The sequence below is a fragment of the Diadema antillarum genome, unplaced genomic scaffold (genome assembly GCF_040938485.1).
Source record: "Diadema antillarum isolate AM-2024a unplaced genomic scaffold, OU_Dant_1.0 seq00001259_RagTag, whole genome shotgun sequence".
Lineage (NCBI taxonomy): Eukaryota > Metazoa > Echinodermata > Echinoidea > Diadematoida > Diadematidae > Diadema > Diadema antillarum.
In genome coordinates, this window is record NW_027272042.1 from 417,877 (window position 1) to 489,965 (window position 72,089).

The following is a 72,089-nucleotide window of genomic DNA, read 5'->3' on the forward strand; positions in this document are numbered from 1 at the left end:
TAACAAAACCAAAAACCAAATGAACAAACAAACAAAAGCAAACCTAGTAACTGATGAAAAATCTCCTGGATGTTATTACCTTGATATAGTATCCCACATGTTGAATCCATCCAGCTTTGTGCCATTCAGGCTGTGCCCTGCCAGTCCTTGGACTAGGGTTGGGAACCAGTCACTCACATGGATCAACTCCCTGCTGGCAGTACCTCTCACGTTGTCTGGCAGTAAGGGACTGGACACAAAGCCTACACCATGCATTCCTCCATCCCAGAGCGAACCCTTCCAACCTCGTAGGGGCCAGTTGCTCCCGCCCTCAAAGACCTGGCCTCCATTGTCTGTCGAAATGACAAGAATTACGTCACTTATCCCCAGAACCACAAGTTTTTGTGTTGCCCTGCCAAGTCCGAGATAACTGTGGATTGGTGATATACATCTTTCTAACATAAATTTCAAAATTTGATGCTAGTTTTTGATGAGGCAGAGTTTACATAATGAAAATTGAAGTATGAAATGAAAATGTCAAACTGGCCCTACTTTGGTTGCCATCTCTCGCATAAGACTGTTGAAAGAAAGCATATTAACATAAGAATCATACATGATATGCCGAGTCGAGTTACATTTGCATGCCTAGGTCAAAGTTAGATATATGATGAAAATGTAAAAGAGTTTTTAATGTATGTTGATTACACTTTGCAGGTGAAATATTGTCTCAATCATGACTTATTCTTTCAAAATAAATAACTTTTTAATGAAGAGTGAATGAATAAATGAGATCTGATGCAAGAATACTTACATTTCCCCCCTCATTTCAGATACCCAAATGTATACATTCAGTGCTTACTCAGTTTTGTTTTCTAATTCCAGACACATGACAATCCATACATAGAAGCCATTAAAAATATCTTGACTAGCTAATAATGTGAGAGAGTGTGTACATTACCTGTTGAGAAAACAAGAACTGTATTGTTCCAGAGGCCTTGCTCTTTCAGAGTGTTGGTAATGTTACCGACAGCCTCATCCATACAAGTTGTCATTCCAGCATAAACACGTCGATTTCTGTCCGTGATGTTTGCATACTGTTGCTCATATTGTTTTGGCACCTCGAGAGGAGAATGGACTGCTTGGAATGGTACGTACAGGAACAGTGGCTGGGAGATTGAACAAAAGGAGTAGTCGCATCATCACAGAAACGCAAGATAATGTGATTTAGCTTTAATAAGAACACAAAAAAAAAACAGTTTTTCCTCTTATTGTTCAATGCTCTAAAATAAGTTACCCCTTCCCGTCCAGATGCTGAATTCATTGCCCCTTTTCAAGAAATGCTGCCCACCATTACTATGGTCTTCATTTGCCAAACACTATAGAAAAAAAAGTTTTTGTTTATCTGACTTTGTACTGAGTTCATTTGTGTACTCATACACAAGTACCCACTCTAGTACCCTGTGTGAATGTAGTTGTAAAGAATGATTTTTAATACTGTATATATTTTGTTTTTTATTTGTTTGTTTCAAATTGTTTGTTTTCAAACTGAAAGTTTATGTATACAGTATACAGGCCTTCCTTGAAAAGCAGGACTGCTGGATGTTCCTGTTCAAAGATGATGTGAATGAATGAATGAATGAATGAATGAATGAATGAATGAATGAATGAATGAATGAATGAATGAATGAATGAATGAATCAATCAATCAATTAAAGAACTATGAAACAAATTCTATACATAATATGTGACCCTGCACCTCAAAACAAACAAAAAGTCGCCAGACATGAATTTTTAGTTAAGACCATATTCTGAAAGAGCAGACTTTAAGCTTTAAAATGATGTATAACTCAAATCAAATGGACCTATCTAAATATTGGAAAGAAAGTACAAACTCAGAAAAAGTGTGAACTGAGAAAAGAGGCTCTGAATTAAAGTGTCCATTCAAGCGCTTAATCTTTACCAAACCGTGCTGGCTGTGCGATGAATGGGACACAAAACAGGAAGTAAACCACCAGAGTAACAACAATGAAGGGATTATCAGATTAAACTGAAATTAAGCATGCCTCATAAACACATTCTGTCCATAATCAATGCCATCTTTGAAAGCAGTAGCACTATCCTTTCAAAAGTTATTCGAGTTGATAGTGAAGAGTGTGGACAAGGTTTGTCGGGACATTAAAAAGGGATTCTAAAGACACACCTAATCACACTATTCTACCAAAAATGTTCGAGATAAACTGAGCAAAAAAACACACTTTCCTGCCCGTTTTATGATATTTTAGCATAATGTAAAAGAAGACCCGCTCTTTCAGAAAATATGAAAAAGTCAAGTTCGGCTAGGTTGACCCATTTCACTTATTTTCAGTCCTCACGCAAAATCAGTGTGTGCGACTTCATGTTCGTTTTGAGGTGCACGGTCACATATACTAGTATCTTTGACTTCCTGTGTTTAACTAGCATTCTAAAGAAAGTGCCCATTCATACACATGTAACCTGTCTGACAAAGAGTTGTAGTTGCATCAGGCAAGACAAGTCAGGGGGTATGCAGCATGCTGATAATGTAATGATCTAATTTATCACAGCATACTACACTAATCTTTAAATGTGGAAGAGGAGGGCGTTCAGTGGCAGGCACTCACCATACTTTTATCATGCTGCTTGATAATATCTTGGGCTCGCATGGCAAAGAGATGTGTTGAGTATATCCCTGAATAATTCTTGGTTGGCTGGAGGTTATCCCTGAGATCTAGGCCTTCCCAGCCCTTTGTGAAATTAAATGGGCCTCCACCATGGCGCATGTGGGTGTTGTAGTCTTCACTTCCTGTCAGATATCCTGGATTAAAGTTGGAAATTAAAACAACATCACAAGCTGACTTCCAAACTTACAGAAGATGTGCTAGATGAAAGAATGTTATGACAGCTTTCTGACAAAAACTCTCTGGTACAATATGAGTGAAGGGTTCAATAACATGAGACATGATATCATCAACATAACTGTCATTAATCACTCCTGGCTGTATGTAGAATATTGAACCCTTTCACCATTCTACCTTCTGCAGACACGACACAGGTACTTGCTCTTATTCGATCCTTTTTCAAAGATCACCAGTGTGTATAAAGTACAAAGTAGGGTATCAGAAGGACAGAAAGATGAAATGTGACCTCCCACCTCATGACCCACAATAAATCACAGATAAGGATTGTCACAGACTAAAATATGTCATCTGGGATAAGGAAATTAATTTTTTTTTTGATTTGTTTTACCTGGGGGGCATTTCATGAAGATTTTGTCCGACAAAGTTGTCAGACAAATTTGCTCTCAGCCAATAAGATGCAAGGATTTCAGTAGCTTGTAACAGTTTGCCAGAAAAATATCCAACCAAAATGCTTCATGAAATGCCCCCCTGGAAGGGTTATATCTTTTCTCTCCCTACTGTCAAAATTTGGCAGCTTAATACAAAACTGAAATTGAGATGTTAGCAGTTTTCCTGGGCCATACATTTTTTTTTCCAGACAGTTGCTCCTTTCACAGGGAAATAGAACATGTTTTCATTGATACTTTTGCACAGCATGCCTGAGTGACCCTAATCTTGAAAAATCCTCTTTTCTCCCTTGTCTATCAAACTCACTCTCTCACTCTCTCTCTCTCTCCCTCTCTCTCTCTCATTTCAGTCACTTTTTGAATGAGTTAGGATGGTAGAATTTTAACAAGTTATCTTTTTAAAGCTCAGATGTTACTCTTGTATACTACATGTATGTAGAAAAGCAGAAGTTCATTTTGGCCTACAATTTATAAGTGGGTTTTGAGCTGGGCAGTCATAAATATACAAATGATCAAATCTGAACAAGAACATAGCACTATGTTTACAACTATTTGGGGCTCATTTGTGCAAAGACAAAAAAAAAAGACAAAAAAAAAGCAAGTATGGCCTCAAGTGATATGAGAAAAGGTACAATATCAGGCTAGCATCTTGTAAAATCACTTGCCAAGGAACTGTGCCTGGATTTGCATGTGACCTTTAAAACAACTACAATGCCCATATTTTCCAATCATGGTATGTACTGTACAAGGTATTCAATTTTGCCTAATCATGACGAATACTGCCTCCCTGAGACACATGTCCCATCTTACATAGAGGTCTATTTTTCTAGAAATAATCTCATGACAACGCTCATCATGACATTACTCAATAGCTCTATTACCAAATGCCGTATGGAAGCCTCGATTGGTAGGCCAGCACGCCCGCTTGTAAAACCCCAGGTGCCATTTTCCGACCACGTGAGTGGCGTAGCCCGCTTCCTGCAGCTTGTTGGCGAGGGTGGGGTCTTCTACCGGAAGGCAGTTTGGTTGAGCCGGCCATATGATCTCGTGCTGTAGACCAGTGTGAATCTGGTGGAAGAATCAATGCCATAAGTTCCTACAGGCCAAACTGAAAACAGAATATTTCAAATGACAAAAAACAACAACAACACACACATAATAAAATACAAGCTTATCACTGATCAAAAGCGACAATCAGTTAATGAATTACAAATAAGTTTAATTTCAAGGTAACTTACACAGCCCTGTCACTGTACACGCTTGCACACAGGGACGCCGTGCGTTGTCTAGTCGGGCTAACACTCCGTAACAGTGGTTAGTTTGAAGGATACAAATTGTAGGCCCTATTCTGATGTGGGATTGAAGAAGGAAAACTTGATAGCTGCTATTCTCATAAGGTTAGCTTTATTTTTTTTTAACCTCCCAATTATGATATGAATGCATTTTACCTTTTTAGTATCATAGATGTACTTTTTTTTTTGCTTGTTTGTTTGTTTGTTGTTGTTGTTGTTTTTTTTTTTTAGAATTGAGTAACTCTACCACATTACCAGTAACAAGTTAAGCAGTTTACCTGATATCGTCCACTCATGAGCTGGCTTCTGGTTGGTGTGCATATCGGCTGGACGTAGTAATTCTCGAGCTTCACGCCTGCACCAGCCAGTGCATCCAAATTCGGTGTTTTGATGACCTTATTATCATGATAACCGATATCATGGAAGCCATAGTCGTCTGCTAGAATGAACAAGATGTTTGGGGGTGATTTACAATGCACACACGCTAGGGAAGACAGCACGAATAGAGCAAGAACACACTTTGTGGTTTCCATTGTGAACAACTCACACAGCGCGTCAGCGGTTTAGAATTTAACGAGGTCAGGTGTGCGGAGTTTCGGTAGTTCAAGTGAACGTTCGTACAGCATTCAACATGTCATGCCAACTTGCTACACTCATTGGCACTGCACTGAATGAACTGTGCTGCAGCTGAACACGAACTGAAGGCCAAGGTGGCCTCGGTCTAAAGACACTCGCCGAGCGAGTTTGTATAAACTCGGTATTTTACCAGAAGAAAATTGATACGAGTGATGTTTCACACAGCAGGACCACTAAACATTAGTTCAATGATTTCAGGCCAGCCGTGGATGTCGTGACAGAATGATGTACTTCTTCAACTTGCCAGTAACGAGCTAGAGGACTGGTGGACAGACTGAGTACTTAACGTCAACAGCTAGATCTAGAGAACCGGTCAGGTGATGTGACCTTATCATGTGACTCAGCTGAAAGGGATAGTACAGTATTGGCGGAGATGAGAGTTGGGCTTTTAACTTGCGAGATACCAAGAAAACACTTATGATATAATACAGAGCATACCATTTTAAGAGGAATTCAAAGTTTATTTGATGAAATTCGGGTTTGGTATGACCAAGGAGGTACTAGCCTAGTACCTCCTTGGTATGACTGAAACATCCAAAAACAAAGTAAAACAAAGCAATCGTAATAAAGTGTGGGTCCCACACAAAGAGAAATCTCTTAAATGGTCCCACACTTTATTAGAATCGCTCTTTTTTGGATATCTCAGCCATTTCAAAACCAATTTTCGTCAAACAAACCTTGAATTCATCATAGAATTACATGCCCTTTCATATTTCATAAGATGTTTCTCATTATCTCACCAAAAATGTTAGAAACCTGAAATTAAGTCTCAACCAAAACTGTACACGTCATGTCAAGGAGGTACGTACCTCCCTGGTCATGCCTATCACAGCTGCGGACAACAAAACTTTGTGGGGATCCATTGTAATACCATCCAACATAGACTATAATTATGAAACATAATAAGCAAGAAATTGAGGAAATTATGAAAGTTGAGAAGTTGCACTGTTATCTTTCACGGAAAGCTACGACCTTACAGTACGGGTACGTGGTGGATTCAGAGGGGGGTGCACCGGGGCGCGCCCCTTTTTTAAAACAAAAGAAATAAAAAGAAAAAAATGGGGGGGCACTTCTGTGGGGCGGTGTCGTATAAATACGGCACTGCTGTGGGGGTGGGGGGCGCCCCCTATTCAATTTTGTGAGAGGGCGCCCCCCCCCCCCCTCCTTTACGGAATGGATCCGCCTCTGCTATTGTGATGTGCAAATGAGATCCTCCCTCACAACTTTTTACTTGCCATATACCCGCGAACTAGGCTACGTTTGTTTGTAACTTGTTTTTAAGCGATAGTGCTACAGCCACGATCAAGTCTTGATATATCTGACAGATCATTGTCTTATATAGTTATTCAAACAGTAAAAAGATATATTTCACACTTTATGATAGAAAAATTGAATTCTCGATCACTATGGAAAGGAGGGGATGACACCATCTGCTCATCGATCAGGCTACCTTTTCATATCTCTCAAGAACATGATGTGAAGAAATAGAGTTTCAGTGAATCATTACATTTTCATAAATTCTTTATTTTCCATCCTAACTCGACCCAATTTTCAGCGTGTGCTTGCTATATTTTACTTTTTCTTTCCCGACTTACTTGGAATTACCCATCACGGCAAAGTGAGACCGACTCATGGCTGTATTCAATGTAAGCCTACTGTAATTTCTATCGAAGCATCATCACTAATCTAATCTAACTTGCACAAAGTCCAGTATAATGAAAAAAAGTGATTTAGGCCAAATTTTGATGTGAAGCTAAAATAGTTAAGATGAAGCTTTCATGTGCGCTTTTGATGGACAGGCTTTTACTGCATCAGGATTTGGTGGGCTGGGGGTGGACTTTAGCCAACACGCATTGAGGAGAGGGAGGGGTATACATGATTATTATTAACAACTCTGTTCTTTTTTTTTTCACCTATATATACCAGAAACGCAACTCTAATAAGTCCTCTTGGTAAATAATTATAGGGCCTAATTATGATTTAAATGCACCGCGGTATGCATGCTCCATTTAAATATTTTGTTTGTTTTTCAAGTATAAGAGTAACAAGATAATTATTGTCTATTAAATGCTTGTAGTTTAAGTAAAATGTAGTTTGCCTCGTGTTTTTCAAACATGAGAAGTTCATTAAGATAGTCTACAGAACGATTTACATTTTTCTTTATTTTTCCGTTCATCGAAAATACCTGCTAAAAGAAAGTCCACGACTTAATGGGTATTCATCCACCCCCTCCCCCTTACTTCACAATTTGAGTGTCAGTCAAGAAGAGAACAAACTGGGAGAAGTAAAGAGAGTGAGAGGGGAAAAAATAGTTACAAACACAACTTGACTTGTTTTGTTGCTACTTACCCACAATAATCCATTAACCGTTTGTGTGACTGCTTTGTCCATTGTTGACAGCTGGTGTATTATAAAGGTAAACAATCCTTAAAGGTCGGGCAACCTGCAAAATGCCGACATCCAATTGCTAAAAATGCTGAATTGAAACCATATGATTGAACCCACTGCCATGCACATCGATAACAATACAATTATTGCTCGTGGCTAAGTCATCATTTAATCATGCATGCGGTCAGAGCAGATTATTGCCACTGACTAAAAAGTACAGCACCACTATTGATTTGCCACTTCCCCCGCGAGGTGCTTTTTGAAAGTGGATGTTTCATCTCTCCATCCGTGTGGATCTATTTGGGGGTTTCGATCAAAATGCAATATTTTCGACGAGCTGGTCACGCTGGAAGTGCGTCAATCGCTCTGGCACTCCGCAGACATTTGACTCCCGTAAATGCAGCTCATCATTCCACGAGGATACTGACGAGACTCTGCGCTGTTCTCTTTCCCACTACTCGATCAATTTCCTTGAAGGCACGTTGGTTTATATAGAACGCTAAGATCTGAAATAATTGTGAAATCGAGTTCGATTTAATCAATATAGATTGATTCTGAGTATATTCTATGAGGTATATATTTCGTTAGATTTATAAAGAACGCTAAGATCTAAGAAGTGAAATTTAATTATTTCTAATTAATCAATAAAGATTGAGACTGAGTATAGGCCCCCTATTGCTATAAGGTATATTTCGTTAGATCTGTTTCGGACATATACTGTTCATTATACTAAATGCGAACGTAACCTGTCGATGACTTCATTGGTCTTCATAATTGACTGTCTGGTTAAATCCTGCTCTGGTGTAATACTAAATATTTTTGAACTACGATCCTAGTAAAGTTGATTTTTTTTTTCTAGTGAATTAGTGGTTCTGTGACGATAATTATCTTCGATGCTGCTGATAAAATAAGCCGTAGTTGATAACTAAAATATTAAAGTTATAACCTGCTAACTTTGCACTGTCTGACATTATTTTCTCTATTATCTTATAAGTTAATCACTTTGTTCCTGTTTGAATCTTTAAAGCCTCACTGCACTTCAAGTAAATTAATTTCCAAGGAAACTGTTCTGAGTTTACCTAAACCAGGGACTACAGAAAAATGAAAAATGGTATAAAGAAAAGGAAGCGTTTCATTTAAATGAGACAAATAGGTAAGTACATTGAATTTTGAAAATTAACGTATAAACTTCGCTAAAATGGCGATAAAGTTTAAAATCACACATGCAAATTGGAGGAAACGGAGATGCCACATGTCTCATTGTTGTTTTGTTGGTTTAATTTCCTTAGAAATATAAGAGAACGGTTGTTGGGTTTTTTTTTTCGTTATGATTGCTTAATAAAATTTATTTGAACGCGAGGGTGTATAAATTACGAAACTTTATATGTGACCCTGCATCACAAAACAAACAGAAAGTCGCAAGACATGAAATTTTAGTTAAGGGCAGATTCTGAAAGGGAAGACTTTAAGCTTTAAAATGATGTATAACTCAAATCAAATCGACTCTCCTAACCTATCTTAATAGTGGAAAGAATGCACACACTCAGGAAAGGTGTGAACTGATAAAAGAGGCTCTGAAGTACAATGTCTATTCAGGCGCTTAATCTTTACCAAACTGTGCTGGCTGTGCGATGAATGGGACAAAAAACAGGTTGTAAACCACAAGGAGTAACAACAATGAAGGAATTATCTGATTAAACTGAAATTGAGCGTGCCTTATCAACATATTTTGTCCATAATTCATGTCAACATTCAAAGCAGTAGCGTCATCCTTTCAAAAGTTATTAGAGTTGAAAGTGAAGAGTGTGTACGAGGTTTTTAAGAAATGAAAAGGGGACTCTAAAGACACACCTAATCACACTATTCTACCCAAAAATATTAGAGATAAACTGCTAAAAAACACATTCCTACCCGTTTTATGATCCCAAATTGTAGCTTAATGTAGAAGAAGACTTGCTCTTTCAGAAAATATGAACAAGTCAAGATCGGCCAGGTTTACCCATTTCACCTATTTTCAGTCCTCACTCAAAATCAGAGTGTGCGACTTTTTGTTCGTTTTGTGATGCACGGTCACATATAAGGGCTTTTTACACTTGTAAAATTTTGCTTAGCCCCGGACCAACGGTGGGGCTAATGGGGGGGGGGGGGGGGGGGCCTTAGCCCCACCGTTGGTACGGGACTATCCTTAGCCCACTTTCTGTTTACACTCGTTTTTGCCAAAGTGGGCTAGCCCCACCGATAGTACGGTACTATCTGGCCCTGCAAAATAGCAGGGGTTAGCACCGCAATTGCGGTGCCAAGCAAGTGAGTGTAAACAGAACGAAAAAATAATCCTGGGCTAAGCGACGGAGACGAAGTCCGACCCTCACTGACCAATCAGAAACGAGGTAATCAAGTGCTGCCGGTGCGTGCGTGTACGTGTACAGTACACAGCGTACTTATGAATATTCATGTGGTTTGGAAAGTCCGGGGCTAAGAAATACGAGTGTAAAAAGGTCAGTTTTCTCCTTAGCCCCGGACAAGAGATAGTACGGGACTAATTGGCGAGTGTAAAAAGCTCAAAAAATTGGTACGGGACTAACGATAGTCCTGGGTCAGAGAAAGTCCGGGGTTAAGAAACACAAGTGTAAAAAGCCCTATAGAATACCATACCAGTGCTCATAAAAGTGTCAATAACTTTCTCAATTCCACTACAATTTTAACAAAACTTTTATCGTTATGATGGTATCATCCTAAAGTTTCAAGTCGAATATAGGAGTGGATCTTGAATTTAACCGTGCTTAAATTCCTTCTTCAATCTTACTATTGGTCATACATGCGGTTTCACGTTTTTGCATTATGCACGGGTCCTACGATCGCAGAATACATTCCCGTTACCAAAAATATTTTGCTCTTTTTTCCAGGGCGTTTGTCGTCCTATTTTCTATCTTCCCGAAAACCTTTACCACCTTCGCTTGTACATCGTTTGTACATCTTGCTTGTTTTCCTTATAATCATTGCCATTCTTTGGATTTTGAAAATTGCGGTGCGTTTCCTGGAGCTGCCTAATTCTGTTCTGGTCATGTTGGTGCTTTTGTCTTATTGTATTTCTTGTCAGGTTCTTTTTCCAGTACTCTCTCACATAATAATATTATGTCTTATTATTATCCATTTTATTGTACAATATGTAACTATAATAGATGGGTAATTTTTGTGTTGTTTTAGGTAAGATTTACTCGGCTTTTGACCTAGAAATTGTAAATCAACTTTGATTTGTGAAATGCACCCGACCTGTGTTTCCATGTTTAACACTGAACTGTGCAACAACGTGCAGTGTGAAAATAGCCATACTTATCAAGTTCAGGTTCAATGGATCTATTGATTAGACCATACTGTGTTGGGCACTCAGCCATGCTCCACTTTGATATCACGTTCAGATCTACTGGATCTGAATAGACCAGATTGCACTGAAGAGACTCAAGTATTAGCACTCTGTACATCAGGAATTCGGATAATGGCGTTTATATTTACTTAACTTTGTCTACTCTCATTTTGTGTTTGTTCGAGGACACGACGCGTGTTGGTGCAGGAGGGTTAACTAGGGGGTGATGTTCGTCATTTCGAAAGTCGTTATAATTATTTTGAATGTTTGTTTATTCTGAAACTCACTAATTCCCACTACCTATGTTCGTTAGTCCGAAAATTAAGTAAGTTTTGTTATTTTGACCATTTAAAAAAGTGCATGCGTACTAAAACGACTACACTGTACCTTCGGAATGATATATGAGCCTTTGTTCGTTTTTGGTCACTCAAACCCTCGAAATAACGAACTTTATTTCAATATTTTAAGACTAACGAACCTTCAAAATAACGAACCTTTGGAATGACAAACTTTCGGAATAACGAACTGTAACCGTTTCTCAGTATGTGGAAAGTGATGTCGGCCATTAAGTCAACAATGGGGACTGGATGCGCTGTAGCAATCTAGCCGAATAATTTGCAATGCATATGATATTATGCACAAATTTGCGAATTGAGAAGTGTGTATGAAATAATTGTAAATTATTTGTGAATACATTATGCAACAATGATTGAGGATTGTTTGTAAGCCTTAATAAAATGTGCGAGAAAAGTGTTTTCGTGATGTCCCATCAGGGTTTCCACCAAAGATAGTAGAGATAAGTTAAGCGTCTTTGGTTTCCACATAGACGGCATTACAACGTAACGAGGTGCCTGAATTGACACAGCCTTCCGACAGTACTGTCAGGACAGATGCAAAATTGGAGGTTGTTATTAATGTCATTTATTTACTCGGCATTTGATAGACAATACAAGTGATACAGATAAACAAACAAAACAAGTAGAATACAAGGATACAAGATGTCAGGCTTTCCCTGGTGCGTTTCCCTATAAGTTGCCGGGGATATCAAATCCGACACCATCAGCCTCAGTCATTGTGGAGGTGAGAATGGTCCCTGATTGTGGCGAAGTTCAGCGGGAGGGCTAGGCAGGATGGAGTAAGAAGAAGCGCCAGAGGGCTGGTGGTACCAATCGCACCGTCGGAGGGGGGGGGGGGGGGGGGGGGGGGGGGCTCTTGAGAGCCGAAGATGATTCCAAACGTGGAGAAAACTTTCCTTGCCCATTTCTCTATAAAATTAATGGTAATGGCGTTTCCTGAGGCCTATTGGCAGTGAGAGGAAGGTGGTCTTGGGAAAATGACCTGTTCAAACTTTCTTGGTCTGAAGAGGAGCTCCGAGACACACATCACTTCTTGGATATACCGTTTGTGTATTTTAGGCCGTCTGGTATTTGGTGTGTGTGTGTGGGTTTTTTTTTTTGTGTGTGTTTGTTTGTTTGTTTGTTTGTTTGTTTGTTTTTTTTTACTTGTCCATCATTCAACTCTGATCTTTTTCGTCCCTTCTTCCTTTCCTGTAGAATTCCCCGCCCCAAGGAGAAGTCAAAGTTCGTGGTTTCACCGAAAAGGACCTGCCGGGCTGGACAAAGGCTTCTAGAGACTTGTATGGACAGTACACTGTGGAACTAGTGGGACAGAAAGGATGGACGGAGATTAGGAGCACTGTGGGAGTGACGCGGGGCGGGGCTCCGTTCATTTTCAACAACCCGGAAGTCGGTGCAGTCCTGGAATATGTCGTTTTCTTTAGCGGAGAGGAACAGAAATCTATAACTATCATGCAGTTTGGACCAAGAACGGAAGGACCGCCGGGGTGAGTATACGGTGATCCTGTCAACGCAACGTAGCCTCGGTAGTGTCGACAAAGCTTTATCTTCACGACTCTGCCACTTCATGATATTGTGGGCCTGCATCAGGTTCTGGATATCAGATGGTCGTCAAGAGTGAAACATATGGAGAAAAAACAAGCAAAATATAATGACAATCTATTAACATGTCATGATGAAAATACAGGATGTATGCCGATGTGTATTCAGTCGAGGAGCTTTGGAGCTACATTGTATTTTGATTCAACTCAAATCCAGAGCACTCTTCGCTATGCCGCAGTGCTCCATTACGGTTGATTGAACAGATTTGAAGTGTCAGTGTCACTCATGTAGGCCTTACTTGTCGTTGGGAACCGACTGACCGAAAATGAAAAAAAAAAATATACAAAACGAAGTCTTCTCATGGGCAATATGACCTGCCTGAAATCAAGAGTCCATATGGAACAATATTTATTGCATTTCAACTTCTCAATCGTGATACTGTCAAATTTGTGATAACTCTCTTTTCGTGCTATGAATCATTTCAACATCTTTGTGTAATTCCTGATCGCAGCGTATTTGTTTAATGAAATGAGACAGTGTACTCTTCTTCAATTATTTTGTTGATTCCTTTTTATTTCGTTTTCTATTTCATGCAGATTTGTCCACGGAGGAGCAATAGGAACAGCAGGGGAGATTTGTGTGGCGTGTCTGCTCCAGAAGGGCCTAAATATCCCCTGTCTGGCAGCCAATATTAACATCAATTACAGGCGGTAAGCCTTATAATACTTATTTTCATATCTTTTAAGTCTAATGTCTATCACTGAAATTACTTAAACTCCCATACTTACAATCATATCATAATATATAGGCCTACATTAGCAAGGTTGGAGAATACTCTTTTCTTATTACAATCAAAAGAACAAGAACAATATTGTCCATGAAAAGATCCTTGTACGTGAATGTACCTAAAAAAAGTAAGTAGCCCCTCCTTTTTACATGGAGAATATATATATATATATATACATATATATATATATTTATACTCTCTAAAAAAATCGAGTGAAAATTTTCACTCTAAAAAGAGTGAATACAAAAAAAAGAGTGAATTTCGAGTGAAATTGGAGTGGATTTTGAGTGAAAATGCTCATTTTCACTCATTTTGGAGTGACGTCAGGGATCACTCGAAGATTTTGGAGTGATCCCTGACGTCACTCCAAAATGAGTGAAAATGAGCATTTTCACTCAAAATTCACTCCAATTTCACTCGAAATTCACTCTTTTTTGCATTCACTCTTTTTAGAGTGAAAATTTTCACTCGATTTTTTTTAGAGAGTATATATATATAATCATATATATCACACATTAATTTCAATTTCCCACTTCTTTCGATGGACAGAGTTTGCCAGTAACAGACGTATCCCATGAACACACCAGTTTATGAAACACAGTCGATGCAAATTTTGGAGTAATTTGAAGGTCTCCATTTGTTTTGAAAAAAAAAACAACAACAACCGGTTGTTAACACAGACATTAATGGATGTGGATAATTTGACTTAGTAGAGCAGTTAAGCCCTCAAAATCATGACAATTGTGCAAAATTTGACTAAAGCATGAAACTTTCTCCAGTGTTAGCACATACCATAAGATTCATGTTAAGATCGGGAGGTAAGTCTGATTTGACCTCTGATGACCTCCAGAGGTCAATGAACTTTAAATATCAGAATATTGATGTTTGGAGGCATTTGTGAATGATAAGCCTAGATCTTGGTTACGCTGTACTAAATAATGCATTTGTACTACAAATCTTCCGTTTCCACAGGGCATTGACAGGTTTCTACCTTTGACCTCTGATGACCTTTAGAGGTCAATGACCTCAAAATACCATAATATTGATCTGTTATGTTATTAGTTAATGATACACATGGTTAAGATGTGCAAAACATGCATATCTGTTTTACAATGAAATTGTCTTCATATTCCAAAGAGCACAGACAGGGCTCTACCTTTGACCTCTGGTGATCTTTAGAGGATGTACAACACAAACATCTGTTTTACAACGTAACCCAGATGGCTACTAGCACATAAAATAAAGAATAGAATAGAACAGAATAGAATAGAATATAATAGGATAGAGAGTAAAAGAAAACAGAACACCGCATTCGTTTCCTAGTCACCCTGTGACGTCAATATGCTCAGTATTTCCCCCTTCTTGGAGTTTATGAAACCGTTTATCTTCATTCCAGCTATTTTTTGTCGAAACCCCCTCTCCCAAGAAAAGTTTATGGTCATAGGAATTTATAAGTTAAACATTGGCTACTTTCCCCGCTAGTGGTCAGTTCCAATGGCTCTTCTTCCCCAAAGTCCCACACCAAATTACGGGGAATGACATGATGGCGTGTTCTTACCCTCTGATCCCCAAACATAAATGATCTTCTGAGCTGGAAGGTCGCCCTCCTGCCAGAAATTATCCCTCTAAAGGGCTTTTTACACTTGCAAATTTTTGCTTGGTCCCGTACCGACGGTGGGGCTAAGGGGAGGTGCGGGGGGGGGGGGGGGGGGTCTTAGCCCCACCAATAAAGAATTCATTTCTAGTGAACACCACACCCCAATATAAGATTGAGCCAATGAAATGCTTTAGGGAAAGGAAGTTTGTTAGCAAATTACTTATAAAAAAAGAAAACATGTTTGAGCCGAGAAATCAGTTAGAGTGGTTAGCTGTAAATGTGATGACAAATCCAGTATCTATGTACCTGTACAATAATATGGTCGCCGGCTCAGAGAAAGTCGTAAGGAGCTTTTGGGAACTTACATAATAATGACGTTGTCTTCATATATATATATATATATATATATATATATATATATGAAGAGTGTGTTCGCAAAAACCGATAAGTCCATGTTTGAAGATTTTGAAGGACGGTCTCTGTCATAAAATACAAAATAATAGCTTTTAAATGATATATTGGTCACTACATATGAAGGTACATTTTTGAAGTTATGGTCAAAAGAAGCAAAAATTTTCTTATTGTTCTCTTTATTTTTCTTGACCTTTAATCGCAAATATCTCCACTTGGCAAATATGGACTTATCGTTTTTTGCGAACAAACTCTTCAATATGTGTGTATATATAAGAGAGAAATCGTTCAAGAGGAATGACTTTAATTTACGTTTGAAGACATTTCAAGAGATGTAGTCTTTATTTGTTAAGGGGCAAATCATTCTACTGTTTGCAGTCTTGTACACTGTTAAAAATGCGACATGCGACATGTTTATGAACTAAACACAGTGTTAAAAATCTAAACACTTTGTTTAACATTTAAACACCCGGTGTGTATAGCATGTGTAAAGTATTGAGAGTTAAAGTGTTTAGCTTGGAGTGTTTAGTTGGAGTGTTTATTCTGGTCACGCTATGTTAATCTCAATATGTCCATGTATGTATATGGAGAAGTGTTGGAAATGGTGTGTAAATTGCAATTTCTAGTTTCCTTTTATCACGAGAAAGTGGAAACTGTTACGACATCAAGATGCACTATGAAATAATTCATGTTTTAGGTCTTTCATTGAAATGCCTAACCAATAAGGAAAAAGGATAACCTAAAAATATGTAATACAACTGTAATAAATCTATATTTTGGTTTCGCATGTACAGTCCTATATTTTAACTGCTAGAAAAAAATGGGAGTTGCCTTTGTTAATGATTTCGTTCATGGTTTAGGGCATTACCCAAATGTTTGTTGGTTAGGCCTAAACACTTCTACTGTCAGGGTAAACAGACGCGTTTACATTTAGAACGCCTCGTAAACACGTTCTAAACACCGCACATGTTTAACATAAACACTGTGATACGAGTACTCTACCAGTCAGCAGCGCATGTGACATGACGGCCGCGGCCACAACGCACGCAGTGGTGCCCTGTGCGTGCGCTTCTAGCGCACACTCGTGCTATGCATATTATGACCATAATCAATGCACAATTGGCGGGAAAGGAGATGTGCGCGAAGGTACCTGTACGGTTGGATCTGTCTGATTGGCTGGCTGAGTGCTGCCCTAGCAGCGTGATGTGCGTAGGCCTACAGTACGTGCGCATTCGTTCTAGGCTTGGTATCGTCCACCACTGTACTTACGACTCGATCGACTGCATGCACTGACTAAACGAACGGATCTAGCTAAGATGGCGTCGAAGCGATAAAGAAGTTCTAGCCTGGCCGGCCTGCATGAAACTTTGAAAGCGGTAAGTCTGCTAAGTCGGTGAATAACAAGATTTATTGCAAAATTGCCCTCGTTTAATGTAAAACTGTAGTAGGCGTAGAAATAGGCTACGCCCTGAAGATTTTGCTCGTTTGTTTTAGTTTTCTATTTCCAACGGGGAACGCTGTAACTGTAACGTGTTAGTGTTGTTAACGTTAATACATTAGGCCTACACTCTACAGATTACCGGTACCGTAGTTATGGGTAAACTCGGCCTAGCGGGTAAACTCACTGTATTTACGAGGTTATGAAGTATCTTTCATGTGAATGACGATGGGTCAGTGACTAGATCTATATTTTGAGTGAAATTCAGTTTTATTCCCTGTAAATTCTTCATAACTCAACAGGTGGTGAAAATTGAATGTAAAGCCCATTAGGATGTCTTGGAAAGGGATGCCGATGGCACCAAAGTGGGTGACGTGATGTCCTGACGACTGTATAAATTCTGCAAGACATCATTACCTCTGCTGGCAGAGAACGAGGCATGGTGCAGTCAGCGGAGTATTACATCAACTGGGGATAGTACATCACTGTATACTACCCATGTGGAAAGTGGAAATCAAGTAAGTACTCAAAATTGCAGAGCCAAATCAATGACAGGGCATGTAGATGAGTTTCTATAAAATGCAGATTTTCGATGCTTTAAGTTCTTCTGTTTGTTTGCTTGTTTGTTTGTTTGTTTGTTTTTTTTTGGGGGGGGGGGGGATTACCTACTCCCGACTCCCGAATCTAATCCATTAGGTAAAATGAATATGGAAAATTGATTTATTGCAAATATTGTTGAAAGTGTAAATTGCAGATGTGAAAATCTTCACCCAAGAGACAAAGGATACAGTAATGGTCGTAACTCTGCTTGATAATGATGATGAATAAGAAAGAAGCAACAACAACAACAAAAAAGACTTGAATTATTTCCAGAAAATTCAGCAAAGTAAGTAAAAACTGACGCAAGACACCAAGGGCTAATGTGATGAAGGGACTCTGACATTCCTTTTAATTTAAACTTGCTTACGGATTCAGTCAACTTCTTTGCTATCCATTCATTGTCAGAATCTATGGGAGCAGTTAAGTCCATTGTATTGCAAAGCCAACTGATTTGTTTTCCTTGTGTAATCATTTCTTTTTACTAGCACCAGTACATCATGGAAGAATTGATCAGGGATCACGCCAAACCTGTCTGGATTAGAATGAAAGATGCATGCACTTACTTCTATACAACCCGTCTATAAGTGCAAACATCTGAGGATTACAAGGACATCGCAAGATATACTGATATACAGTATATCTATAGGCCTACATGCCATATGAAGGAAATGAACCATGGATAATAATTTTGAATGTTAATAATCTTTTTCCCGCTAGCCATGTGATGTCTCACATCGTCATGATGCACTATAAATTAGGAGGCATCCTACCTGTTAGAGCAACCTTTCTATTTTTTTTTCTTCACTGACAGTGTGCATCTAAACCTGTATACACTAGAATAAAGTAAATCATATGGGGATGATAGGGTTCTGTATGCGATGGGGCTTCAGTTCTCCGTGTGTGTGTATGCATGTGTGTATTACATAATGACGAACCTCTAAAGAAAATGAAGGTAGGGGGCCTATATTATTCGAAGAGGAATTCAATGCTTATTTGATGAAAATTGGTTTTGAAATGGCAGAGATATCCAAAACAAAGCGATTCTCTTGTCCTCTGTGCTTACGATAATGGTCACCTGCATTCTTATTGTTCATAGATATGTGTAATTGTCTTTTTTTTTAACAGCTGGTACGTAAAATTGTAGTTTTATCTAATACTAGTATGTAAAGACACTTGCTCGAAATCGTTTCGCACTCTTAAGAAGAACAGTTTTATTCACTTCATTTTATTCATCAACCAATGTACTAATTGTAATTCCCTGTTAAGATATTTCTCAAGAACTTTGTTCGAGTGACTTTCTGTTATATTCTTGTGCAAAAAGGAATATAGAAATCAAAACAAATCAAATCAAAATATCAGCCATATTATTTTTTTCCCCTCAGGTGCTTCCAATACAATCAGCAGATATTAGACGCAAATAAGAGGCCAGTAGTTGCATTTGTTTGGAATTCTTTGCAATCTTCTTGTAGACCTGATAGGAAATGCAGTATTCGGTAGTTAGTATTTTCTTTCTGGGATATTCTTGAAATCGGTCACATGGAGAGAGGTATTAGAAATGTAGTACAACATGTGTGGAGAACAGGGAGGGGTCTTGCAACTGACTGAAAAATTGACAAGGGAGGAGTCTTGCTGATCACATCGCGTGTTCATGACAGCCTTGCATACCCTCCCGCCTCCAGTTGCAATGCATTATTTTTTTTTTCATATCCTCTTGTCTTTACCAAAAATTCTGCTGTGTCGAGATTGAAAGTAGCCCTCCATACCATGATTATGTGGAGTATGATGACACTGATTAGACTCTAATAGACTATGCATGTATACCCATTGAGTTTGACTTCTTTCTTCAAGGTTCTAGCAAGGTAGAAGTTTTTTCTCACTCACCCCTTGAAATCCACTAACATTCTAATATTTCTCTCAAAATAGCAAAAGTGAAAAATCCATACAGTACTGTTAGCCTACATGTACTTTCAGTGATCGTCACAGTGAAAAGAACAATATCAATTATGTATTTAAGTTCCATTATTGGTACTGATCAGAGAGTGCAGATGTTCACCACAGGCTAAATACAGAGAAAACATTTTTTTTTTCCTTTGGTCTCTTTATGATGGAGTGCATCATCTACACTCCCTGACCAGTACCAATGCGACCATAGTGTTGTGCATGGTATAACTTGCCGTGAGCCTAATCTGGTTCGGGTACACCCCAAAGTACTTTGCCAATAATTGATGCAACCTTCAAGGTCGGCATGGATTTTTTCACAGACTGTAGTTATGTTCCTGGAGGTGTTACATACATGTCAAGCTTCCGAAGCGTTGAGTTGCAAGTCACAATCAACAAGTTTATTAGTTTGTTTTACAATACTAAGAATTAGTTCTGAATACAGTAGAAAGACGGTAATTCTTGAAAGTAGGCCAAGAATTACATGTGGCTGAAAAATTGTTTAATGCAATATTTTTTTTTCTCCAAAATGAGTTGTGTGCCATTTCCTGCATATACAGACTTTACTGTGTGTATAGGAAAGAATTTCATTTACGTCTTCGTGTACATGCCAGTGACTCCCAGGTATCTTGCATTTAACTCAGTATTGTGTCGTATAGCAAAATATGGCAATATTTAAAGGGGAAATGCAGTCCAAATATAATTTAGTCTGATAAGAAAGAGTGAAATATTAAGAGTTCATTGGTAAAATTTTGATCGAAATCGGATGTAAAATAAGGAAGTTATGACATTTTGAAGTTTCGCTAATTTTTGAGGAAACAGTTCTTGAATGGTTGATATGAATATGCAAATGGCAACGTGGGCATGTCATTCCCTCACAACTTACTTAATGTCAAGTTTTTCATTCAAACGCAACTATTCCCGAGGCTCAAGTCCTAATATATCTAACTGATCACTTTTCTGAAGGTATTCAACCAGCAATACCATAATGTTTCACATTTCATTAACATAAACATTGAATTTCATCTTTTTTTCTTTTTTTTTTACACGATCAATGGAAAATTGTGAGGTTATGGCATGGTCAACTCACTCATTTGCATATTCCACTTTTAACTGCTTTGCAGAAATTAGCAAAACTTCAAAATTTTATAACTTCCTTATTTTTCATCCGATTTCATTCAAATTTTTACTATTTAACTTGTAAAATTTTACTCTTTTTTATCAGACTATCTTTTTTAGTGGACTCGATTTCCCCTTTAAAGGATTTTAACTTATTATTCATCAGATATTGCCCAAGCTTTGATTGATGTTTTGATAACTTGCATTCAGAGAATTGCCTTTGACTCTTGTAGCCAAAATGTTTGTGAAAGCTAACCCAGGTCTTCCCTGGTATTTTGCGATGTAAGTGTGCTGATGATTTGGTACATACTGGGTAAATTCTATATAATGTTATGCGTTTATCTCATTCCATGCAAAAAAAAAAGAGGTGGAAACAATCCACTTTACATTAATAAATACATGGGAATTAACATGCATAATCATTTAAACACGTAGAAATTAGCATGTATGAATGTATGTGTTAACATGTCTCATATAAACACTCAGCATGTATAAGGTGTAAACATGTATCATATAAACACTGAGAAATTGCGATGTTTAATATGTAAACATGTCACATGTTTAGTGTATGCAATTTTGTGATCGATCTAAAAATCAGACATGTGTTCTGAGAATAAACACTTCAATGGCAAATAAACATGTCGCAGTGTTTTTAATCTGTCACAGCGAATAAACATGTCGCAGTGTTTACATCGTAAACAGTGCGTCATGTTTATTTTTGGGTTCAGTGTTTAGATCTTAAACACTGTGGGTGATTATGTGACTGTGTGGTGTTTAGTATTTAAACACTGTGAGTGATTATGGTGTAAACGTTTGGTGTTTAGGCTGTAAACAGAGCAGGTGTTTAGTTTTTAAACATCACAAGCGTTTAAAACATAAACATGTGTGTGTGATAAACACCTAGGGTGTGCTGAAAATAAACACAGCATGTGTTTAGTTCCTAAACATGTTTAATATATAAACGCGTCGCAGTGTTTTTAAACTGTCACAGAAAAGTGTTTAGTTAGGTGTTTAGAAACTAAACAAATTTTTTACAGTGTAAACATACTTGTATCTTTAATAGCGAAAACTGTTCGAGTACGTGGACGGTGATAAGTAAGCCCCTTTAATCAAATTATGTATGAACCAAATGGTTTCTTTTGAACATGTATTGTGTTGAAAAGTTCTTGGCAAAATTCCAGGGAATATGTGTACGTCAAAATTCCGATGTTCAAAGCATGCGATGGGAAATGTAAACAGTACGTGCGAATGCTTCTATGCTTCCTGCTAAACTAAGTTGTTATTGGGGAAAAGAAAAGAAAAGTCTCGCTCTACCATGTCTACACCACAATGCCTACAGATATCTAAGCTGGAGGTGGGTTGGAATGTCTGGTTTAGAGCATCAACCTAAGTACAGATTAATTAATCTTTTGAAGAGAAACAATACTTTGTTTCACATTGTTAGTGGCGAAAAGAAAAGAAAAGAAAAGAGAAGTCTCGTTTCACGAGAGATGTTCAGATCCCGCTCTACACCACAACGCCTACGGATGTATAGGCTGGAGGTGGGTTGGAATATAAAGCACCAACAGTAATTGCAGATTAATTTTGAAGAGGAACAATATTTTGTTTCACACACGATGACAGCAGAAAGACAACTGATAATCATCCGCTCGTGTGAAATCAAGCAGAAGTTTTTCAAAACATTTCAAGAGGCATCTTGGTGAGTTACAGTCTGTTAAACATGTCAATATAATGTGAAAAACAAATTGAAAGCCACCTGCAATAGGCCACCTGCAATACAGCCTCGCATTTTCCGACATCACAACTTCACGTGAAATAATTAACACGTTCCATATTATACTTGTGATGGAGAGGGAAAATAATAATCAACAACACTGCAAGATTGATGAAGACAGCAGACGGGAACTGATTCCACGTAAAATACATAAACATGTACATATGTATTTTGATTTCTCCATGCATTTTCCCATATCATTACACACAATCATTCCACACGTATACTTGATATGGTGTTCAGCTCACTGTGTGCAGACTGAGCACGACCCGATAATTCAGAACCTCTGCCAGAGAAAGGATTGTAGCCTATCCCGCGAGTCAAAAAGAAGCTTTCTAAAGGCCGTGTCACACCAGCCTTGCGTGCGACTTGCAAAGAACAATTTTGACTACCCGGAGGTCCCCGTAGATATCCGCACATGACAGTACCTAGCATGTATCTCAGAAGTAGTCGCCCGGAGGTGCGCACGCATATTTTTTTTTTTTACCGTGTTTAGGCCCTGTCACACCTTTCCGGGCAAGCTACTCGGGCTTGTTACGTGTAGGGATTTTCTAGCATACCGGACATTCCTGAGGGCGGAAAAGGATTTGTGCGAGTCAGCGCATGTGTCTTACTTGCTGGACGCGTTATACTTGCGAGTATACTGTGTGACCTTTGTACCAGTCGCGTGGGGGCTGACAACTTAGAGAAGGAATTCCTCTAATGGAATGGCTGAAATCTCAGAATTTCATTATCTTGGCTGCATACGGGACTGCAAAGTACCTGCATGGGAATTGCCTTGGAAGTACTGCCGCTAAGGGTCTCCTACTGGCGTTCTGCGTGGACCTCTACGGGCATTCCCGCGACTCACCCGGAAAAAGTTTTGGTCATGCTCAAAACTTGGCTGCGGTTAAATCGGACTTGCGTGAGCACCTCCGGGCAACTACGCGCTAGATACTGTCAGGTGCGGACCAACTGCGGAGAGCTCCTTGGAGTAAATTTGTTTCCCCGCAAGTCAAGCCGCAGAAGTTCCCCCGTACGGTATGACAAGGCATGAATGAAAATTGCAAACATTCTTGTTCGCCCGCTGAAAATCTGTTGATAAACGCAGTCTCCAGGCTGCGTTTATTAACTTTCCCCTGTTTAAACGGCTTTCGAGAGCCCTTTCCAAAGCCCTTTAGAAGGCTGCGTTTATTACTTTCCCCTGTTTAAACGGCTTTCGATAGCCCTTTCCAAAGCCCTTTAGAAACAGCTTTCAAAATAGTTGCGTTTATCAACTCTCTTCGCGAACACGATTTTTTAACTGGCCTGTCACTGCACTAGCTGCATTGCGCTATTCGACCCGAGGAGAAGTACAAGTACTGAAGTACAAGACTACAAAGCCGTTTCAAAACAGCTTTGCGTTTATCAACTTCCAAAAGGCTTTTACAAACAGGTTAGAAAACCTGTTTTTAGGAAACCTGTTTGGATAGCCACAAATTTGGGGCTTTCGAAAAGGCTTTCCTAAAGGGCTTTCAAAACAGCTTTGCGTTTATCAACTCGTAAAAATTCCTTGAAAGCTGTTTGGATAACCTGTTTCTGCCGAGAAAGGAGAGTTAATTGATAAACGCACCCTTTCGTAAAGGCTTTCCCAAAGGGCTTTCAAAACAGCTTTGCGTTTATCAACTCGTAAAAATTCCTTGAGAGCTGTTTGGATAACCTGTGTCTGTCGAGAAACGGAGTTGATAAATGCACCCATAGAGACAAGCTTGCCTTCACCTAAATTGTTTAGATATTGCCAATGGAAGACTCTGATGATCACATACACTGGCTGTGCACCTGGAAGAACACTGGTCTGACCTCAAGATGTCCATTTTAGTCGTGGTGGAGATCAGTTGCGTGCTTCTCTGAAGACGCACATGCTGCCCTGTCTTGAAAGAGATCGAGGGTATACATCTATTTCAGCAGGAGGTTACACGGAATCATCACTTGCTGGTAGAGAGTTTTAACCGGATGATATTACCCGCTGCCTTACTACCGTGATTCACACATTGGATGCAAACTGGATGGCAGCCATATTGGAAACAAGCAATATTTGGGCATATGGGGGCACAACTCTTGGCCAGGCCCAATTGTTAAGGAGTATCGAGTATAAAGAAGACAATAAGAGCAAATAGTAGTTCCACTCCTATTTGGAAGTGAGGTACCTAAAGATGTCATTAAAAAAAATGCCCCAAGTTGCCTGACTTAATGACCTAAACTTAAGTGGATGACAATAGCAAGACACAGGATTACTTCATGTGGAGTGCATGTTAGGCCTCACAGTATGTCGTTTTCAAGATGGTCCATGACGTCACTGTATGCTTCAGGACCATGAGTCATTCATCGGAACCATGCCCCGAGCTCAAAACTAGGTAGCATTGCCCATGAGCTTGACACTATAAGTTTAGGCAAATCAGGCCCATAAGAATCCGACACATGGGGGGGGGGGGGGGGGGGAGGTCCACAAGACCTATACACTGAATAGATTACAGTGTGCCAAGTTTTCCTCGAGTGTCGAGCTCGCGGACCGCACAGCTTGTGGGCCTATCATATTTGATGTCGAGCTCATGGACCTTGTTCATCTAGTGTTTACGTCACAGGATGTATGACTCGTGAGCTGCGTAACTCATGGGCTGTACGACTCTTGAGTTGTTTGACTTGTGACGTACACCTGATGAACACTGTAATGGGCCTGTTGTTTTCTGGTTAGTATCTTTCACCCTTTCATCCAGTTCGAGGGACTTTGCCATGCCTGTTCACATACTATTAAGCATCAACCCAAAATATGGTACTCCTCTCCCCACTTTCCATGTTTAAGCGTACAAATTTTGTCCAGTGCAAATTTGATAATGTTGCACATAATTTCATGCAAGCTAGGCTGCATAACGAACCCAAACATAAATATTATACAGTATGTCCCCCCCCCCCCCCGAAAAAAGAAAAGAAATACAATTAGATTTTCGCATTGATAACACACAATATGATTAAATTGTCTAAATGCTACTCCAGGGTCTTAAAATATAAAATTTTAGCTCTATTTTGCAGTAAACCCCATTCGATTTGGTTAAGCGGTCACAGAGAAATGTGGATTGTTTTAAAGCATGTCATGAGTTTGATTCTTCCAAGTTTAGTACTTCGATGATCCTGTGTGTGAATACAATAGACAGAAATTGGAGGGAAGAAATTCCTGACATCTTCTATAAAATTCCTCGTTTCTCTTTGACCACTGAAGCAAATCAAATGGGGTTTCCTGTAAGATGTGGGCAATGAGGTACAGTTCATACCCTGAATTTGTATTGAGATTGATTCGATATTTTTAAAGATATCATTGCGGAGGGTCCCGTTGTAATTGGTTTTTTTTTTGGGGGGGGAGCATACGGTATTTGAGGTCACTTCCATCACTGAAGACACGTAAGCTTCATTTCTGAAGTAATTGACCGCTCACATTCCTGAAACCTTTTACTATGAACCAGTACTCTGTGGAATGTGCATACATGCTTTGATTATAACGTCAAGGTGTGATTTGTAGATGATTATACTTTTAGAATTAAACCAAAGAAGCCAAACACAAATACTTGTAATCCTACACAAATTTTTATATTCTAAAAGTCTGACCTCACATTGTCCTTAGATGTCAAAGTTGGATATACACAGGGTAATGGCCAATGTTCTGTGGAATGAGGAGGCACTTCTATTGTAGCATAAATGCTAATACTAGTAGCATAATGCGTGATTGCACACCAGGTATACAGTGAACCATTGAATATATGTCAAATATCAATATTCTGATATTTTGAGGTCATTGACCTGTCACAGTCCTCGGAGGTCAAAGGCAGAGACATGTAAATAATTTCCATTGAACTGAGGAATAGGAAAGCGATTCAGTTGTAACACGAACATTTTAAGACATCGTTATCATGTTTATCATCAACCAATTGCACCAAATATCAAAATTCTGATGATTTGAGGTCATTGACCTCTGGAGGTCATCAGAGGTAAAAGGTAGAAACCTGTCAAGGATCGGTGGAACATTGAGGCAATTCCACTGTAAAAAACAAACAAACAAACAAACAAACAAACAAACATGGTTTTAGTACATCATTGCCGTGTTTATCATTAATCAATGACAGAATATCAATATTCTGATATTTTGAGGTCATTGATCTCTGGAGGTCATCAGAGGACAAAGGTAGAAACCTGTCAGGGTTCTATGAAACATGAAGACAATTTCACTGTAACAAAAAATTATTTTTTTACTTCATCATTAGGACCTACCATTTTAACATTCATCAATGACGCAAAATATCTATTTTTACCAAATTGTGAGGTCATTGACCTTTGGAGGTCATCAGAGGTCAATTCAGACTTACCTCCCAATCTTAAAATGAATCTTATAACATGTACTAACACTGGTGAAAGTTTCATGCTTTAGTCAAATTTTGCACAATTTTTCGGCTTATCTGCTCTACTAACTGAACGTCGCAGTTCACGAAGTTCACCGTTACATCAACAGTGAAATTAAAAAAAAAAACCCTCTAGCAATTATTGCGATAATTTCTTTTTAACATGGTGACAACTTCTGGTGCCATTTATTGTCTCCCTGTTATAAGAATCGGTATTGTTCTGAACAGATTAACTCTTTAAAATAAGATCAATTTGTTAACAAACTTGTCATCCAGGAAATTGTTCATTTTGAAAGTGTTTCTCTTTTCTCCTTTCTACTGCAATGCAGATCTATTCCTCTGAGCTCCACAGTCATCGTTGAAATCAAGCTAGAAAGGGTTGAAAGGCGGAAGTACTTTACCGTTGGAACTTTCAAGAGCCCCGATGACATCTTGTTGTATAGTGATATTTCGGCACTTTTTATAGCCTCATCTATACATTGAGCATGATGAATGTACCTTGAATGTAGGAAAATGTTGCTATGATATTTGCTATACATGGTTAAAATTTCGTTTGTTGCGAAATTTCATTTTCATTATTTTGGTATTACGATGACATGATTACACTAAGATGACTCACTGTCAAACTCATTGACTCTTAAAGATACTGTTTACCATTTGGAGCAGTGATTTAAGAATGTTTGAGTTATCACATTTCATGCATATGTGTAGGTCAGTTGTATCACAAAACATTCTACCATATAAAAATTTCGCAATAAAGCCTAAGTGTAAGAAGATATCACTATTTTCTCAATAAACCGTATGTGTAGATGGTATATATATTCTAAAAAGAATTTCATTATGTAATATTTGTTTACATTTTGTATATCAAACAACATTTAACATTGATTATTAACATTTTTACATCGGTTCTTTCTATCCCTAACATTTTATAACTTTTTTGAAGCACTATAAAGTGGGGTTTTTATTTCATCAAGAATGGTAGATAATACATTTGAGCTCTTCTCTTATTCATATTCTTAAAACACTATATGCATGCTTACCGTATATCATGTCGAAAGTTGCGATTAAGTTATTCTTAATGTTATTAATCTATTGAACGTACACCTTGTAGTAACATCGATACTTATTCTGCTGGAATCTGAATTAAAATGAATCATCCATCAGTCAATCAGTCAATTCGATAAAATATGATATGACATAAAAATTTTGATTAGATTTTAGAATGATTCTGGATAGCATTATTGGATTTACAGTGGTAAAAAGAAATCATTTGATTTTTACTGATTTTTTATATAGATCTTGTATCAGATTACTAGTATGGTGTTATAAATTATGCAATAAACCTCACAGCAAAAGAAGCCAAAAGTCTGAAACACCCTAAAGCATTGCGTTGGAATTCATACTAACTTACAAACAAACAAACGTTGTTTTGTTTTCGACATGATTACAGTCCAAGATTATTATTTTTTATCATCTGTCGTAAATGTTTGTTAAATAATACAGTATAGGCATGTTAATGTACAAATGTTCATCTAACGAGCGTTCTATGTTTTCCACAAATGTGCCAGACTCCGTCCATAACTAATCAAACCAAAAAAAGGTGACGCTCATCATCTCCTACACCACTCGAAAGAGTCATAAAACACCTTTAGTGTATATATAGGGACGAAATACTAGAACGATGTCTTAGAAAATAATGTTTATTAATATCATCTTTTACAAAACTGATTAAGACAGCATTATATAGTTGTACTTGCACCGCGCAAGTTAACTAGCATTCTCCTTTGCTGGACATATACCATGGGTCTTGTGCAGCTGCACTGCTCGATTGTTGCCAGCGAACAAACCTGAGCCTACAATCTAGTTGTTTGCCTATACAGTACCAATGTTTACCTCCTTTCTCGCAATATAACCGTCGTGTGGCAGCAGCTGGCAGTGTTTTGTTCACGTAAGTGCATCTGGCTAGTAGACCATTCTCGATTATTATTGTTCCTGCTTGTTGGTGCATGATTCTATTTTTCAAATACTTCCTCTATATATCTTAAGGATCCCATAATGAATATTTCATAAATGTTTTATAAAACTTTTCCCTATTTTCAATATTGTTATCATTTTATTTGATTATGCATAACAGTGCACCTATAATTTGTCAGCAACATGAGGGTTGTTTTTTTAAATTGGATGTTGAGGTATTTGTCATTCTTTAGTTTGGTTCAAAGTTGTATCCGTGCTCCGCATCTTTTTCTTCATACTCAATCTCTTCTGTAACTTACGCTTAGCAAGCATTCCTTTAAGTAGAGCCCATCATTTTTTTTCCTGGTATTTTCACATAGATTTAAGTTGTGATAATTGGCCATCACAATCTGCAATTTTATTTCAATGCACAACCAAGCTTTATTTTATTCTTATATTCTATTTGTTTTCATCGAGAATTATTAAAACGAATTGAATTAACATTTCGTAAAGAAAAAAAAATGATCAAAGTGGAAAAAACACCTTTTCTGTGTAGCATGTTATCGTTGATTTCAATAAGTTGCCAACTAGTATAGCAGATTCAGATTACCACCCTTTAACAAGTAGTCATCCATGCATGTATATAACGAGGTGAGATATCATCCCATCATGGCAGAACACTATAGCTCCGAAAACAGGTGATGGAGTAGGCCTTTAGAATGTTAGGTGGATGTTGGGGTCAAGTGGCAACTTTCGTATGACAAACATCATATTGTAATATGTTTTGAAAGTAGAAATTGCAACTCCACAATTAAGTTGAAATTACCAAAAAATTCCTGTTCTGGAATATACTCGAATGGCGCCATGAACATCCATAGTTGCCTCAATTACAATACGCAGTGAATGAGACGTGTACAAAGTTTGACTCTCCAAGCAATATGCCAAGTAGGAATGGACATTTGCGCCAAACAGATAGAGTTTCGTATGTTACAGATGGCAGAAGTGATCAGCCAGGGATCTACAGCCTCGTTCATATTATGACTTCGTTTAAAATGGGGGTAATGATGGTGAGCAAGACTATTGCACACTGTAGATAAAGAACGTAACCATAAGAACCAATAGTGTTTCCATCTATTAATTATCAATTAATTATTCTTTTGAAATTGACCATAACTATGATACAAGGTTTAAAAATAATATGAATTATAAATCAATAGGAATCAGATCTGAAACAGGTAAACACGCCTTGTCATATGCAGGCAGTATAATTTGGAGAGGATTTCCTCATTATGTCAAAAAGATAAACACCCGTAATGTTTTTCGGATATCATTGCGAAAGAATCCGTTATCAATATAATAATGATCCCCTATGAAAACATGTAAATAATTATGTACATATAACAATTCTTCTGTGAATATTGTAAACACGTTATATCATAATCTATATCATTGAAAGGACTGGCCTCGACTAGCCTGCACGCTATTGCCAGTTCTTTTTTGCCAAACTATATCTTAACTATTAATTGTTGTGACTTTGTTGACGCTGTTTGTTTGTTTGGTAAATAAATCTCATTTCATTTAATTTCATTTCATTTCATTCATTTCATTTCATTTCATTTCAATTATGACTTTACAAAAACTTACCCATGCAAATATTCTTTATCTGCAATTTTCTATGCTGTAGGGAGATGCACTGAATTTGGAATGTATTAGCGTTGACATGGGCCTCGACTGTTTTGGCATCCAACCAAAAAGAAAAAAAAAAGAAAAAAAGTATTCACAGATTAAATGAGAACTGAAAGTAATTATGTGAAAGGGGCTGTCAAAGAACTCATGATGAGTGGCAAAATAATGTGAGGAAGCAGAAGAGCGGGAATAACTACGTCACTCCAGCATCATGCTATGATTTTTTTAATGCCTTTTTTTAATGCCTGACCTTTTCAACTCTGTCTCATTCTTCACAATTTAAAAGAGATATATGTCTTCAACAATATAAAATACGATATTTTTTTTCTATACTTTTCCTGCAATGAATTTCTGAAATAGACATTCCACACCAAATAGACATTCAAAACCACAGTTCAATGATCAGAAGCCATTCTGGAATCATAAATCAGACAATCACTTAATATGAAAATATCTCTTATCCAAAATAATCATTGTAGCGTTACAAGCAATGGAGTCGTACAAATAATACTGATCGTTTTCTGAGGCCTTCACCTCATTTCATGCATATCAAATCCTGGGACTTCTTCATAGACGTCTCTTTTAACTTAGCTATATTGCGCGGTAAGTTTTTCTTAAGTTTTCTGATTTGCAATTAACTACTCACTTGTATATATCTTTTCCAATTTCATCCAACAGAAAAAAAAAAAAAACAAAAACCCCTCATAACTGCAATTCAGTATAGGCAGGTGAGTAAGTTTGAGAGACAGTGGAAAGATATGTGTATAGAGAACACTCTTATACAATGTAGTTAGCTATCCAGAGTATAGAAATTGATTATGTTTTATGTTGAATAATAGGATGTAGAGGAGGAGGAGAAGTATGTTTCTTATTCGGAGATGTAGATATCAGCTGAAATACAGAGAACATCAACTACTTTGATTGTCCCAAGTAGTGCACTTTTTCCTTAATATGACTTGTATTTGTATGTGTCTGTTTGTTAGTTTTTTAATAATTTATGTGGAAAATAAAAGACTGAATTTAAGATTTTAAAAAGTTTTTTTCTGAAATACATTCAGCCACTGACTTCCCATATAAAACACACACACACACGCACTCACACACACACGCACACACATGCGCGCGTAAGTGGCTGGTATTTAACACTGCAACAAACGACCGAATTGTGCGATTATGTGGGACTCATTCTGAACTTTCCAACTTTATTTCTTTGCATTTAAACAACGAAACATAAATCGTACAAAAATAGGATGAGGACAGAAAACAAATGTAAAAACATGCAATACATAAAATAAATATTACGGTACTTATAAATGAAACACCAAATCTATAAAAAAAAAAGACAGGATGTCTTGTCAGGGTAGATCCAACAAAAGGGAAATAAAACGATACTGTCCAATAGTAACAAGACTCTCCCACTCGTTAACTTTGCATCTCTCATTCTAAATCTGTTTTTTTTTCTCTCTCTCTCTCTCTCTTTTATTTAAACAGATGCGAGTTTGCGAGAATAATTTTCGTATGGTTTCTCCGTAAATATATATATATATTTTTTAATCTCAGGTTTGGGGTGTGTGAGAGAGTGTGTGTGTGTATGTGTTTTCTTTTGCTCTCCTATCTCTGTCAATATTTTATTAGCTCTTGAAGATATTTATCTTGTATAGTATCAGTCTCCCTCTTCTCATTATGAGCAAGAGGTCCTCGGAGGACCTCATGTTTCACCTAAAACCTAATAGTTTTAGGTGAAACATCAGTCTAGAAACAACAGGGACCTGTTGCATAACACTTTTTGCCTAAAAAAAAAGAAAAGAAAAACTTGGGTAAGCACTAAAACCTCAGGTTCCTATGAAAGCTAATTCATGCAGACAATATCGGAAAGTGTGTAAGTGCAAATGCATATTATGTTTGTGTGGTTGTGTATAGAGTGGTTGTATCGGAAAATGCGCAAGTGCAAATGCATGTCTGTGTGGTTATGTCAGAGTGTAAGTGTAAGACTTAGTGTATACATTGTACATGTGTAAACTTGAATAATAGTTCAATATGCATGCCTGTTTTACAAATGTAATTTTTACGCGCTAAAAGGCGAGACTTGAGGCGAATTTTTATCATTAGCAGCTACCGAAGCCTTTGCATGAAATTTACATTTCTCTACGGGAAATTATAGACCCTTTTAACTCTTTATTTTTCATGCGAAGTAACATTTTTATGTATATATGATTTAGGTAGATACTCTGATTGTCAATGCATCAGCTGTGTCGAGTTTTGACGTTTTACTGTTCCACTATGTACAATTTTGAGATAAGATAAATGTTTAATTTAGAAGAGCAGGACGCATCATCTCATATAGCAGTCATATAAGTGGGGTTTTTTTGGGTTGGTTTTTTTCTTTTGCACAATGTTGACAAATTATCTCAACATCGACTGGTGATAACATTACGCAAGAGAGAATTCGGATATTCCTGATTTCAGTCACCTCTCTGATCTTCAAGTCTCTGAAATTCTGAGACGACTTATTGAAGTTTCAGAAACTTCAGGAAAGTATACAACATATTTTCGCAAATGAACTCCCTCTCTCCCTTGTTTTCTGGTGTGCATCACAGAAGTGTTTGAAAGATAATGCATGACTGATTGACTGTCAAGCAAGGATCAACAATATCGACAAAAGTTCTTATTTACACGGCTCTAATGATTCCCCACACATGCATACAAATTGGCTGATTTGATTCACAGAAAGACACCTAGTGCCCAACAATTCAGTTTTCTTTGAGAACGCATTTCTGACGTAAATGCAAAAATGAATCGTGATAAACATCATTAAAAAAGGTACTGTTTGGAGTACTGTTAGAATATATTGTTCTTACTTTGATTTTGGTTCTTTTTTCATTTTCATACATATATAGATATGACACAAAGTCAGTTGAACGAAGTTATCCAGCAAAATGTGAATCTAACTGGTAATTCTTGGAAACAGGTAATTGATTTACATACATATAAAGTATTGGTTCATGATAACACAAAATGAAGACGATCAAGCAGGTGTCAAGATTTCATGTACCTGCCAATTCTACATCTATACATTTGATAGATACAAGTGAGATCAAAGTCAAAGAATGTGCACATGTATTTAGTAGATATCAGGTTGCATGTCAATTAATAAAGTATCAATTCGTGCCAATATATAGATTAAATCAGAAGTGGCCCGTTAGGTTTAATGAAAAAAACAACTAATCATGTCAGCCTCGGTGGAGACCTATTAATAGAATATGACAGGGCGTGTGACATCTCTCCCTCAATGGCATATCAGCCTCACGTGATGTCTTCTGTACTAAATGATACCTCTACTTTAATGGACCTGTCTACCTCAATGATTAAAGAGAGGTCACTCCCAGCTGTCCCAAACGTTATCATGCAGGGCGGGGTTGGCGTCCGGGTCGCCATCTGGAAATCGCACCGGGACGGCGGTCTCCTGGTAATGCTGCAGTCGCCCTAGAAGAAAGTCGACAACCTCTACCTGCTCGCTGGAGCGGTCAAGGCGTTCGTAGGGGTCACCTGTAATGTTGAAGAGCCAGACACATTTTCCCTTTGGAGTGTCCGGGATAATGGGTGCCAAGCCCGACTCTGCTGGGGGTATCCATCTCGAGCTTCCTGCAGCAGATTGGGGTGAAAAAAAAAAAATCGCTTACACTCCATCTCGCCTCTCCTTTCCTACCTCTCCCTCTTCACTTACTTTAATATCTCCTCTTCCAATAGTCCTTTGCAGGACTTACCACAGGATGAACCGTAACCCAATCTTTGTTAACGACACCACCATGTAAATCTTCACCTTCACGAAGTAATTCTAAAGCTCTTTCATTACACTGTCGGTTAGACGTATTTGCCTTCCATGCCCAGAAATTCTTTCTTAAAACGCTCGCGCATCTATCACAATGCAATGCATAGAAAGAGAAAGGATGATAATGTGCTGGACTATTTTAGTTACCTGACACATCTGCCAAACTTTACATAACTATGTCCAAGTGTCGTCAAATATACTCCAATGTTTTCTGATATCTTTTTTAAAATTGAGCTCTCCATCTTTCAGTGGGAATGAGGTGGTTGTTTTACAATCAACTGGAAATCAATATATCATGTTACACTTTTTCGATGACCAAGTAAAGACTTGTGAAATAACCTGTAGCAGATAAATGAATAGGAACATGTAAATTGTTCAGAAGTGTGCAGTAGCTCCTGTTTTCTCCACGAATTGGGGCAACTACTTTGTGCACAAATGCTCAACCAGATTGTTAATTTGCCGTCTCAGTAATGTAGGCCTACTCCAATTCCATGTATGTTTGGTTCATCAAGGTTGTTGTATAATCAACTAGAAAATAATGTTGTTATACCTTTTTCGTTCACAAAATTAAGAATTAAATGCAAACAAAGGGAAATTGACCAGAAATATATATGATTTATAAGTAAAACAAAACGAGCAAAGAACATTTTCTTTGCTCAATGCACTTATTTTTCACTTATAGAATGATGGAATGTGAAATAACATGAGGTAAATAGATAAATAAATATGTGTACGGAACACCACAAAGCGACCACAAAGCTTGTCCGAGGCTCTAACATTTCTTTCTATAGCAACAACTAGTGAAGTCCTGCCTAACTAGGTCAAAGGGAGAAACCAGGCCAAAATGAAATGCTACCTTCACTAGCCTGTAGGATAATAAACATCGATGAATTGTAATATTCTATACAAAGACAGTCTATATTCACTGCATGAAGGCACATTTCAGAACACGAAATACATCAGGGCGATATCCTCATTTTAACGAAATACAGGATAAATGCCTTTAGTGACTTGACCAATCAGAATCCGCGATCACTAATACACGAATAACCATATCCTTATGTACCTGGAAATCCAGTAATTAGTTTCCAGTCTTTGTATCGGATAGCTGCTCTGATGTACGTGCTGAACTTTGACCTTGTGTCGTTGCACACCTCCGGCCGGTGCCCCATGGGGTCGATGTTATATACCAGTTCTTCCCTAGGTGAAGGGAGTCTGCTACTGTTGATTCAACACAGAATTGATTCAAATATAGATAATAAGTGAAACAATGACACAATGATCATGATGAATGTGCAAATTGGCATGAATAAATCTTATAACACATATCGAGTTCCAAGAAGAGTGTTCATTGTATAGGTGCATAGTGAAAAGTTTTTCATACACCGTCATTAAGATTATGTTTATCATGTTGTAGCGTAGGGCCCTGAATATAATTATCTCCAGTATGATGATAAACATATCCTATCATGGTGGGATTATGTTTTGGCAACAAATTTGCAAAATGAATGTTCTAAACGTTGGGGACATGCAAAACAATAATGACTGACTTGAATTCATATTGATATGATCTGAAATACATGTACCTTAATTTCCATGGATTGTTGCTTTCCAAACCCTTTGTGGATCTCAAAAGCACTTTACAACACAATATCACTCAGGACTGCATCTGGAGTTGGAGCTGTATCCTCTCTAAATATGATTACGCAAAATATGAAACCTCAGTGGTAAAACATCCTCACCCTAGATGTTATGCATTTTCACCCTAAATGTAATCACCATGCCAACCCTATCTTAATCCTGAATGTTAAAACAGGAGACAACTCAGAATAATGCAATTCAACCCCGGATATACACATCCACCGTAAACGTCATACATTTCTCCCCACTAACATCTAGATAACTCACTTAAAACAAAAGGTGCCATCATAGTGTATTATTATTATATCTTTAATCAGTACTCTGAAGACAAGGTGGCCCCGTCAGTGGTTTATATCCACTTATTTAAGGGGGCCCTGCAACATATTAACAAGGCAACAAGTATTAATATGAAACACACAAAGTAACAAATCAAGGATATCTAGTTGTACATAGCAATAAACAGACCATGCCGATTTTGTGTATATATTGCCCCCCCCCAAAAAAAAAGAAGTATATATATATATATATATATATATATACAACAGTACATTATAATAGCAGGCTTTTTCCATGTGTGATTAGAGGTCACATTCTAATTTGTATTTTTAATGAACAAGAATGCATCAAACATAACAAACTAAAATAATAAATGATATACAGCTTGAATGTACAAAAAGATAAAACTTACACAGAGCATGGCGGTCAAATATGAATCTTTAATCTTGTATCTTGGTTCGAACAAGCTAAGTGGGAAGCAATAAGGTAGCTGGTTGACGTTTATTTATGAACGTGATGAATATCGCAGTTTGCCATGTAGGCAACTTACGTATAGGACATATGCTATGTGAACACTTTAGACAGTCTTTAGATAATGCGAGTATAATTCGGTGCGTAGTAAAGGTGACACTGAACTAATACACTTTCCTGTCATAGTAAAAATGGAACTTTGATTTGAACAACGCATTTAATTTTCTCTACAATAAGGCCTACTTCGATCATGGCTGTTAGTGAAGTCAAGTCGAGTTGAAAGCGATCGCCTATCCCTGTTGGAAGGAACACAATGTCTCACAATGTGAAAAACAATGTAAAACACAATGTGAAACACATTTTTTAAACACAGTTGAAAGTGAAATCTCTTCACACTGTTGAACTCAAACATTTTAATAGTCTGATTACATTGTGAATCATCAATTTACAGTGAAACAGAACATCACCATGTGAATACCCCGTGGAAAATTTCACAACAGAGTGAAATAACCTTTACACTGTTAAATTCGAGCATTTACACAAAGAAATTTTCACACAGTCGACTGTGTGAACACAATGTGGGACAATGTGTTCATTTCAGCAGGGATGGTGAACGGTGAAAGGATCAATCACATGTAACTGATGTGCTAGTCAGCAAGGTGTCAGTACAGCTAGAATATTGTACGCACCCGTGAGTTATAATACCATGAAGTATCCCATGAATGGTTTGAACTGAAGAATAAATTTATGGTATAGGTTCTACAGTACGTGTCTTTCATTTAAGATGGATTCAAAAGGGCCTGTGCTTTCGATCCTAGCAGAATCTTGTCAGACGCAAAATGACAAACTGGTTGCCTCTGACGAAGATTCTGCTATAAAGGATCGAAAGCTCAGGCCCTTTTGACTCCATTTTACTCCATTGGCTCGCCTTTTTTGGATATGCAGTTTTCAGCAGCTTTTTTTGTACACTTATTTCATTTAAGGTTAAAATGCCTGGTATTTAGGGTTGATATTACATTTAGCGTTGTTATTAAATTCAGGGATTTAGAATACTACTCTAACTCCAGATACCGCACTGATAATGTGTAATAAAGCGCTGTTGAGCTCAACAAATCGTTTGAAAAACAACTATAAAATATGGGCAAAATAGAGTTCATGTATACCTTATAGTATTCCACACGTTGAATCCATCCAAGTTCGTGCCATTCAGGCTATGCCCTGCCAATCCTTGGACTAGAGTTGGGAACCAGTCACTCACATGGATCAACTCCCTGCTGATGGTGCCTCTCACGTCGGCCGGCAGTAAGGGGCTGGACACAAAGCCTACAGCACGGATTCCCCCTTCAAAGTGGGAACCCTTCCCCCCACGCAGGGGCCAGTTGCTGCTACCCTTGTTGGTATCTCCGCCATTGTCTATTAAAATGACACAAGTTATAAAGCCATTCTGTTATTGTCACTTGTCTCATCTCCCTGCTTGGATCAGATGCTTTCCAGAGACCCATCAAGTCCTAAAAACAAAATGTTTGCGGATTAGTAATAACAATCTCTTTAATCACAATTTTTGATATACATCGTAAATTTTTCATGTGGCAGAGTTGATCAGTTACTAGTATTCTTTCGTTCATTGTCTTTTACATATACCAGCCCAAAGTAAGTGATAGGCCTATACCATACATTATTCTGGTTGCAGAACTTTAGCGTGTCTTATATCTATGACTGGTTTTGAAATTGGCAACTCTTTTTAAGAGATCCAAGATTCTGATTCTCTTTCAATTATTGGTCAGTTCTTGTCAGTACGTTAGTCAGTCTGATGTTATGCAGACTGGACACACTCCTCGAAATTTGCTGTAACCAAGGAGGTGCTAGGCGCTTAATATTTAGTGGATTTCTATTCCTTTAAAATAAAAGAAAAAATATCTCTTTTGCACTTATTGCTTTGAAAAGAGACATTTAGCTTCTGGTTTGTTCTCTTACAAACTCAAACCAACGCAACCCTGTAACTTAAGCAACCTAATTCTAACCAGGGACATACTACTACAGTAATCTATATTTCCCGAAAAACCCGGCATTATCAATTTGGAGATCATTGTCGACTTCCTTTTTTATCTCTTTCTTCTATACTATCCTCTCTATTGCTGCAATCCCTCGCATAAGGTTATGGAAACAAGACATAATGAGCTCGGTTCAGGCCAACATTTTGTAAGTCAAAGAAAATTCCATGATGAAAAGGAAGAACACTTAATATGTTGATTACTATAGTGTATACCTCATGCAGATGGAATATTCCGTCTACTACGACTTATCCTCATCCAGATATAGATTTGACTTCTGAATATAGAGAGTGCATGACGACTTTTACCAGGTTCGAAGAAAGAAAAAACTTATATCAAGTGTACACACGAGTCTTTCAATCTGCCCTTTTTCTTTGTGTTGTTTGATCCATCACAAATGGATTCATGCTTTACGCAGCTTTGTTTTCTGATACCCGGTGAGCACAGTATCAACAAGCCGTTTATCATTATACAAGGGATTGAGCTACTGCGGAATCTCAATACAGTCCGACCTCTCCGATCTAACAATTACCATGATTACGGAAAAACGGGTGATTCCAAACTCCAAAATTCCCGCAAAACTCATATGAATCACATACTACACATGTATATTCCAAACATAGTTCACATGATTATAATTCACATCAAAGTTTCATCTTATAACATGTATTCAGACATTGATTCCCCCAAATCACAGCAAGAACATAGAAAACTTTTCATTCAATCAGGGCTCTGTACAAGCGATCGTTCATTGAGCAAATTATCAGAAAAGGACGTGACATGTTCACGCAAAATTGATATATGTTATAGGTCTACATGTGGCCACCATTGGGTAGACAGCTGCGTAAATTAAAGGGAACACAAACCCAAAGAGCAATGTGGATTGAGTAAAAGCAGTAACATAAGTAGAACACATCAGTGAAAGTTTGAGGAAAATCGGACAATCGATGCAAAAGTTATGAATTTTTAAAGTTTTGGTGTTGGAACCGCTGGATGAGGAGACTAATAGAGGTTATGACGTACGAGAGGACCACAATATAAAGAAAATATAAAAGGAATTCCACAAAATTTCACTTTTCCAGCAAAATGAAAAAGTTCTTGACTAACAGCTTTCAGAAAACAGGGGGAATAAGTGCTACCCCTAACATATGTCAGTATCAATTTGATGGAATGTGTAATTTTCATGAAAAATAAATTTTCATTGAATTCCCCTTTTATTTTCTTTATATTGTAGTCCACTCATGCGTCATAACCTCTAGTAGTCTCCTTACCCAGCAGTTGCAACACCAAAACTTTAAAAATTCATAACTTTTGCATCGATTGCCCGATTTTCCTCAAATTTTCACTGATGTGTTTTACTAATATTACTGCTTTCACTCAATCCACATTGCTCTTTGGGTTTACTTTCCCTTTAAACATTGAGTCTCCCATATCCGGATGAGCGCCGGCCCCGTCATGTCCGGATAGGAGAGGTCGGACTGTACAACGAGAAAGTACGTTCTCATTGATTGGTACAAACACAAGAGTTGGGATAAATAAAATTTCCCTGTTACAAGAGAACGTTGTTATATATTTCGACCTCTTACAACGAGGTTCCACTGTAAAATGTTATTCAGAAAGTATGTACATTACCCGTTGAGAAAACAAGAACTGTATTGTTCCAAAGGCCTTGCTCTTTTAGGGTGCTGGTAATGTTACCGACAGCCTCGTCCATACAAGTTGTCATTCCAGCATAAACACGTCGACTTCTGATGGACACATTTGCGTACTGCTGTTCATACTTTTTCGGCACTTTTAGGGGACCGTGGACAGCTTGGAACGGTACATACAGAAAGAGTGGCTGTAAGATGGAATTTAGATTTGAAAAAAAGGATTATTATTAAATATAATGTATATATAGAAGTATTGGAACAAGTTCTCTCGGTTGACAGCAGGTTCATCTGTATTTTATTGCTACTCGGAGTTTCATGCCACCTTCATTTAGGGGCAATCATCAGGCAATGATTAAATACATCCCAGAAATGCATTTTATGAAATATATATATATATATATATATATATATATATATATATATATATATATATAATATATATCATTTTGCGACCCGTCATGAGAACACAGACATCTTTAAGACAGTAAAAATACAAAAATAAACGTAGAATATGGTTATTAATTGGATGAACTATGAGATACGTTTGTCACACAATGATTTTCATTGACTTCTTATGTTTGAATTGCAGTTCTAAAGCAAAGGTATACGTAAAATGTTTGCAGCACATTTGAGTTGGCTTTCGCAAGTAGGAATGTGTACACCTGTGGCACGCTGATAATGTATTGATGTAAACCAGAATTGAATCATACACAAACTTCTTTAACGTAGAGGTGCGTGTTCAGTGGAAGGCACTCACCATACTTCTATCATGTTGCCTGATGACATCTTGGGCTCGCATGGCAAAGAGATGTGTTGAGTAGATCCCTGAATAATTCTTGGCTGGCTGGAGATTGTCCCTCAGGTCGAGTCCTTGCCAGTTTTTTGCGAACCTATATGGACCTCCACCACGACTTATGTGGTTGCTGTAACCTTGATTTCCTCCTAAAAATCCTGGATTAATATCCGAAATTAAACAATATTTACCCTGACAAATCCGGAATATTAAGTACTAATTTCCAAACTTGCAGAAGAAGTGTTGGTACAAAAAGAAGAAGAAGAAGACGTTAAACAGTTTTTCTATACACATATAATCTTTATAACACTTCGAAAGCAGAATGCAGAGTAAAATGACATGAAACAAGAACAATAAGATACTGTTATTTATCAATACCCGCTGTACCGGCAATATTGAATTTATTTTAGTTTTGCAGACACAAAGCATGGTTTCGGGCTCTTATTCAATATTTTTCAAAGAACACCACATAGAACGTTTAGGGTAAACACACGGTAAGTAATCAGAAAGCAGAAGGAAAAAAATATCATCAAAGGAACTGTGTCTCGACTCCTACGTGTATTACATACATTATAGACACTGCTTGAAGACATGACAATGCTTATATTCTCCAGTCATAATTTAAAGGGTGTGTACAGTGCTGGTGGAGGTGAGGATTTAGCTTTTAACGTTTTGCGAGATATTCAAAAACCACTCTATGTGATGTCAATGAGCATGCAATTCTAAGGGGTATCAAAAGTTTATTTGATGAAAATTGGCTTTGAAATGGCTGAGATATCCAAAAATAAGGTAAAACAAAGAGATCATAATAAAAGGCGTGGCCTGTCGCCTTTTATTATTATCACTTTTTTGGACATCACATTTTTGGACATCTCAGCCACTTGAAAACCAATTTTCATCAAATAAACGTTGAATCCTTCTTAAAATTATACATGCTCTTTCATATTTCATAAGTTTCTCATTATCTCACTTAAGAATGTTCAGAACATGAATCCCCACCTCAACCATTACTGAACAGTCCTTAGGCTTACTCAGTTTTGTCAAATCATCGAATGAACTGCTTTCCTGATAAACAGCTCTCTCATTCTGTAAACTTCCTCTCTTTTGAAATGGTCTCGATAGGCGTTTTCACATCAGCCCGATGTTTCGAAATAGCGAGCTATTTTCCTGACTTGGGACATAAAAAAATATCTCCAGCTTGGATTTTTATCGGGCTGATGTGAAAACGCCTATTGTCATTGGTCATTGGTCATGACAACCTGTATAGCTATATATAGGTGTTACAAAAAACGTTTTTGATCCTTAATAGTTCAAAAGCTATACATCAGGTAACACTGACATTGATATGAGCAATAGCTGAGTAGTGTACAATTTGGTTGGAGGCAATTATAAAATGAAAGTATGATTCAGTTTCATTAAATTAAACATTTATATTTGTCAGTTAGGTTTCAGGTTGTGCTCTATTTTCAACCCTCTGTACAAAACCTTAACTTTGCACGGAAGTCAATTGGTGTGTATGGGAGTGTGTAGTTGACACCCAGACAATGGTCCTGAACAATGGCCAGTGTTCGGATGCTCTATTTCATATTCATGAGAAATTCCACTATCACAGCTAGTCTTTATTCATCCTGAAATGTAGTGTATGCAAGCACATGGAAACATGTGCTTACTTTTTTCATGTGCATGCATTTCAACCTTTGCCATGAATTTAGACTAGCAGTGCCCAGGGCATTCCCTCATGAATAATTAATGAAGCATTCATGTGCCTTGGAGCAGAGCTTATAGGGTCATTGTAAGTACACACTCACTTACAAATCATAAATTCCTGTAAAGTTCAGGTTTTGTACAAAGGGTTACAATTTGACCAAAATCTGGAACTTAACTTTGAAATTAATCATGGATTTCATGAAACTGATATAGGTTTACATATTCAAATCACATCCAACTAAACTGTACATTATTCACCTGTTACTCATATCAATTACAGTTTTATCTGATATATAGTTTTCAAACTATTCAGCATCAAAAGTGGGAAATGTTTTTCTGGTTCTGGTTCTGGTTGTATACTGCACACAACGCCCTGGTGGGCTATCACGGTACAGTGGTTGAGGTCATTTGCAGCAGCAACAATTAAATCTTGAAGTGTGCTTTTTGGGTTATGCTAAACCCATCTATATCTAATAGATCTGCTTTAAACTTGTCAAGGTTGTGGGCCGTTTTCACACTATCTGGTAGTAGATTCCACTCTGGAATAGTGCGAGTGTAGAGGGAATACTTACTGAAATCCTTACTGAATTTAGGCCTCTCATAGGAAAATTCTCCATGAAGTCGACGAGTATGATAGTTTCCTTTGTGGGTGAATTTCTCTACATTGTTTGGGATCAGTCCATGGGTTTCTTTGTAGATGGTTGTAAGTCTGGCTCTAATACGACGGTCTTCAAGGGTCTCCCATCCAAGTCTTTGGACCAGGGAAGACGAGCTGGTTTCTCTGTTGTAATTGCTGGTTACAAATCGTGCAGCTCTATTTTGGATTTTTTCAATTGATGATATGTGTACCTTGTGGTAAGGATCCTAGATGGCATGGCAGTATTCCAATCTTGGGCGTACCAGTGATTTATAAGCAATTGACTTAACTTCAGGAAGACAGCAGTGAATGTTTCTTCTCAAGAGCCCCAGCATGCTGTTTGCCTTGTTGCATCCCTAACAAAAAAAGTCCTGTGGTACTCCCTGTGGTACTTGTCGGTACCACACAATGTACCACACACTTGTAATGTTACCACAGGAACTGTGTGGTACTGTACCACAGGCTTGTAGGGTACTCCCTGTAGTACTTGTCAGTACCACACAATGTACCACATAAATAAATGTTACCACAGGAACTGTGTGGTACTGTTTTACAGGCTCATGTGGTACTCCCTGTGGTACTGGTTGGTACCACACAATGTACCACACAAATATATGTTAACACAGGAACTGTGTGGTACTGTGTCACAGGCTCGTGTGGTACTCTGGGATGTACCACAGGGCAGTACCACAGGACATTACCACAGGAAAGTACCACAGGACAGTACCACAAGACAGTATACACACAAATTGTCCTGTGGTATTTTGGGACGTATACCACACGACAGTACCACAGGACAGTACCACATGAATTGTCCTGTGGTATTTTGGGACGTACCACAGGAGAGTACAACAGGAAAGTACCACAGGATAGTACCACAGGACAGTACCACACGACTTGTTCTGTGGTATTTTAGGACGTACCACAGGACAGTACCACAGGAAAGTACCACAGGATAGTACCACAGGACAGTACCACAGGAATTGTCCTGTGGTACATGTATTTTGGGACGTACCACAGGACAGTACCACAGGATAGTACCACAGGACAGTACCTCACGACTTGTCCTGTGGTATTTTGGGACGTACCACAGGACAGTACCACAGGGCAGTACCACAGGACAGTACCACAGAGCAGTACCACAGGAAAGTACCACAGGATAGTACCACACGACAGTACCACACGACTTCTCCTGCGGTATTTTGGGACGTACCACAGGGCAGTACCACAGGACAGTACCACAAGAAAGTACCACAGGAAAGTACCACAGGACAGTACCACACGACTTGTCCTGTGGTATTTTGGGACATACCACAGGACAGTACCACAGGAATTGTCCTGTGGTATTTTGGGACGTACCACAGGACAGTACCACAGGAAAGTACCACAGGATAGTACCACACGACTTGTCCTGCGGTATTTTGGGACGTACCACAGGACAGTACCACAGGACAGTACCACAGGAAAGTACCACAGGATAGTACCACAGGACAGTACCACACGACTTGTCCTGTGGTATTTTGGGACGTACCACAGGACAGTACCACAGGGCAGTACCACAGGAAAGTACCACAGGACAGTACCACACGACTTGTCCTGTGGTATTTTGGGACGTACCACAGGACAGTACCACAGAGCAGTACCACAGGGCAGTACCACAGGACAGTACCACAGGAAAGTACCACAGGATAGTACCACAGGACAGTATCACACGAATTGTCCTGTGGAATTTTGGGACGTACCACAGGACAGTACGACAGGAATTCCTGTGGTAATTTTCGATGTATACCACAGGAGAGTACCACAGGAACTGTCCAAAATCCCACAGGAAAATCATAATATGGTGCTATTCCACACAGAAGTACCACACAGCAAATTAAATAATTAAGTACCACAGAAAAATGCTACAGGGTATTCTTTTTTTTTTCTTAACATTTTATACCAAAGGACTATCACATCAGGAGAATATCAAACAGCAGTACCACACAGGAGTACCACACAGGAAAATTGTAAGGCAGAATCAACTGAAATTTATAACAAAAATACAAACAAAAAAGCACATATTAATATTCCTCAATTAATTGATAGATGAGTTATGCTGCGAACTATAACAATTGATTTGCCATTACTTATCCTGTCCTATACTCCTACAGTATTACCTATTTAGTGAAAGTGCTGATGTAAAGCATGAGAAATTTCATAAGGACTTCTGTGGTACTCCTGTGGTACTCCTGTGGTACAAATTTTTACATAGCTCATGAATATTCATAAAAGCACTCTAGATTTTAGAAAATACATATATGACTTAAAAAGTCAAAGTATTAATGATGGAACTTACTTTGAACTTTATGAAAGATTGTCTAATTATGTTATGTTATTCCCAATATCATAGATATTGTTATGAAAGTGTAATTTCATATCTTGATAATAAAGTATAATCGAGTTAGTAACCATGCCTTAATGCTTTACGGATAGACGGCCATATATATATGTACTGATACGGTCGATGGCTACCTAGGAATAGAATATGACTATATAGATCTATTATAGGACTAGATTGGCACTTGGCCATTAGACTCTCGTTTGAGGTTATATGTTAGGAGTAGGACAGGTTATTAAGTAGGGCCATGATTGTCCTGAGATCCATCACTCACCTATCAGGAATATTCCTTGATATGTGTGGCTAAAATTCTCCCAGATTTTTTTTTTCGATCTATCCTGTGTGGTACTCTCCTGTGGTACCATGGAAATGCTGTGTGGTACTGCCCTGTGGTAATGCTGTGTGGTAATGATCGACCTGTGGTCCTGTCCCAAAATACCATAGGACAGGTTCCTGTGGTACTGTTCTGTGGTACTAGTCCTGTGGTACTGCCCTGTGGTACGTCCCAAAATACCACAGGAATTCCTGTGGTACTGCCCTGTGGTACGTCCCAAAATACCACAGGAATTCCTGTGGTACTGTCCTGTGGCACTGTTCTGTGGTACCAGTCCTGTGGTACTGCCCTGTGGTACGTCCCAAAATACCACAGGAATTCCTGTGGTACTGTCCTGTGGTATGTCCCAAAATACCACAGGACAATTCCTGTGGTACTGTCCTGTGGTACTGTCCTGTGGTACTTTCCTGTGGTACTGTCCTGTGGTACCGTCCTGTGGTAATTACCACAGGAGTACCACAGGACTTTTTCGTAAGGGATATTTTGTGTATATGACGCGACCAGGTAAGATCTTTAGATATCTCGACTCCCAGATATGAGTAGTGTTCCACTTCAGCAAGGGGCATATCTTTCATCTTGTATGTGAACTTGGGAGGTTTGCGTTTGTGTGTAACACTCATAGAGTAACATTTGGATTTGTTGAAATTCATTTCCCATTTCTTTTCCCAGGCAATGACATCATTTAGATCCTGTTGGAGTCTACATTGGTCTTCAGGTGACTTGATCTCCTTATAGATAATACATAACACCTAGTACTATGTTGGCCCTACGTTGCAACGTAGGGCCAACGCGTTGGTCCAACACATGCTTGTACGCTGGTCTAACTTCAGAAACGTGAAGATGACCCAGGAGGTTCAAGAGAAGGGAGTCACAAACGTCTTATTTACTTTGCTAAATGTTCGATGCCGCCACTGGAAAATATTTTAAGCATGTACCAAACTGGATTTGCCGCGCAGATAGCAAGACAATTGACCCCTGTCTCACTGTATATAGGCACCATCCACTTTCTACGGAAGATGATTATGTATTTGTGATGGTTTATAACTTTTCGCAATCCCTACTTATAAAAGATAGGTTTGTATAGGCCTAATGGTAAAAGACACGGGAATGCGAGAATATAAAATGGGCCAAAAAAAAAAATGCTGAAATGAAAATGAAAATTACTCGACTAGGCATGCCGGGGCACTAATTTGATATATCTATCAATAAATTATTATACTTAAAGATTAGTCCAAATTGGATTTATTTGTGGGAATTAAAAGTTGTAAATCAGGTTTTTCAGGATGGTACAGTTTTCAACAGCACTTTCACATGATAAAACTGTTCTGATTTACACTTTTGCACTAATTTTTGGACAGGATTGAATTTTGTTTTATATGATAATAATAATAACAATAATAATAATAATGATAATAATAATAATGTCTTTACCCAGGGTATATAGCCTCTTCAGTGTTGCTTTATCCTGAAGTAAAATTTAATTTTGTTTGATAAATAAACATGTTTATTTCTCGACAGAATTGACTTTTGTTTTATATAATAACAATAATAATGTCTTATTTACCAAGGATAACCTCTTCAGTGTCGAAACTGCTCTACCAGAGGGCCCTGCCATTATTATTACCTTAGCTATATATCAATATATGCTTTATCATGAAGTGAAATTTCATTGCGTTTTGATAAACACGCAGAATATAGTCCGCATTATGTTTACATTCAAAATGAATCTTCAGATTGCTCAGAAAGAAGACGGCATCTAACTCATCAGCAAAGGCACAGAATGCACCTCTGGAATTCTTTTCTACATGTTGGTATTATTGACAACTGTTTGAATAATTACAGCCATGCGGTTTGAACTCCAACTCTTGAGATCTCCTTGCGATGACTAAACGTCTTTTAGCCGTCGCGATAACGTTAGCTCAACAGTGAAAGATTGCCGTTGGACCAAAGTTGCTACCTTTCTTACTCGTGTTGACGTTGCCTCACGTTATACCAAGGTGGAAAAGCAGTTCATACAAGGGTTACAGTTTGTTATTCCATAGGTTCGTTATTCCGAAGGTACGTTAATGCAAATTATTGCCATCTATGGTGACAGCTGTGTTTACCAAAAAATGAATTGAAGCCTCGATTGGTAGGCCAGCATGCCCGCTTGTAAAACCCCAGGTGCCATTTTCCGACCACGTGAGTGGCGTAGCCCGCTTCCTGCAGTTTTTCGGCGACGGTGGGGTCTTCTAACGGAAGGCAGTTTGGTTGAGCCGACCATATGATCCCGTGCTGTAGACCAGTGTGAATCTGTTATAAGAATTGCAAAGAATTTAAAACATTTGTTACTGTGATTCATTTACACACTCAAGCTTTTTGGTTTTCTGCTGTACAGTATGAAAAGGGAGGTGCTAGAGAAGGAGAGACAACTCCTGCTCTCCTTTGAGGTCATGCGCGGCACCGCCAGGTGGAAACCAGGTGCTTTGACAAAAGAGCATCAAGAATCGGGACTAGCGCTCTCATTCGCTCTCTTTCAATGTGATGGCAACAATGAATTTGTGTACCTTGAATTTGAGCAGCGAATCAAAATGCAGTGTAAAACTGACAATTTTAAAAGCAAAAAGTTTAAAAGCACGCTTGAACACGCTTTAGCGGAGTACTATATTTGAAAGATCAAAATATCCCAGATTAAAAAATAGAAAACTAATATGCGCAAATGTGCGCATTATAGAAAAATATTATGTTTTTTAGAGGGCCTAATTTTCATTTCATTTCGATTGCGCATTACGGAGAAACTAGAAATACGTGTTTATGATATTGCATTCTTTCCTAAACTATTCTAAATCATTTCGAGTATTTCATTTAAATATTTACAGTGAAATAAAGCTTGTAATTCAACGAAAGGTGAAATGCGTTCTTCGTCTCCAAACTTCGTCTTGCAACTAGAGCGGTGTCGAGCATGACTTAAAAGCGTAGTGGAATGCTAGACATCCCATTGTAACGCCTTCAACCCAAACATGACTATTGTGTTTGCATGAATTACGAAGAGTTGCAACTCCATCTCATCCCTGGTATGACCCACGGAGACGTGCAGGCTCCCTTGAATTTCGCTGGCAATAAACAATAGCCGCGGTTACTGGTGTAGTCCAGATACCAGTGGACTATCACTGGTGGGACGTCGAGAACTCTTCGCGAAGTGGATCGTTTAAAATGACCACGTCATGTCTTATTTTGTTTTTGAACATCCTTAGCCATTTCAAAACCGATTTTCATCAAATAAGCTTTGGATTCCTTTCGGAATTGTATGCTCTGAAATATTTAATTTTTGTTTTCTAATAATCGCGCAAAAAGTTGCAATCTGAATTCCCCATCTTAACCAAAACTATTCCATCCCTTTCAGCAACATTTGTAAAGAAACAAATCTATGAATCAGCTATCACAATACATGTAAGCATTTTTTTTTAATGTACGTAATACTGCATTCATGTAAATATGGCGCTAAATATACACTATACTGTATTCAGTTTTGAACACGAAAACTTTTTGGCGAAATTGAATGCTCTATTATTGTATTCACATATCCTTCCGTGCTTAACCTGAATACACGTAATATGACCAATAGGAACGACGCCTTTGCACACTTTAATTTCTGTGGCGAGTTCGAATGACCATTTATCTTTTTGACTGCCTTATGTGATTTTTTGATTGAAATTTACTATTTTTTTATTTTTGGTTAAACCATGGCAACATTGGATGACCTATATACTCTTTCGTGCACTAAATGCAAAACTGGACGGGAAATCTGTAACTAGGCCTAGGTCTAGTCTATACCTAAGAATGAGGCAGAGCTGTGCCCGTTCTCCAACAGACATTGAGTGATTTCAAGTTCGGTGCTAGTGCTAGTGTGGTCTGAGCACTAGCACCGGCGATAAAACCGAACTTGAAATCACGTCGGTGTTCTACTTCTACTTCTACGCTGCTTCTCATCAAAGCCTGTTCAGCAACTGGATGATGGTTAGTGGTGTGGTGCCTCAGACAGTGGATGCCATTCGTGTTAGGAATTGACCTCAAAATTATGACGTATTTCCGGTTGTTGGTGCTCGGCTCGGTGTTAAAGGGGCATTCCAGACGATATTCATAATTTCACATCATGTTGAAGTACATAAATCGACAACTCCATGTATATATAGATTTGTGTAATTTATTGCAGTTCTTGAGCAGAGATACAGTACTTTGGAAAACCTTAAACAAATTGAACATGGATGATGACATAGGAGACTCACATATTTCAGAAATGTAGCAATGTCATGGTGACTCTGCCATGTCATCATCCTTGTTCATTGCAATTTGTTCTAAATTTTGAAAATATTCTTATTCTTCATCCCAATTATCACAAATCTGAAACTCTGTCCTCGGTGTAACTAATCTATAGTTGTTCAAAGGAAAAACATCTGAAAATTATCCGGAGGTCTCCTTTAAGGATCAAAAGTTTTTTCATCCCAATTATTACAAATTCTGAAACTCTGTCTTCAGTATAAGTTATTTATCCGGAGGTCTCCTTTAAATGTCGTCTGCTGAACCGAGTTCCGCCATTTGTGTTAGCGATTTACGTGCTTTTTCCCCAATAGCCATGTTCAGACGTATTTCTAGTCGGAGTAAAATCTTATGGCGCAGCAATTAAAATTCAAATTTTTACCACGGACCCTGTGTCCACACGACGGTCGTGGGAAGAAACTCCGACCAATTCACCACGGCCTTCGCGGGGATCACCGTGGAGGGTCGGTGTAACTTCCGGAAGTGGTAGCGCCGCGCACGTCAACCATACAATTGTTTTTACCAGCGACATTTGTCATCTCCTTTCTTGTTGATGGAAATTTCCGAGCAATAGCTTCTTTGTCACGATCGACTAGGTTAGAATTGCACTACACGCGCACGTGTACTCGCAAAATGTCAACATTTCGATTTAACCCGGAAGTTTTACCTAGGTCGTAGGGTATGTAAGTTCAGAGATACTCCGAGGGCTTGTCCGCACGGGCAATTTACTCCGACCGGCTAGTCGTGGTAGCGAGATACTCCTGAGAAAACTCAGGAGTATCTTGGACGGAGGAAGAGGTCGTGGTAAGTTCCTCCGACCGGAGGAAGTTACCACGACCTTGTTCAGACGGGCACTACTCCGACCTATCCTCCAAAGTTACTCAGACCAATCTTCCTCCAACACTTCCTCCGAAGTTACTCCGACCAAAACTGCCCTCTTCTGAACACAGCTATTGACTAACACTAACCCCTAGGGATTACTGTATCATTTTCTTCATTTCAAGTTCGGTGCTGGTGTTAGCGTTGCCGTGCGAGACCCGCGTTCACTTCCAACATGCACATTTTACATGCAAAGTCTATGCTAATGCACTCGGTGGTCGCCCACGTAAAAAACACGAATCTCCAGACATGGTAACATAAATCTGAGCCTGGGAGCAATTAAGATAGTTGTATCTTGAGAAATGGATGAAATTTGTGGTATTTTAATCCGTCTTCCTCACTATGTGTCTAAAACTAAGCGCTTTTGGCTACACCTTTTAATATTTGACTGTAATCACGCGCCATCACTTTTTTCGTCCCGTCGCGCAATTCCAGCGGAGGTCGTGGTGCTGCAATTCCAACACCTAGTGCTGGTGATCAATAATTTTGATCGGTATCGCCTCGTTAATCTCAGGCCCGTAGCCAGGGGGGGGGGGGGGGGGGGGTGCGTCGGGTGCGTACGCACCCCCCCCCCCCCCCCCCCCCCAAATTCTGAAAGGTCCACTTTTTCATAATAACGGTTTTTAGCAATTCTCAAGATAACAATCCAAATAAATATAAAGACACATTATATGCTACGTAAATGTGGAAGAGTACGTTTAACAATGTTAAAAATAATTGTACGAAACCCTTTTGTTGTATGAACCATCGGATCGTCCCCATGCACACAAACACAAATGTTATGTGTCAATTTGTGCGAGCTATCATTATATTGGCACTGCATGCCATGGCCCTTGGCGCGTGTGACCGGTGTTTTTTTTTTTTCCACTGGCCGCCCGAGTACGTGCGATTCGTGGATGACATTGAGGTTGACACTTGCATTTTTTCACAGGAACAGAGGTAAGTGGATGAAAATCTAATAGCCTCAAGTTTACATATTTATGATAAAAATTAAAGAAATTTCCTCGAAATTACTATAATCGAAAACCTGAGACATTTTATATCTACGTCTCACAAAGATATAGTACATGTACATATAAGTACATGTTGGCATGATAATACCTGGGGATAGATTATTATGTCAACTATTTTCCATTATGAATGCATGCTCCAATCAAATTGTGAAAAGGTGGTCATGAATTAGCATTTCTTACGAACGATCAGGAGAGACAAAACAAAATGAAAGGCCTGTCTTACTCCAGTTCTCTATTAGTTATACATTTTCTCATGTTGTGACAGTTCGATTGGTTCTCATTTTGAAGTGAGCCAAAACCTAAGAACATTCTCACTTATAATTTCCAAAGAGTATTATGCAGGCACGCAAACTCAATTTAGTTGTATTTCATTTAAATGTAATGGGTTAGAGGGTATGAGAGAGAATGCTGAGCTATGAAGTAAAATGGTAAAGTAAAAAGTTTGTCAGATAGTATTACAAAAGCCTGAATATTGCAAGAGCTCCGGAGTAAAAACAGTCAGGGAAAAACCCTATGTATGATAACATTGTGAGAGCGTTAGACTGCATTGTGACGCGTCGTTATTTAATTTACATTCTTTATTCATCTTTTTCATAAAAAAACACAGGTAATGAGCCGGATTGGGTTAAAATTCTTACTTACAGCTTTGTAGAAGTCTGAGTCAACAGTATCACACAGTAATTCAAGACGTATTAGTACAAACGATTTCTTGAGCCTGCACCGTTTCAGGCTCTGTTCTGGATACGGCGGTAGAAACTCATTCTTTTTTGTTGTTTATTTTATCATTATTTACTAATCTCTTTTCTAACTTACAGGTAGCGGATTTCTTTGCAGGCCAAATTCGGAAATGTACTGTTGATTATTACTTATACATTTTCTCATGTTGTGACAGTTCTATTGGTTCTCATTTTAAAGTGAGCCAAAACCTAAGAACATTCTCACTTATAATTTCCAAAGAGTATTATGCAGGCACGCAAACTCATTTTAGTTGTATTTCATTTAAATGTAATGGGTAAGAGGGTATGAGAGAGAATGGAAAGTGCTGAGCTATGAAGTAAAATGGTAAAGTAAAAAGTTTGTCAGATAGTATTGCAAAAGAAACTCATTCTTTTTTGTTTGTTTATTTTATCATTATTTACTTATCTCTCTTCTAACTTAAAGGTAGTGAATCTCTTTGCAGCCCAAATTCGAAAATGCTTAGAGACAGCTAGTAACCAAATATGCTACTATAATTATTTTAATAAATAAGAAATAACCATTCCAGTATGTGTGCACAGTAAGACAGATCAAATCAAATAGGATAACATCTGAGCACTAAGCCTGAGGTCTGAATTTGCACTCAACTTCTTCCAATGGCTAACGGATGTTTAATTTTTGAATTTCACTGACCTCCAAATTTCACAAAGAAAACCTTCTTAGCATGATGGCTAATATGACATTTGACTGATATTGGAGATGTTTGCGAATCGGATCTACTACCTTTAATATTATTAAATCTAAAATGATTATTTGAAAGTTCGGAAATGCTGGAAATATCCTACCACAAGGAGGCAAAATATAAATGGTTCACATTTACAATTCATTTTGTTTTAAAAATTTTCTTATTTATTTTCGTTTTTGACAAACTCGCATACCAACGGCTGATATACTGTATAGTAAAGTGAATGTTTCATCTTCCAAACAGCATCCAATGGGATGGAAAACTCCAACTGAAAGGTGGACACCGTGACCATACTCGCTAAAGAAAACGCGTAATAGGGGTCGTTTTTTCTCACGGATTAGATGGAAAGTGTGATGTACGAGCGTATATAATCAAAGGGTATCAAAAAGGCCGAAATTTGGGAAAATGGTATATTGTTCAATCATGATGAAGTACTTCTTTAGGGTGCAGGAAACATTTAAGGAATACTTGTTTTTAAGGCCCCAAAAAATCATATGATCATTACTCGTTTAGGGGCCATTTTGAAAGTCCATGTATGAGCATGGTGTCCACCTTTTAATTGTCGCTACCCCTCCCGGGACAGTATCAAAGGACCGTTTTGTTGATTAACGCAATCCCCCCTTCCTTTAAAAATCCTGGCTTCAGGCCTGCTAACGCGGGTATACAATAGAAAAAATAAAAGTTAAAACAACACCAGGAAAATCACTATTCTCAATTTTGCGGCGCGCTACGCGCGCAGAGTCTCGAACACAATTAAACTTTGCAACTTCCTGCCAAAATGAGTTTTTACTATTTCCTAGATGAAATACCGTAACGCGATTGCATGCAACAGACAAAAATACAAATTTCCTCGAGACTTTAAAACGTCATTAAAACAGTTAAAATTCACAATTTGCGGCGCGCTTCGCGCGCAAATTCTTATACAACTTTTGTAGTTCGGTCGTCCAAAGAATATATATATATATATATATATATATATATATAATTGTGTGTGTGTGTGTGTGTGTGTGTGTGTGTGTCATCATTGGTATTGGTACCGAAGGTCCATTTTTTTAGTGACCGCACCCCCCCCCCCCCTTGAAAAATCCTGGCTACGGGCCTGAATCTGACCGTCGGTGTTGAGCTCGATTTGACGCTGCCACTTGGGAGCTAGCACTAGCACCAGCACTAGCACCAAACTTGAAATCACCCATTGTGGTACTGGTGTCAGGGGTGTAAATCCTCAGTGAACACATTCGGCCTACAGAATATTCTGCAGGCCGAATGTGTTCACTGAGCTTTTACACCCCTGACACCAGTGCCACAATGGGGTGATTTCAAGTTTGCTGGTAGTGCTAGTGATTGTGCTAACTCCCAAACAGCAGCGTCAAACCGAGCTCCAACACCGACGCGGTATGGAATAGGAACTATCACCAACCACCATGCATGGAGCATCCATTCCATGAAATTCCGAGTTGCTTCATTACTCTGTCAACCAGAAGGGGTTCATAAAGATTCAGAAAAGAAAAGAAAAATAGTTGCGGATGATTATGTGCACAGTGCGGAATGACCACAGGCTTTCACTTATTATCACTGTCGCTAGCAATAAGTAACTATTAAGACCTTTTTGAGGTGAGTCAGTGATCCTTAATTACTGAGTAATTTATAGCCTCACTCAAGATATCGAATCTTGCTTTTGAATGCATCGTTCGTTACAAACATAATTCAAGTTTGAAAATGAATTTACTCGATAGCTGTTATCATTAGCTTCTTTAAAGGATGGTGGAGTTTTAGTGAGATAATGAGAAACTTCTTTCTCAGAAAATATGAAAGAACATACACGTACAATAAAAGAAGCATTCAAAGTTATGATAACAATTGGTTTGAAATGGCTGAGATATCCGAAAACAAAGAGGCCTATAGTATAAATAAAACGTGGGACTCATCTTTTATTAGGACCACTTTTGTTTTATTTTGCTTTTGGATATCTCAGTTGTTTCAAAACCGATTTTCATCAATTGATAAACCTTAAACTTGAATTCCTCTTAGAATTTTATGTTCTTCATTTTTTATTTCAATATTAATAAGTGATTTCTAATTATCTCGCAAAAGATCTGATCCCCATTCGAAGCTAAAAATTAATTTACACCATCCTTTTAGTCTCAGGCATTTGGGCGGATTAAGAAATAAATCAAATTATGTTACATGCTGATATCGATACCTGATATCGTCCACTCATGAGCTGGCTTCTGGTTGGTGTGCATATCGGCTGGACGTAGTAATTCTCGAGCTTCACGCCTGCACCAGCCAGTGCGTCTAAGTTCGGTGTTTTGACGACATTATTATCATGATAACCGATATCATGGAAGCCAAGGTCGTCTGCTAGAATGAACACTATATTTGGAGGTGACTTGCAATGCACGGACGCAAGGGCAGTTAGCAAGAAGAGGGGCTCCAACACACGTTTAGCGGCGTCCATCGTTAAAACGACTTAGGTGTTCGGTGGGTCGATGTTGAAAATTCAACACGTCATGTCAGCACTGAATCATGCACCATTAATGCCTCAAGCACAAGACACCGCCGTCTGCTCCAACACTACTGCTTTAAAGTGTGTCTAAACTTTTTGACAGGAAGTAATATTTTAAAGAATCCATTGCCTCCCTGCCATCCCGTTGGTTGGAGCAAGGAGGGTCAAGAGATAGAGAGTCATGGTCACTTATTTCTATTCAGTGTTCGAACCCGCCACTCAAAACTAGTTCAAATATGTGCCAAACTGGATCTGCCTCACAGATAGGAAGACAATGGATTCATGATGCATAATGGCCAGCTACTTTATCTGTCATGAGTTGTTTTCACATCAGCCCGATCGTAAACTTACTATACACACATGGACTAATAAGAAGGTCTTTCTCTGATCCCATCATCCCCGCCGCCACCTGATTATGTGCATCTTAATGAGTACATCCAGATGTTTGGACAATGACGCCTGTGTAATAGTGCATCGTCACTTATTTGATCTTATTTGGCCGAGGCGCCTTTTCAGGTTGTCGGCGGTGATAGAATGAGATTAAAGCATGAAAGCTCGTTTGAAATGTTTTTTCTAATACTTTAGACTGAAACAGGTGCCTGAATTAATTAACGAGCAATAAATGTCCATGTTTAGCATTAGTAGGTCCACAGAAAATCCAAGTTCGAGATTCTGCAAATCACGCGCTCTTCCGAAACATCGTGCTGATGTGAGAAGGGCTTCTGAGGAAGAACTGTCTCTATGATGATAATTACTTTTAACTTTATTTTTCTTTATTCTACATATAAAACATAAGCGAAAGACACGGCGATTAGCGAATAGACATTGTGCAAAGATTGCAAAAGGGAAAATCAAAGTTAATCGACTAGGCATGTCCGAGCACTCAATAGGCGTTTTCATATCAGCCCGATAAAAATCCAAGCTCGAAATATTTTCCGCGATTGCGAATTAGAGCGCTAAATCATTTCTTATTCACATCAGCCCGAAGAGGGGGTAGCCTGAATAGTTAAAAATTTTAAAATAGCTAATTCGACAGCTCAGTATGTGCAAACAGCATCAGTAATGTGTGTGCCCTCTCAAAAATTCCTCATGATTTGTGTGCAGTTTGCCTCGATCGATCGGGTCACACACGATAGGCATGATGGGATTCATCGCGCTAATTTCTCGAGTCGTTTTCACATTATCAAAATAGCGCGCTACTATCCTGCTATTTCAGAAATTTCCCGAGTTGGAGTCGAGAAATTTTCATGATCAGAGCGATACAATTAGTACGCTAATTTGTGTTCACATTATCAAATAGCGCGCTATTTCGCTATCTGGAAAATTTCCCAAGTCTGAAAATAGCGCGCTATTTCGAAACATCGGGCTGCTGTGAAAACGCCTAATAAGTCCTATATACACGAAGATTATACCAAAACGTAGGAATAATGCGGAAAGGGATAAAATCGGACGTCTTCCCTGTCCTGGACGGCACAGTTTCAAACACTTTCACAATATAAAGCTGTGATTTACTGAAGTACACTTTTGCACATTAGACTGTATTATCATTATTATTCGACTTTTGGCTTTTGTAATAAATGTTAGCTATCATTAGGTGTTTTCACATCAGCCCGATAAAAATCCAGGCTCGAGATATTTTTTTATTTCCCAAGTCAGAAAATAGCGCGCTATTTCGAAACATCGGGCTGATGTGAAAACGCCTATTGTGTAAATTTTGATTTAATTTAATGAATACACAAGCAAATTATACACAACAATAGACGTTTTCAGCCCGATGTTTCGAAAAAGCGCGCTATTTTCTGACTTGGGAAAATAACCCGATCACGAAATAACGCGCTATGATAATTATAAATTAGCGCGCTAATTCTATCGCTCTGATCGAGAATATTTCTCGAGTCCAACTCGGGAAATTTCCGAAATAGCAGGGTAATTAATGCGAACTAGCGCTCTATTTGTGAGTATCTGAATATAAGAACGACCCAAGTCCATGGAACACCATTTCGAGTAAACTTAAAAAAACTTCATATCTTTTTTATTTGTCCAATAAGTCTATTTAACTGTGATGGGAAAGGCAACATTGTATATACAAATTAGAACATAATATCAATAAAATTAACATTTACTCTCTAAAAAAGAAAGAGTGAAAATGTTCTCTCTTGAAGGAGTGAATTACAGAAAAGAGTGAGTTTTAAGTGAAATTGGAGTGAATTTTGAGTGAAAATATCTATTTTCACTCATTTTGGAGTGACCTCAGGGATCACTCGAAAATCTTGGAGTGATCCCCGAGGTCACTCCAAAATGAGTGAAAATGAACATTTTCACTCCAAAATCACTCTAATTTCACTTGAAACTCACTCTTTTCTGTTATTCACTTCTTCAAGAGTGAACATTTTCACTCTTTCTTTTTTAGAGAGTACATTAATTATGGAGAGGCCATTTTGTGCGATGGACTTGGGTCGTTCTTTGAATCATATACATGATATTCTGCTATAGAGATGAGAGAAGGATGAGAGAGGGCGCTATAATATGAATGTAAAAATGACCCAAGTCCTTCATTCTTACATTCACATAAAATTTAACTCATTCATTTCAGGGACTTCCGGGGGTAATTAGGATTTATCATTTATACACAAGATGAGTCCATGCATAAGCAACTATTTCCCATGTCAAACTGAATTTAGCCAAAAATTGGACTTGGGTCGTTCTTATATTCAGGTCTTCTAATGTTCGGATTGATGTGAATAGGAAATGAAATAGCGCGCTAATTTGCGATCGCGAAAAATATCTCGAGCTTGGATTTTTATCGGGCTGATGTGAAAACGCCTATTATGTTAAGTTAAAAAGTAAGCCACGGCCCGACGCCGGCAACTATTCAAACCTTGACCACGAAAGGCACAAAATGCACCTGTGGAACTACTTTGTCCATCCACACACACACACACACACACACACATACACACATAACAAAAACTGACAGGTGTTTGAATAATACAGTTGGAACTCCAGCTCTTGAACCTCCTTGGTGGAACATCAACCTGACCATAAGCCTGGTATTTAGCAATAGGCCTACTAATTAAACGAAGTTGATCCCTGCCGAAGTGTCGTTATTTGAAGGACCATTCTGGTTACACCGGGTCTACATGTTTATGCGCAAGTTCATTTTTTGAACAAGAATTCCATAAATTCCAGAGTGGTCTATAGCTGCGTTCAGACGAAGGCAGTTTTGGTCGGAGTAACTTCGGTAGAAGGGTCGGAGGAAGCATGATCGGAGGAAGGTCAGAGGAAAGGTCGGAGTAGTGCCCGTCTGAACAAGGTCGTGGTAACTTCCTCCGGTCGGGGGAACTTACCACGACCTCTTCCTCCAACCAAGATACTCCTGAGTTTTTTCAGGAGTATCTCTCTACCACGACTGGCCGGTCGGGGTACAAATTGCCCGTGAGGACAAGCCCTCGGAGTATCTATGACTTTACAAACCTTATACGACTTAGGTAAAACTTCCTGAGTCAAATGCGAGTACACGAGCGCGTGCAGTACAATTCTAATCTAGTCGATAGCGACGGAGAATCTGCACTCAGAAATTCTCATCAACAAGAATGGAGAAGATAAATGCCGCTGGCAAAAAAAAAAAACAACAACAATGGTATGGTCGACGTGCGCGGCGTGTACCACTTCCAGAAGTTACACCGAGAGGCTGCAGTGTAGTGGTGCGTGTATTAGTCTTGGCGCATGCAGACTCCTATACGACCAACAAGGGTTTGTGCCTGCAAACTAGTGATCCCCACGAAGGCCGTGGTAAATTGGTCGGAGTTTCTTCCCACGACCGTCGTGTGGACACAGGGTCGTGGTAGGATAAGCATAAATTTGAATTCAAATTGCTGCGCCATAAAATTTTACTCCGACTAGAAATACGTCTGAACATGGCTATTATCCTACACGAGATCAGAGGAAATAAGCCTGTTGTGACTCGATCTTTTGAATCTCCCAATGGCTAGGTCACAAATACCATTAAGAACTGCTACGAACGCCGTACGAACGATTTTTAGACAATTTCGTAAAATCTTCTTAAGAAGGCCGTACGAAACCAGCGTCCGTAGACCGTTCGTAGACCGTTCGTAAGTTCGTAGCCTGGTCGATGGTCTTGTCCAAGATTTGTTTTTTTTTTAACTTCTTACGAAACCCTCTCTTCGTAAAGCGGCCGTACGAACGTCGTATGGACATCGTAAGAACTACGCAAGATTTTGTAGGGTCGAGAGACAATTCTAGGAGTCTTAAATTCTTACAATGATTGTAAATACGTGTTAAGTCGTTCATAGAGGGCTCTTACGTGTATGTCTTTCGTAAGAATGCCTTACGAACGGAGATTCGTACGGCGTCCTTATGAACAACTCTTCGAGTATCTTGGTTGGAGGAAGAGGTCGTGGTAAGTTCCCCCGACCGGAGGAAGTTACCATGACCTTGTTCAGACGGGCGCTACTCCGACCTTCATCCGACCTCAAGGGACTCGTAAGGCGTAGGTACACAATTTGTGCAACTGTTGAGTTTTAGGGGGTATAAAGCCAAACGCGCGAAGTTCAAATCCTCACTCTGTTTTAGGTGTTCGACCAGAAAGCATCTCTGTTAAATGTGGGACCAAAAGGGAAGGCAATCAAAGGGAAAAGGGCGAAGGGGAAGAAAAGAAATGAGGGAGATGTAATCTCCTAGGCAATATACACTGCCATCTTGGAGTATAAAACTTTTAACTGTTACAAAATTTTCGACAGGACACGGCAGCGTCTTTTTAACAACCCGACAAAATATACCCCAAAAAAATCGTAAAATCTTCTTACGAATAACTTGAGAGTGCCGTGAGTTGCACGTACGACCATCTTACGACAAAAAGAAATCATAAGATGGCCGTAAGTCTGACGAAAGAATAACTCAAGGCATTCTTAAGGCCGTGTCACGCACCGTTCCGGACAAGCTACGCGGGCTTGTGGCGAGGAGGTAGTTTCCATTCCAGCACGTAGAAGATTTTCAGCGGGCGAACAAGAATGTTTGCAATTTTCATTCATGCCTTGTCATACCGTATCTGGGGAAGTTTTGCGACTTAACTTGCGGGGAAACAAATTTACTCCCCGGAGCTCTCCGCAGTTGGTCCGCACCGGACAGTATCTAGCGCGTATCTCGCCTGTAGTTGCCTGGAGGTGCTCACGCAAGTCCGATTTAACCGCAGCCAAGTTTTGAGCATGACCAAAACTTTTTCCGGGTGAGTCGCGGGAATGCCCGGAGAGGTCCACGCAGAACGCCAGTAGGAGGCCCGTAGCGGCAGCACTTCCCAGGCAACTCCCACGCAGGTACTTCGCAGTCCCGTATGCAGCCAAGATAATGAAATTCTGTGGGATTTCAGCCATTCCATCAGAGGAATTCCTTCACTGAATTGTCAGCCCCCACGCGACTGGTACAAAGGTCACACAGTATACTCGCAAGTATAATTTAAGTAGAACGCGTCCAGCAAGTAGAACACTTCATGCGCTGACTCGCTCAAATCCTTTTCCGCCCTCAGGAATGTCCGGTATGCTAGAAGATCCTTTCACGTAACAAGCCCGAGTAGCTTGCCCGGAAAGGTGTGACAGGGCCTAAACACGGTTGCGGGAAAAAATTATGCGTGCGCACCTCCGGGCGACTACGGTTGAGATACGTGCTAGGTACTGTCATGTGCCGATCATCTACGGGGACCTCCGGGTAGTCAAAATTGTTTTTTGCAAGTCGCACGCAAGGCTTGCCCGGAAAGGTGTGACACGGCCTTTACGGAAAACGTACAAATTCTAGGCCATTATTTAATTAACTGAAAATCATTTCGTTTCTCTATAAGATCTTAAGTTGTCCTTGCAAATTAAACAGCGTTCGTACGATATTCGTAAGAAGGCCGTAAGAATCTGTGCCCCATCTACGAATCTCTACGAACTCCAGAATTCCTACGAACAGTGACATTCGTACGAACGCATCATTCGTACGAACCTTTGTGACCGTAGCTTAAATCAGACCAATAAATAAGCAAAATATATCCGATAGGTAAGTGTTAAAGATTCGGATTGCTCAGACTGGGGGCATCGAACCCAATCATCAAAGGCCCAAATGCACCTGTGGAATTTTATGTATCCATAGAAAAATCACAGCATCATGTTCTAACTACAATTACACAGCCAGTTAAAACTTCTTCTCTGAAGAACAAGTAGTCATGAAGATTTTTGAAAGATTACTCCACAACTTTCTTTGAACCCGTGACAACAAAGGGCAAAGAGAAACGCACGCAGTTAGGCTGCGTTCACATAGAAGTATACTATTCGGATATATACGGTGCTCGTTTTCGAGGGCACGCGAATAGCTTGAATCGAACGATAGGATTTCCTAACACCGTTTCACATAAGAGGGCACTATTCGAAAATGCCGAATAGCATAGAATAGTATAGCATAGTGGGAATCGTGCTTGTTCGATTTTCGAACAGCGTATAATACCATCTCTCGTTTATGAAATAATGACAATTTTGGTCTGGATTTGCCCTTTAGGCTGCGTTCACATAGAAGTATACGGTATTCGGTATTCGGTATTCGTTATTTGCTCTTCGCTATGCTAGTCGACCCAGTACACGATCACCCGCACCATCAACTCCCTACTTCTTCCTCCTACACAATCATCCCACCAATAACAATTTCTAAACTGCGTCAGAATGTCAGTTTACATGCTTATTTTTGCTAAAGGGCAAATCCAGACCAAAATTTTCATCATTTCATAAACGAAAGATGGTATACGCTGCTCGAAAATCGAACAAGCGCGATTCCCACTTTGCTATACTATTCTATGCTATTCGGCATTTTCGAATAGTCCTCCTGATATGTGAACCGGTGTTAGGAAACCCTATCGTTCGACTTAAGCTATTCGCGTGCCCTCGAAAACGAGCACCGAATACCCGAATAGTGTACTTCTATGTGAACGCAGCCTTAGCAAAAATAAGCATGGAGACTGACATTCTGATGCAGTTTAGAAATTGTTAATAAGATTGCTGGGATGGTTTGTGTAGGAGGAAGAAATCCGGCAGGTGCGCGTGATGGTGTACTGGGTCGATTTGACGGCGCATAGCGAATAACGAATAGCGAATGCCGTATACCGAATACCGAATACTTCTATGTGAACGCAGCCTTCGCGTGATATTCCTCTGTCCGTGTGAACGCTTACAAAAATTCTCAAGATTCGGATTGTGAGTTATCCCGCTATTTTGTACGCGTGAATGCGGCTAATTGCGTTTAGGAAAATGACCGCTGTTCAAACACCCTACATCGCAAAGCAGATTTTGTATTTTAGTCTAAGTCTGTTGCTTTTTTATGCACACACACACGCACACACCACACACACACACATGCGCACGCGCGCGCGCGCGCACACACACACACACATTAATAATTACTCAAGGAAAATATGCAGTCACTGCATTACCAATTAAACGAGAATCAAACCATTTATTACATGTGAGATTCTTTGGAAAGCTTGCCGTTTGTAATATTAGTGACATGGTATGGCTGGCTTTTGCACAAGTAACTTGCATCCCTCCATTTAGCACCACACCTACACATATATATGTCAGCAGCCGTTTCTATAGCTCCCCCATGGACGAAACTGTGTAGTTGAATTGAAAAACTCAAACAAAACTTATCCCCTGCTCAAGCATTCACACAATATTTCTAGGTGTGTCCTTTCGATTAAACTTAAAAATCCAACTTGATGCATTTGATATGAATTATAACCATAATCATTTTTTATGCCATTAATTTCCTCAAAGACTCTCCATATTTTAACTTGATGTTTGAATTGTAAAAAACAAACCAACAAAGTATTTTGTATTCTTCGTGGATATTGTTTCTTTCTTTCTTTTTTCTGTGCAGACTTCTCCCGTGTGCTCAAGACTATCCACTGTCGTAAGCAATACTCCAGTGATGTGGAAAGGAGGATATGTAAATACCGATTGTTAGTTTTACTTGCTTATAATTATTTTATTATAGATTTGTGATTACATGTATATTTTTGAATTGTAAATAGCCTTGTATTACAAGGTTGCAAATATCTTAATCTTTATATTTTCATTGCAATCTGCAAGGATTTCAGTCTTTCAGTTGCTATACAGTCCATACACCACATGTACTCAATTCAATTCAATTCAATTCAATTCAATTACAATCCTGGAATCAACTTTTCTGGAATTACATTTATTACTTATCTGAGATGACAGGCGCATTTCGAAGAAGTTATGTTGTAACAGTCACAGGCAAGGAAGTATTTCTCTACAAAAGAATACCAACAACAACAACAGCAAAAATCATATTTTCCTTTCAGCCATGATACCCTACAACCTCCGGTGAGTTCTTTTTGAACCCTTAGTACGTCGGTCTCCAACTTTTTGGAATATTCTATAAAAGTGGACATGGGACTCTGAAATTTGTGGACTCTGATTTATATGTTTGATTTTAGTTTTAGACTTGAATAACAACACAACATCAACATCTTATCTATAGATGCATTCCCGACCGAGTGTAGTCGCAAGGGTAAGAAAAGGTCACATTGTGATCAAGAGACGCTTAAACATAAATTTTGACACTTGGGACAGACAGCAGACCAAATAAATACAAACGAAGAAGAAATGCCTGCTTTGGGCATTCCACAGTCTCATCTTCTCCTCTGGAGGGTGGGGTAATAGTCAGCACGCTTTTAGCAATATTTAAGCAATTCTCTTAAATGCACTTGGCCATAACTTTATAAAAACAAAAAGAAAAACAACAACGATGACTAGGTTGTATGCTGTACTGTCCGTATTAGGACAGATTGATGATTCCATATCACCTTCACGAAAAATAACAACAATAACATAAATAGGAGACAGAAACACATAAAGGTACTTCCTGTGTACATTAATCTCGTACTCAGTACATCTTGGTCTATGTCTATTGCATAATATTTCACATTGAGTATGTTCATTCCACATTGATCCATATTAAGGCCGTGTCACACCTTTCCGGGCAAGCCTTGCGTGCGACTTGCAAAGAACAATTTTTGCTACCCGGAGGTCCCCGGAATGAGCCGCACATGACAGTACCTAGCACATACCTCACCCGTAGTCACCCGGAGGTGTGCACGCAAATCTTTTTACTCGCAACCATGTTTAGGCCCTGTGACACCTTTCCGGGCAAGCTATGCATTCTGTTGAGTGTAGGGATTTTTCAGCATACCAGGAATTTCTGAGGGCGAACAAGGATTTGGGCGAGCCAGTGCATGTGTCTTACTTGCTGGACGCGTTCGATCTACTTAAATTCTGTACTTGCGTGTATACTGTGTGACCTTTGTACCAGTCGCGTGGGGGCTGACAACTCAGTGAAGGAATTCCTCTGAAGGAATGACTAAAGTCCCACGGAATGTCATTATCTTGGCTGCATACGGGGACTACGAAGTACCTGCGAGGGAGTTGCCTGCGAAGTGCTGCCGCTAAGGGCCTCCTACTGGCGTTCTGCGTGAACCTCTCCGGGCATCCCCGCGACTCACCCGGAAAAAGTTTTGGTCATGCTCAAAACTTGGGCGCGGTTAAATCGGACTTGCGTGAGCACCTCCGGGCAACTAAAGGCGAGATACGCGCTATATAGGTACTGTCAGGTGTGGGCCAACTTCGGAGAGCTCCAGGTAGCAAATTTGTTTCCCCGCAAGTCAAGCTGCAAAACTTCCCCAGATACGGTATAACAAGGCCTTGAGCATGCTCAAAACTTGTTCCGAGTGACTCGTGGTGTTCGCTCGCAGAGGTAAACGCAGAACACCAGTAGGAGACCCTTACGGCAGCACCTCGCAGGAGTTGGCTTTCACACAGGTCACACGGAATGCACGCAAGTAGAAGCTAAGAAGCACGCTTCTAGTAGGTAAGAAACAAATGCGAAAATTGCAAACATCCTTGTTCGCCCGCGGAAAATCTTCTACGTGCTGGAAACTACCTCCTCGCCACAAGCCCGCGTAGCTTGCCCGGAAAGGTGTGACACGGCCTTTAAGCAAATACAAATTGTGAAATTCTTTTCTCTCTGTTTCCATGCCAAACATGAACCAACTGGAAGAAGAGTACAATTCAAAGATCACTAACTTGCACATGAGGGTCAGGTATTATCATCGTCACCATCATCATCATCCTCTAAATCTCGGGTGCTGTTCGTTATTCCGAAGTTTCGTTAATCCATAACACACAAATTCCCTATACCTAGAGGTTCGTTAATCCGAACATTTGTGGCGTTATTCCGAAGGTTCGTTAATCCGAAAATGAAATAGGGTTCGCTATTCCGAAGGTTCATTGATCCGACAATGAAATAGGGTCCGTAATGAAACTTCGGAATAACGAATTTTGTTTCATTTTCGAATTAACAAACCTTCGGAATAACGAACCTTATTTCATTTTTGGATTAATGAACCTTCGGAATAACAAATCTTATCACATTTTTCGGATTAACGAACCTTCGGAATAACGAATCTTCGGAATAACGAACCTTCGGAGGCGAACCTTCGGACTAAAGAACCTTTGGAATAACGAACCTTCGGAATAACGAACCAGTGGTGGATCCAGAGGGGGGCGCATCCGGCACACGCCCCCCTTTATTTTTCGTTAAAAACAAAAGAAATAAAAAGGAAATGAAATGATATACCCGGAAGTGACACCAGAAAAATTAATTGCGCCCCCCCTTACAGAATTCCTGGATCCTTCCCTGCGAACTGTAACCTAAATCTCACCCTGGTGAACCCTCTGTTTTGGGCCCAAACTGCATGATGATGACCAACTTCTCCTCCTCCTCACCGAAAAAGAGGGCATACTCGAAGACTGCGCCGACTTCGGAGTGAGCAAACCAGCTTACCCTACAATCATTATTTTAATGGGAATAATTGCAATTTTTTCAACCGATCCTACCAAATCATATTACAGCTGTCCAGACATTCTAAAAGTTACTGACGAAAAAAAGAGAGTAATTTTAGCTAATTTCAGTATGACCTTTGATCTATGACCTTGAGGGAATTTGACCAGCAAGCCTACATACACCCTTTACCAGGGCCTAAAAACTACACAATCCATAGCCCCCTCCCCCCTGCCCGTTTTTTTTTTTTTTCTTGATGGCCTTACATGGAATGTTGGACAAACTAGTGGAAGTGAAAAGTTGATGGACAGACACCAGTAGCCAAAGTAAATCCAGTACCTCCAGGCCAGAGGCAAAAGGGTTGTCCTGATTAAGAAAAATGATGACAAAAGATCGACTGGGGTCTGTTTCATGAAAGTCTAATGAGGATCTTTTCGCACTCATAAGACAAAATCATTAGTGAGACTTCATGAAATAGGTTTTACATCTTCACATAGCTAATATATGAGTGAATTTGGCCATTCTCAGATTCATGCCTATGTAAAGACTTTTATGTGATAACTTCATGAAACAGACCCAAGGTCAGAAAATTCAAGATCAGCAGATTAGTGCCAAATCGTCCAGACCATCTTACAGTCCTCCAAACATGCAAAAGAACGACTTCCAAGCAGTGTGACCAGTGATTGTGTTTGAAGTGGCCTGAAATTATGCTAAATTGCCATGGAATTACGTCACCTTATATGTCAACCAATTGTGGTGCCTCATCAGCTGACAAGCGAAAAAAAAAGTCCTCGCATAATATGTTTTTATTTTTGGTTACAAATTATGGTGCCCGATCGGCTGACAAGAAAAAAACTACAAAAACAAATTGAATTGTCACTGATTGTGATGCCCAATCGCATTATGGTTCCCAATCGCACTAACATGGTTCCCATTCGCATTGTGGTGCCCAATCGTCCTATAGGCCTACCCTTTTCATATGGATTATGGTGCCCAATCAACTGCTGACAAGCAAGCAAGCAAGCAAAAAAAAAAAACAACAACAACAAAAAAGGCCCTCAAATTCTACGCTCCTAACAGCCACATGGCGCTCAATCGCCAAAACAAAACCGCACAAAACAAAAATGTTTTCATGACTTTTTATTGTCAATTTCCTCAAAAATTAGCGCACAAACTCATGATTGATCTGCATTGGCTTTCTATCTCTAAGAGAATTGAATTCAAGACTGCTACGCTTGCAGACAAAGCCCTCTATAATGAAGTACCAGTGTATCTTTCTGAGCTCCTCCACATCCGCCAATCAACTTATATAACCTTAGGTCCACCACACGTATTGTGCTAACTACCCCAAGAACCCGAACAACAGCCGGACGTCGCGCATTCAATATTGCAGCACCTCAATCCTGGAACAGTCTCCCTACAAAATAATGTCCAATCAGCAGTTAACACAGATCAATTTTAAAAAACTGTTGAAAACTTATTTGTTCCAGAAGTAAGGCCTTCACTGCTAGTGATCATTGTTTATTTGTTTTGCTTTGTACTTTCTCTATTTTGTTTTGTAAATACTGTTGATTTTTTTTTGTATTTTGTTACAATTGTTGAAGCGTTTTTTGTCTGTTTAGAAAAAGTGCTATATGAATATTGGTTATTATTATTATTATTATTATTATTAAACTAACAAACCAACCAACAGGAGGTATACTACAGTACACAAAACTCCTTGAGATTTCCTTTCTGTAGCAATTATTCTAGAATTATGTTCAAAACAGCCAAATTAAGCGTAGCATAATGTAAGATGCTGAAACGTCTAAAATATGCCAGAAAGCATAATATTATATGTGACCGTGCACCTCAAAACGAACATAAAAGTCGCACACACTGATTTTGCGTGAGGACTGAAAATAAGTGAAATGGGTCAACCTAGCCGAACTTGACTTTTTCATATTTTCTGAAAGAGCGGATCTTCTTTTACATTATGCTAAAATTTGGTATCATAAAACGGGCAGGAAAGTGTGTTTTTAGCAGTTTATCGCGAACATTTTTGGTAGAATAGTGTGATTAGGTGTGTCTTTAGCTTCCCTTTTTCATTTCTGAAAAACCTTGTCCACACTCTTCACTTTCAACTCTAATAACTTTGGAAAGGATAGTGCTACTGCTTTAAAAAGTTAATTATGGACATTAATTATGGACAGAATGTGTTAATGAGGCATGCTTAATTTCAGTTTAATCTGGTAATCCCTTCATTGTTGTTACTCTGGTGGTTTACTTCCTGTTTTTTGTCCCATTCATCGCACAGCCAGCACGGTTTGGTAAAGATTAAGCGCTTGAATAGACACTGTACTTCAGAGCCTCTTTTCTCAGTTCACACATTTCCTGAGTTTGTGCTTTCTTTCCAATATTTAGATAGGTTAGGAGAGTCCATTTGATTTGAGGTATACATCATTTTAAAGCTTAAAGTCTGCTCTTTCAGAATATGGTCTTAACTAAAAATTCATGTCTGGCGACTTTTTGTTTGTTTTGAGGTGCAGGGTCACATATCATAATTATAATAGTGCATGAGGGTGAATGCACTTATGCCAACTCTGGTAATTTGCCACTGATACTGTAATTTGCTTTCAAGCGCACAAACTGAAGTCGGCCGGTAGATGGCGCTATGTATGGCGGCACTGACGTACGGCTAAGCTAGCTGTACGTGACATGACCCTTCTGCTAGTGTGCGGATTGCGAAATTTTATTGTAGTCCGGCACACTTGACTCGTCTCTGGTAGAGGAAAATTAATAATTGTCCAAATAATGACCTTTACTGGTGTACAAACCGTGCTTCGACACACAAGCATTTCGCTGGGCTGGAACTCTCAATTAGCTTCCACGAGATTGAGTAAGCTTTCTACGTTCTCTACGAGCAAGAGGGGAGTGGTGGGAGGAACCAGCTGCGTCAGGGCGGGCGCCAGACGGTTTTACACGCATTCGTCGTGCAGGCGGGGTCCCGGGATTATTGCTCTAGGAATCGCTGGCAGCGTGACTCTTGCAGCAGGAGCTCAACAAGGGAAGAAGCTGATAAGAAGTTCCGGACTTGCTGTCGGCCAAGCTCAGTCCTTTATGCTGAAGGTTTGTGGCAGCTTGACTGCCGATCATACAAATGTATGCTCTAGTATGAGTAGTCACCAGCTCAAGTTAATTCAGCTTATTTTGCCATTCTGTACAATCAATTGGCATTGCAGGTGTTCTTTGCTCCGCCTTGGACAAATCTGTTTGGTAAACATGCTATAGATCTAGTATTCCTAGACCTCCATTAGGAACACTAACTTACTAGGTCTACGTTAGCTCTTATACATAGACAATTTTATTGGGATTCTCTTGTCTCGGACTTCTCTAAGGTTACAGCGACGCTCAACCAACAGGGTTGTGTATCTCTCAGACCAATGGTCAAGTAGTATTCTTCACGGTGGGCTTCTTATCTAAAATGTTGGAGCATGTATGGTCAGCCCCCCCCCCCCCCCTTTCGTAAGAAGCCCACCGTGAAGAGACAGGGTATACCATTCGTCTACCGTCTAGGTAGGATTATCTAGGCCTACTCTATGTAAATTTACAGTGGTCACCTTGTAATTGAGTGAAATTTGAGAAAGATTTTAACTCGTTGGGGAGGCGGGCAGACTGATTTTGCTACTTTCATGTTCATTCATTTCCTATACGGTACCCATTAGACTCTAACGTTAGTAGTAGTACCTGGGCTGGGGTGCTCCTTCACACAGTGTTAGTATACTTGTTCGGGCTGGTCGCAGTTACATAGACACATGCGCGAGTATCTGGACTCGTCCTCAACAGGTTAAGGGGGCCAAGATGCCTAACCAGCTCAGTATTTACTTTTAGTGCTGTCTTTACACAATCATTCACAGAGGTTGTAGAACTGGGGGGGGGGGGGGGGATGTTGATGCAACTCCCCAACTTTGGTTTGAAAAGATTAAAATGGCACACACACACACACACACACACAGAAAAACAAAACTCAGGGTATTTTAAAGGTCCTGTTTACCTTTGGGAGCAGTGATTTGAAAAATGTTGAAGATATCGCATTTGATGCATATGTGTCGGCCAGTTAATAGATAAGAGCATCCTATGTTAAGTGTAATATAACATTTTTGCAGTAAAGCATAAGATATTAAAAGGAGATAATCACAATTTTTCTCATTAAACCATAACTGTAGACGGTGTAGTCTGAAAACATTTTTTATTTGTTCACATTTTCCTACATTTAACAATACTTAACATCGATTATGCAGGTTCAAATTTTTACATTGGTTGTTCTATTCCTAACTCACATTTTAGAACTATTTTGAAGTTAAATGCTGGGTTTTTGTTTCATCTGCAAGATGGTAGATTATGCCTTTAAGGATTCACCCAGAGATTCTTCCCATTAGAGAGGGTGAGGTTGGAGAGAATGTGAGAGGGTCGGATGTGACTAACCCTTGACTCCCTCAGGGCTCACAGCTCTCCCCCATGCACTTCTTCAAATATGAAATTGAAAGATCAGTAAACTACAACAAATTTATGCGTAAACATCCTTTTTTTTCTGTGCCAAATTGTAAGAAATTTGTTTAAAAGTCTAAAATTGTCAGTGTTTTACATTAAATGAAGGTCATGTGCTGTCTCTATTTCAAATTGTAAACAATTTATGTTATACACCATTCCATCCACT

At 39.0% G+C, this 72,089-nt stretch overlaps 4 protein-coding genes across 4 annotated transcripts in view; 2 read left to right on the forward strand and 2 right to left on the reverse strand.

The window, feature by feature from the left end:
- Positions 1-5,146, reverse strand: part of LOC139745358 (arylsulfatase B-like) — an 8,919-nt gene extending 3,773 nt beyond the window's left edge. Inside the window, exons 1-5 of the mRNA XM_071655754.1 lie at positions 4,872-5,146; positions 4,183-4,369; positions 2,619-2,812; positions 938-1,145; positions 80-332 (exon numbers count right to left, since the gene is read on the reverse strand). Coding sequence (XP_071511855.1) covers positions 80-332; positions 938-1,145; positions 2,619-2,812; positions 4,183-4,369; positions 4,872-5,126 — 1,097 coding nt within the window. The 5' untranslated portion in view covers positions 5,127-5,146. The remainder of the gene's footprint in view (positions 1-79; positions 333-937; positions 1,146-2,618; positions 2,813-4,182; positions 4,370-4,871) is intronic.
- A 1,714-nt stretch (positions 5,147-6,860) lies between these two features.
- On the forward strand, positions 6,861-13,590 carry LOC139745370 (acyl-coenzyme A thioesterase THEM4-like). Its single transcript, XM_071655764.1, has 3 exons — positions 6,861-6,875; positions 12,532-12,821; positions 13,473-13,590. Exons 1-3 carry the CDS (start codon positions 6,861-6,863, stop codon positions 13,588-13,590), a joined length of 423 nt encoding a protein of 140 aa, XP_071511865.1.
- Positions 13,591-33,961: 20,371 nt separating this feature from the next.
- Positions 33,962-56,443, reverse strand: LOC139745372 (arylsulfatase B-like). Its single transcript, XM_071655765.1, has 7 exons — positions 56,186-56,443; positions 48,462-48,648; positions 41,263-41,456; positions 40,486-40,693; positions 37,966-38,215; positions 35,481-35,635; positions 33,962-34,227 (listed from the first exon to the last, which is right to left on the reverse strand). Exons 1-7 carry the CDS (start codon positions 56,441-56,443, stop codon positions 33,962-33,964), a joined length of 1,518 nt encoding a protein of 505 aa, XP_071511866.1.
- A 14,043-nt stretch (positions 56,444-70,486) lies between these two features.
- The window catches only part of LOC139745361 (acyl-coenzyme A thioesterase THEM4-like), a 5,100-nt gene continuing 3,497 nt past the window's right edge, over positions 70,487-72,089 (forward strand). The window contains exon 1 of the mRNA XM_071655756.1: positions 70,487-70,501. Within this exon, the coding sequence (XP_071511857.1) occupies positions 70,493-70,501 (9 nt within the window). The 5' untranslated portion in view covers positions 70,487-70,492. The remainder of the gene's footprint in view (positions 70,502-72,089) is intronic.

Coding starts and splice junctions, on each gene's coding strand:
- LOC139745370 (XM_071655764.1), top strand. Junction 12,822..13,472: donor AGAACGGAAGGACCGCCGGG/GTGAGTATACGG, acceptor TATTTCATGCAG/ATTTGTCCACGGAGGAGCAA.
- LOC139745372 (XM_071655765.1), bottom strand. CDS start 56,443: ATGGACGCCGCTAAACGTGTGTTGGAGCCCCTCTTCTTGCTAACTGCC. Junction 38,216..40,485: donor AGTTCTTGTTTTCTCAACGG/GTAATGTACATA, acceptor TCATTTTAATAG/ACAATGGCGGAGATACCAAC. Junction 35,636..37,965: donor AACGTGTGGAATACTATAAG/GTATACATGAAC, acceptor TTGAATCAACAG/TAGCAGACTCCCTTCACCTA.